Source organism: Hoplias malabaricus, chromosome 10, assembly GCF_029633855.1.
Source record: "Hoplias malabaricus isolate fHopMal1 chromosome 10, fHopMal1.hap1, whole genome shotgun sequence".
Classification (NCBI taxonomy): Eukaryota; Metazoa; Chordata; class Actinopteri; order Characiformes; family Erythrinidae; genus Hoplias; species Hoplias malabaricus.
Window position 1 is genome coordinate 38,570,425 of NC_089809.1, and position 72,089 is coordinate 38,642,513.

Consider the following 72,089-nt stretch of genomic DNA (forward strand, 5'->3'; position numbering starts at 1 on the left):
AACATTGTTACAAAAAAAACAAAACTTTTTAAATCTCTTCTAGAGGATGCCCAGGATTCACAGCCATTATCCACTGCTAGTTCATTTAACATCCCTTCATCTCAGTGAGATCAGCTGCAGCAGATGGAGCTTATGTTTTTGTACTTTTACATTTATGATTTATAATAATGTTATAATAAATAATAATAGAATTATACGAAAGCTTTATTGTATTATTATATTCCTTTTTTCACTGTTGTACAGTGATTTACCTGCAAAAATGATTAATAATAATAATAATAATAATAATAATAATAATAATAATAATATTTCTGCAGACATTGGATCTACATTTTCATGCCTTTTGCACAGTACTGTATATAAACCCAAGCAAATACAATACACCTGCATATTATAGTACTCAGATCAAACTAAAAATCACAACATTTCCAAAAAAACAGCAAGTAAAACACCATTATTTAATTCAAATGCACATTAAAAGCCCATTTAAAGTATCGTTTAAATAAATTAAACCACATTCTTGTTATCTATTTAATATATTTAAATCTATTTAAATTCTCCATAAATACATAGGATTCAAACAATTTTACACCATTTCTGTTGAACCTCGTGAAGACAAAACAACAGCTAGTGTATTTAGATGAGTGTGTTTTATCCTGACAGACACAATAATCCAAACAAATGAAACCCTGAGACACTGGATGTGTAGGGAAACATGTTTGACTCACCTGTGTGTATTGAAGGTATTCTAGAAGCAGTGCAGTGGGTTTGAAAGCGTGTGTATGTGTGTGTTTGGTTCCTCTGATCCTGAGCCTCCAGGTCTATATGGCACAGATGAAGGATGCTGTCCTCTTCTCACCCTATCACAGCTCACTCATGAACATCACAAACAACTCAACCACGGGCAAATTTAACCCTGACAAACAGCTTTTTTTCAGAAAGGGTGTTGTTTGCCTTTTTGTGTGGTGGCATCAGAGGAGGGGCCAGTGAGGTGAAAGAGTCAACAGCTCTCACACTGATCACAGTGGATGAGCACTTCTCAAGGGAACCTGAGACTTAATGAGGCTTCTATGGTTTATTGGGGGTTAGTGCACCACATAAATGCAGGATGTGGATGTATGGGATTTCATTATGATGAGAGTGCAGTCAGAATTCCGTTCGGAGGTGCAGCACTTTTGCAGGTTGCAGTGAAGTTGAACAGACTGTGGCTGACGCTTGTAGCAAATACCCAGGTGGTTAAATTACAAACTCACCCCTCACCACCAAATGCAAAAAATCATATCAGCCTCTACATCACAGGCCAGATGATGCACTCCAAAAGCTTCAGAGATGAGTCAGTTTCATTCCATTGTACAAACACAAAGGCAGCCGTTTAGTAAAGGATTGGAGAGAAAAATTAATCTTCCTAATCTCTTCATCACACTGAAATGAAATGTCTCAAACTACAGTTTCAAAATCACCTGAGGTTGTCGTTATAGAAAAATGGAAGAGTGCAGAGGTCAAGTCTAAACCCGAGGCATCTCTGGTCTTCACTTGCTGAATAGTGCCCCCAAGAAAACGCTCATAGTTTCTATATTTTTTAAAGGGGAAACATTATGAAAATGTAATGTGTTCAATGCATGGTTACATTAATGTGTGGATCTGGAGTCCACCAACCCACACACTGTGAAACAAGACCACCCCAGTCAGTTTTCTGTACGCTGCCTAATTCAGAAAACATGGGATAAAACGAGCAGCTCTGATTCTGCTTCGCTTCTGACGTCAAGTGCAGAGACTTTAGAATGGCCCCGCCCCCTCATCTGAGTCTGTCCAATCACAATGCAAAGACGAATTAATCACAGCAAAACAGACACAATGAGCATGGAGAAATAAGAGCACTGAGTTAAAATGGAGAAGAAAGAGAACTGAGAGAAAACGACTAAAAACCAGAGCTTCTGCTCCTCGCTCCTCACTGCTGTGCGCTCGGGGTCGGGGTGAACATCGAGCGGCTCATTATCATTTAAAGGAACAGGTGCTGAAAGCGGGCGTTCTGAACAGGGGCTGTTTACACAGGGGGAGAACACTGCTGTGGGGCTCGTGGGGTTTTGACTAAAGCAGGACACAGACGTTTCATTAAGAAACAGAACTGTGTAACACTTTAAGTGAAAGTTCCAAACCACATTTAAATGAGACTTCATTTTACCACTTTTTTAGGGGCATAAGAGAAGAAGAACAGCACAGAAACACTAAAGGAAGCAAGTAAATAAAAAGAAACTAATAAGATCTAGACTTGTCAGCTCAGTTTCCTTAATCTTATCAAACCCAGAATTATCATATTTCAGAATATCAGAAAAACTCAGGAAATAGCCACAAACCTCAATAGCAATTAATTTGAGAGCCACAGAGCCGCATTCTGAACTACATTAAAATTGTACAGCCTTAACACTACAGATGTCTAGTAGTAGAAACCCTTTTAAATAGAGACAGACTCTTTAAGGCAAACTGGTTCTCTTTTCATATTTCTTCCCAGGGCAATTTAGCTTGGGTCCATTCTTCCTGTATGCACAAAGGTCAAAAACAATGCCACTGGGGCATCTGGAGGACTAAGGAACTGTTTGAGAGACACTGATTTGGGGAACCATAAGTGGCTCCTGAGATTCCATCAAATCATTTCATGATAAAGACTCACATTTCTTGGCATTATATCCCACAGAAAAACTCTCGGGCATGTGTCTAAGGCACTATATTCTAGTGCTGACTGATTTGTGGGAAATATGTAATCTGCAATTTTTCCAAATTTTCCCAAAACTTTGGGACACAGAAAAATGTAAATAAAAACAGAATGTAAGGATGTGCAAATCAATAAACACAATTTTAATTGTAAATATTACATCATTTTAATTGTTGAAACTGAGAGATTTATTCGTATATTTTCAAAAAATATATGCCATATCTTAATTTGATGCCAGCAACACTCTACAAAAATCAGGACAGGGGACAAAATAGTGGTAATGTTGTGTAATGTTACAAAAAAATCAAATGTGGTTAATTATCAACAGGTCAGTGACAGGACTGGGATTAAAAAGACCGTCTTTCAGAAGTAAAGATGGGAGGAATTCCCCACTGTGCAAAACTGAGTGGGTAAACAATGAAATAACACAAAGATAACATTTCTCAACTTAAAATAGTAAACAACCTTAGGAGTTCATCACGTACGGTACATAATATCATTAAACTATTCAGAGGAATCTCTTAATATAACGAACAAGGCCCAAAACCACTGTTAGCTGAATGTGGTCTTCAGGCCCTCAGACGGCACTGAACTAACAACAGACAGGTTTCTGTAGATGGAAATCACTGCATGGGCTCAGGAACACTTCCAAAAACCACTGTCTGTGAACACAGTTCATCGCCACATCCACAAACACACATTAAATCTCACAAATTCAGAGAAGAAACAAGATATAAAAGGGTTCAAGAAACAACGCTGCCTTCTCTGGACCCGAGCTCATTTAAGATGGACTGACTGGAAGTGGAAAAGTGTCCAGTGTCTGACATTCCAAAAACTGACATTCTTTTTGAAAATCATGGACACGGTATCTTCCAGACTAAAGATGAGAGAGGCCATCTGACTTGCACAGGGCATGGGGGAATGTAACATCTGTGAAGGCACTGTTAATGATGAACAATATATACAGGGTTTGGAGCCAGTATTTCAGTGAGACAGAGCCAGTCCATGCTCTGCATGGATTACAACAGCATGGCACCTTAGTAAAAGAGTCAGAGAGCTATGCAAGTCTAGAACTGTCACCCACAGAAAACAACTGATGCACTATGAAACTGAGACCCCAAGCTGTTCAGCAGCTGAAATGCTGTAACAAGCAAGAATCAGAAAACAGTTCACTTTCAAAACTACAGCGACCAAATAGAGTGTTGTTAAAAGAAGAGGTGTTGAACACAGTGGTAAACACGGCCCCCAACTTTTTGGCATCAAATGATTCAAACTGAGCAAATGTAAATAAATAAATAAACTTCTCAGTACCTACATTTGAAATCGCTTTTAAGTGAAATATAGGGTTTAAATTATTTGCCCATAATTGCATTGATTTTACTTCTTACATTCTGCCCATCATCCGTGCTTTTTTTTTTTTTTTGCTTTTTTTAGGAAATGAGGTTTGTAAATTCCTAAAAATATCAAGATTCAGTGCTGTTTTTATAAACCAAGGGGATCTGGCTTTATCCCTGAGCACTGTATGTAGAGGGCCAGACAATCACTCAGTTGTGGTTGTGGTCATGTCCACGGGACAGCGTTTGACTGCCTCTGATTAGTCTGACTCTGTTACAGAAGCTAAATGCTCAGTTAAAAAGGCAGTTCTCAATAACGCAAGCTAGAATTGAAACTGCAGCTATTTCAAACTGTATTTGATTTAAACACCATTCATCTTTCAGCCCTGATGCAAACAGTAACAAAATCTGATATATGACTCGATATGTTCCTCCTGCTTGTGAGTTTAGTCAGTGTCTCAACTGCCTCCACTTTTCTCATACCCTGATTTGAATCAGAATGTTGCTTTTATCTCAGGTGCAAGGCAGATAATTTCTAATAAAGTCTCTCAGAAGCACCGCATTGGACAGACAGAGCCCACAGTCCAGTCATCTAGCAGACGCCACAAGAATCTCCCTCGTAATATTTCAAGGTTATTCATGGTTCTGCTTTGTAATCATCTTGTAGCTGCACATCTATTCCAGAATTAGTTTTTTATGTAGAATAGTGTGAAGGCTGCTGGTGTTAAAGCAACCAGGGACCAGGGACTAAAAAGCAAGTAGAGCACAATAGAGTAGGTACCATGCAGTGAAAAAGCACGATATATGGCTTAAGGTTCTTGTACACTTCTTGTTCACTTAAATCAAAGGGCATTAATAGATAGTTTGTGATCATTTGCTGAAGTAATAGCTTCTATCGTCTGAGAGGGATTTACACCCAGTGTTGCACTGAACAAATAAAGGCAAGGAGGGCTTTAAACATGTATTAGCCCATAGTTGACCTTGAGTAGTTTCAGTTTTCTATCCCCAAATGTGAAAAGGGCAAAGGGGAGCCAGTGGAGGGGTGTTTCTGATTTTAGGTTAGTCCTGAGGTCAGATTGGGTGCGGTACTGGTTTCTGCATCGTTGCAGGGTTACAGCAGGTGCATTTCAGTCCTCTGCAGTTTTTATTTAATAAATAAGCAAAGCTTTTTTTTAAAGCAACTTATATTGACCTAAAAGCTGTACAAAAAAGTAAAGAAATATAGAAACAGGTACAATATTAATGACAAGACATGGACATCACACACATGTAACTAACATGACAGGACAATGCCCACAGGTTTCTTCAAAGGCCAGTTTGTACAAATATGTTTTAAGACCTAAGAGATTTTACGAAACCAGCTCCAAGACATTTGCTGGTTGCTGGAGCATGGGCAGGTGGTCTGAAGCGTGGAGGAGGAGCTCAACAATCATCCATCAGTGTCCAGATGGACAGGTCGGGGGTTGTTTACTCTGAAAAAGGTAGAGGGATAGAGTTAGTTGTGATCTGTTTGGGTGAATGTAAAGCAGAGACTGTGAACAGAGTGTGGCTAATGACTCCGGCAGATCTGACTATGACAGCTTTAACTAAAAGGAGAGGAACCAGAAGGACACACAGTCGCGGGAGCTTCCTGAAACACTGGCATCCCGCCGCTCCACCGTCAACAAACCTGAGTGATCGCGTGAAGCGGCGGACGACACCAGTGTCTCGGTTTACTATAATTCCCTGTGTTTTCTAAGATCTTGGACAGAAATTGTAGATTAGAATTAGGCCTTTAATTAGACAGTGTGCTAGCATCAAGATTTGGTTTCTTGATCATAGGTTTAATAACTGCTAGAAATGCTTTGCGTACATGGCCCAGGCTAAGGGATGAGTTTACTATAGGTAAAAAATGAATGATAATAGCTGGTAGTACTTCTTGAATAATTTTGTGTGAATTGCAACATGTGTACGCTGGACAGTTTGCAGAGGTGATAATCTTCTCTAGTCCTAACTGTAGGAGTGGGTAAAAAGTTTTTTAACAATTACATTATGTTTTATATCAGTCACATCGGGTGGCAACCAGGTCAAATTTAATACTGTGGGTATCCTTGATTTTATTATTAAAATGTCCATAAAGACTTTACTGTTGAGAGTTGCTCGAATTTGTGGTTCAGAACCTGCCTGATTTTTTACAGTTCTGGAAAACACACCAAACATTACTCTTTTTTTATTAGCGAGGTCAGATATGCTGAGCGAGCTTTAGTGAGGGAATTTCTATACTCTATAAGGCTGTACTTCCAGGCAGAGTGGAACACTTCCAGCTTGGTTGATCGCCATTTCCGCTCTAGTTTCTGTGCTGTTTGTTGTAAGGGATGGGTTTTATCATGGTACCGTGGGGCGAGCTTATTCTGTCTCATACTTTTTTTAAGTAGCACCATGTTTTCTAAAGTAGATTGACAGGTATTTTCATAGTAGTCAGTTAGTACATCTAGCTCCATTGTGTCTGATGGAGTGGGAACTGGGGTTGATAGTTCTGGGAGGTTTTCTATAAATTGTAGGGCAGTAGATGGTTTTATTATACGCTTTGTAGAGTAGCGAGGAGACGTACATTTATTATGGCAAAGATGTAGTTCATATGAAATCAGACAATGGTCGGAGATTGCTGAGGATTGTTGTAAGATATTAAATTTGTCTATGTTAAGACCTAGTGTCAAAATTAAATGTAAGGTGTGACTACAGTAGTGTGTAGGCCCTGTTACATTTTGAGTAATATCAATAGAAGTAAATGCCTTTTTTAGTAGGTCATCTGCCTTCTCAAATTAGATATTGAAATCTCCAACAATTACAAGTTATCATTGCACAGATAGGTTTGCAGTGAAATCACTGTAATCACCAGTAAGGCCCTGATGGTCTGTAAATGTTACATGATAAAAATGCATTCTTGTTTGTGACCAGATTTGTAATAATGGTGGAAAGAACTTCAAAAGAAGTGAAGGTGTCACATTGTTTAAGACTAATTTCTAGGGTATTTTGGTAAATTACACATACTTCACCTCCTTTGCCTGATAATTTTGGGCTGTGTACATAATTGCAGGGGTGGCTTCATTTAGTGCTGAATATTCATTTGGTCTAACCCATGTTTCTATGAGACATAAAACGTCAAATTTATGATCACTTATAATATAATTTACGATGACTGCTTTTGAGTTTAGTGATCTTATAGTGAGTAACCCAAATTTTAGACCTGAGGTGTGGCTGCTGTCATCTAAATATGATTTAATATAATTTTTTTGTTGTTGATACTTACCACTTTGATACTTACCGCTTTGGTTGATTTAGGAACTTGCTGCAGCATCCGGTGGCAGATTTAGTGCCTCGGTAGTAAATAATCCTGTGATGATAATCTATAAAATAAATCTATGGATGTTAGTAAGTAGTAAGTAGAGAAATAAGAACAGAAATAACAAAAGAAACCGAAATAACAGGAAACCAGGGTGAGCTAAACAAACTCTGGTACAGGAACAGCCAAACAGGTTGCCAGATCAAAAGTCGGTGTCTGTAAATGAGTGAAAAGACAAACTGTCTCTGTCTGGTATGCAAGACTTTCTTTCGCTCTGCTGTGGCATCTGGAGAGTTTTAGACAACAGAGAGACTCCAAACATTGAAAAGCATGAACTGAGAGGAGGATCTCGCCCTATTCCTTCTCCATAGTGGGGTAACACTTATTTTTGCTGTTTCGGATGATTTAAGGTGGAAATGTTTCCAAACTCAGAAGACAGGAGAGTTAGTAACAGTGCTACAAAACTAAACAACTCAAGTTACAAACGACATTCTGTGGGAATTAAAAGAGTGAATATAAGTTACACTTCCCCATGAACTGGCCCACAATTGTAGACATTGCAGTTGTAATTGTAGTGTGGAAGACCTCAGTAATGGCTGCATGGTTGGAATTGAAAAGAGGTTTGTGATATAAGAAGGTGCTAAGGTCGTGTGTTTAAAAAACAAAACAAAACACTGTATTCTAAGTTTTACAGGCAATCATCGGAGGCCAGAGCAGGTGTGATGTGACAGTCCTGCATTTGATTTGTTTACAAACATTAATTCTTTAGAAATGACAACTGTGCTCCCATCCCTGTTTTGGGACACTCCCAGGAGCAGTCGTTCCACAATTTGAGTATTTCCATCACTAGAAATTATCTGGGGTAAGATTTTGTTTATGAAACTTTGGGTATTAAATTAAAAAGCTGTGAAAACCACATCCTATTCATATTGCAGTTGATGCACATTGCAGTGAGCACAAAGCCGTCTTCCAAGCAGAAGCTAGTTTCTGTTCACTAACCACATGGTCAATATGGCGATGATAAGTTGGTGGAGATGATGCTGAGATCTAATCCACGCTGACTTGGCTAAAGTGGAAAACACAGTTTCCATGTTTCTGTTGAATGAGCATGTTCAGCCTGTCAGAGTTACAACGGGGCGGTGCCACAGGTGTGAGTGTGTGAGTGACTGGGTGATTGTGTGAAACTGTCCACAGGTGTGTGTGTGTGTGTGTGTGTGTGTGTGTGTGTGTGTGTGAGTGACTGGGTGAGTGTGTGAGTGTTTGGGTGAGTGTGTGAAACTGTCCACAGGTATGAGTGTATGTATATTTGTGTGTGTGTGTGTGTGTGTGTGTGTGTGTGAGTGACTGAGTGAGTGTGCAAAATCGCCCACAGGTGTGAGTGATTGGGTAAGTGAGTGAGTGTGTGAAGTATTTTTTACATAAAATGGGTTGATTAATCAAGAGTTTTGTTACAAAAACGGTAATAGAATGTTAGAGCCGTAATAGATCTAGTAATTACAAAAAACTCACACACTTACACCTGTGGACACTTTCACACATTCACCCAGTCACTCACACACACACACACACACACACACACACCTGTGGACAGTTTCACACACTCCTCCAGTCACACTCACACCTGTGGACAGTTTTACACACTCACCCAAAGTGTGCCGTAACCTGTTTGGTGCGATTACATGCTTCCTTCCTTGTTAAATTCATATTTTTTAAAATTCATACTAAATTCATGAGACAAAAGTAACAAAACATTTCTCATAATGTTGTGGAGTAAAAAGTAAGATATTTGACTTTGAAATGTAGTGAAGTTATACTACACACCCGAATAAATACTCCAGTACGGTACAGATACACATCAAAACTACATAAGTACAGAAAGTAATTACATTCACAGATGCATTTTCAGTGGTGGAAAAACACAGGAATAGTGTGGATTAATGGGCAAAAGTCATGAAAACAGACTTTACTTGTTAATGAACAAGTACCTTCACTCCACGTTTCTGGCCCCTGCCCCCATCCACTTGCAGCAGCTCCTGGATATTTGATGCGATTGATTCAGCACAGACTTTTACTAAAGACCATGATCTACACAGACTCCACTGCTGCTTCTCCCTGGAGTTTTAAACCTCTATTGTTTATAATGTGTTTGATCAGAGGAGGATGGCGCCCTCTGAGGTTCCTCCAGAGGTTCTTCCTCCAGCTCTGAGGGAGTTTATCCTGCCGTTGTCGCCTTTAGCATCTCACCTGGGGGTTATTAATTATTGTTTTAACTCTCAGTGAAGCTGCTTTGTGACACCAGGTTGTAAAAGGCTCTGTACAAAGAAATGTGACTTGACTTGACTAATGTGGACTAAGCCAGTGTTGGGTTAGTGACAGCAGGTTGGTCCTCAGGTCAAAAGAGGGTCATACTGGTTACTGTTTGTTGCCTTAGCGCCATTGGTTGGCACTGTCCCTAAAGTCACCGTTGGCAGGGTGTGTGCTGTGGGCTCATGGTCGGTTTCATGCAGTAGACGCACTGATTCTTCTTGACCCGAGTGAGGTGTGTCTGTGAAACATCTGCTCTACGCCATGTCAGGCAGTTTCAGCTCTGAAGGCCGTGAGAGTTTGAGGGAAGAGATAGAATCAGTTCAGCTGTGCAATAAAGTGCGGCATTGTGGTAACCTCCCTCTCTTTCTCTCACTCTTTCTCTTTCTCTCAGACGTGTGGGAGCTTGTTTATTAGTCGGTGTGTGGTGAGTGAGGTTATATTTCTTTCTCAGCCATGTGTTTGTGTGAAGGGCAACAAACTGGAAGGACAACAAGAGTTCAAAGACTCTCTCTCTCTTTATCTCTCTCTTTCTCTCTCTCTCTATCTCTATCTCTCTCTCTCTCTCACCCAATTTTGTTTTGATCAGATTGTGGTTACGGAGGTTCATGTGAAATGTGTTGACAAAGACCACACTCTTGCAAACAAGCAGCCAAATAAATCCCACAACTTTAATGTCAGTAGCAGGACCCTCAAGGTGTGTGTGTGTGTGTGTCACTCAAGTAACACTTACCAATGCTTCATCAAAAATGCATTTGCTGGTAGCAATGAAACTGTGGGGTTGGACAAGTTTGAAAGTGTGCTTTGATTAATCCAGTGCCTTGTCAGGATTCTGCACTTCTCCTCCTGTCCCTGTTTCGTTTCTGGTTGTTCCTCTGGTTCCTCTTGTCCTCTTTGTAGTCCTCTTTGTCTCAAGCCTGTGTCCTTACCAGGGCCCTTGCTCTCAGGTGATTCACTAGCTGCGTTCCAAAGCCCAGGCTGCAGCCGAGGTAGGATGTGTCCTTGGTAAGAAGACTCCTTCTTAGTAACCTACGCCACACGAATGGAATAAGGAGGCTGTGTCGTCAACAGAAAAGTCTGATCTGCCTCGAAGCACTAACACAACTAAGTTCAAATTGACTGTATTTGATTATTAATATTATCCTGCAAGATGATACTTTTTAAAAAACGTTATTAAATCTCATACTTCAGTCTTAAACTCTCAACCTTTAAACATTCAAACTTCAAATGGGATTTAAAATAAAATTCTACAAAATTAAATATATGCTTTTGTACTGTAAAATGTCTATAACTTAATGATTAAATGTGGTACAGAGACAAATATTTTAATTAATCACGTGTTCTACACTTTAAAAGTAAATTAACTCTGGTCCTGAAACTTCTGAAGCTCAGTTTTTGCCGTGTCTTGTTGAATTTCTCCAACATGCCATATGTGCGCAGAGAATTGTGGGTAACTCAGGGCCATGAAGGATACGTCTGTTGCGCCTCGAAATGGCTCTGAAAGTAGGCTAAGTTTCTAGGCTCTACACAAAGGGTCCTTCGCACTGGAACAGCTTCTATGCCGTAACTGCTGAGAAATGCAGCCAAGCTCGCCCTCAGTCTAGGCTTTGGAACACAGCTACTGTCCTGTCCATGTCTTAGCCACACCCTCTCCTCGTGTGACATTCACAGGTGTTCCTCATTCTGTTTGGGTTTCTAAGCTCTTTCCTGGTGGGTTACACTTCTATCCTGTTATATATGATCGGCTATTCTTGTTGTTTGTGCAAAATCACTCCTTAAAATGGTTCTAGAGGCAGTGCTGCCTTCAAGGCAGAAGAAAAGTGATCGGTTACATGAACGTGATTGGTTAAAACGGATTGGGCAGAGATTATTAAGCTCCATTTAGACCCTCGTGTTTGTCTGCTCTGACTGTCAAAAATGTCTCTGGAAGAATAAATGTGTAATATAGCTTTCTGTTTGTAATTTGAGGTGCTGCAGAAATATCAGTATTTTGTTTAGTTTGACTGGAGGATGATGTAAGCTGCTGCCTCAGAGGAAGCAGAGCATTTTTGTAAGTCATTCTGCTGCTTCTTTGGAGGCAGGGATCATAAATCAAAATGTGCTTGTTTTGAATCTGCCTCAAAGGCAACCAAATCTTTGTTATATAACATTATGCAGCTTCTTCTGAGGCAGCAGTTATAACAAAAAGGTCCTCCATTTAAGTGAAAATATACATATACTGACATTTTTGCAATGTTTCTAACAATTTATAAAACTGTACAGTTTACTGCACCTTTATCTTTTTCAGATCTAGGCAGCGCTTTACTGAGTAATGGCGAGGTATTTGAAAAGTCTCCTCTCAATCTGTTTTAACCAATCACATTCATCTCGCCTGTTGGCTGGTAACCAAATACGTTCCTTCAGCCTTGATGGCAGTGCTGCCTCCAGAACCATTCTGAGTAGTGCTTTGCTCGTGTGCGTCCTGATACCTGGTCCCCGTCCCCATCTCTCTGTCTATTTAACTTCCCAGGCCTGGTGTTTATGCTCTTAGCTTCTGTTGTTGTGGCTTTCCTATCATTGTTAGTTTATGTGGTTCCTTTTTGGTTTCATGGTTTGGTTTGTTTGAGTTTTGAGTTTCCTTCTTTCCTTTTGTTTTGGATCTGTCTCGTCTTTGTTATTGTGAGCTTAGGTCACAGTCCACATTTAAATTTTTACTTTTTGGTTATATCTGTTATACTGTGTCTTGGTTTATTTGTTTCTTTCTGTGTACCTTGTCTCTGGCTTTGTGTTTCTTGTCCTTTCAGGTGTAATCCATTACTCCTTTGTGCTCCTTAGCTGTGTATCCATCTGTTTATTAAAGAGCTTTTTGCTCTGATGTATATTCAAATGGCATATAATTTAATGTCCATATTTGCATATGTTTTTAAGTGTGTGCAGTACATGGAATGACTTATTGTTATGAATTTGTGCCTATATAGGGGCTTTTGTCTCTGTGAGAATTGGATGTTTGGGTAAGCTTCTTTCATGGAGGTAGCAGAACAGGATGTTCTTACAAGTTATCTTTCTTTACCAGAACAGAAAGTGATGTAAACAAAAGCCATACCCTTTACTATACGTAGGCACAAACCAACCTATATAAGTGAGGAGTATAAGACTGAAGGGGAGAGATGACTAGAGACAAATAGAGATGAATAGAGGGACGAATGGAATTGGTTGATTCTCTCCCAGCCTTTATGGCTGGTAAATGCTGTTGTTTTGTGAAATAAAAATGTATTTAAATCTGTAGACAGTGTCTGGCAAAGATTCTTCTTCACAACACAGCCTTCAGAAGAGGGAACAAAAAATAAATAAATAAATAAATAATAATAATAATAAATAAAAATAATAAAAGGGGAAAGATATGTTCATTTCTGCTAGCTCCCCTTTTGGATGGATCCTAATATGTCAGCAGTAAGTTAGTGCTGGTACACATGAAGTGTTTGAGGATGTTTGAGAATGAAACATGACATTTCAAGACATTTGTGATATTTGTAAGAGGTCAAGACACATCACTAAGGACTGGCTTAACCCTTGTACTCTTTAGAGACACTATAGAGACAACTAGATTATAAATATTCAATATAACATTGAATATAACAACTATTCAGACAGGACAAATTGTTTCTGATGAACTGGGTTAAAGTAATTATTACTTGAATACCTCAGTAGTTTTAATATTGTCTAAATAGACAATTTCAGTAATTTTTTACCGACTGTAAAATGAGCTGTAAAATTAACCCCGGCTGATATTACTCCTGTGCATATTGGCATGTGGGGGAATATTCCGTCATATCCCGGGTTAAAGGAGACCGGGAGCGGGACTCAAACCCACAACCTCCACGTCCCTGGAGCTGTGTGACTGCGACTGTGACCCTACCTGGGAAGTTTTGTGCACAATTTCAGCTACAGATGTGTTATGAACATGTAGCCAACTCATGAAGGTACTACCATTACACAGTTTATAATAGCAGTTATAATAATAGTGCTAAGGATTAAGAATGAGTCCTTATTCTTTTGAGAATTTGAGAAAAATTTTATTTTTTTGCATAATCTCACTCATCATTTGTTCAGAAGAAGTAGAACACTAGGATGTTGAGGGCAGTCTAAAAACTCCAGTAGCACTGCTGTGTCTGATCCATGAGGTGGGAACCATGCACACAAACATTCCACTATGATGTCAGTGTCACTACAGTGCTGAAAACGGTGTGATGGCAGTGTGAATACAGTAGACACTCTTATACCTGTTATTCACTCCAAGATTTATTATCCAGTGCAAATCTATCATAAACATTACTGCGGTAAAACGAAATTACCCTGATCTCCCCACGTAAAGCTATGTCCGTCCAAATAGGGCTTAAGCATGACAGTTCTCATGAAGTTGCATCTTGGTCCAGAAGGGCCCTTTGTGAGCTAGAAGCAAGGGAAGTATGAGCAGGATCAGGCATGTGGTAGTGGATAATTGATGACCGATGACTGATATTGATAATTGAAGTGTACAAAATAAACACAGAAAACACTGCACCCTATGATTGCATTAGTCCAGATGAATACTAAGACTGCGAAGTGCTGACTAAGGAGTAACCACGGTCTAACCCTGTGTTTCTCTTTTTAAGATAACTGATTGATCTAGAAGTCAAGCATCACCCGTTCATATACCACCCCTGCTGAACCGATCATGGTCTCTTGGTATCGCATGTTCAGACTCTGCTGGCAGTAAAGAATTCACTTGCTTAAAGGCAAGGCCTCCCGGCTCCTCCAGGTTGAAGTTTCCTTTCCCAGAGGTTTCCACGTTTCAGGTTTCATAGTTTCAAGAGTTCCCCAGTGGGGCTGGGCCTGTGGTGGCACAAGGGACAGTCAGTTACTGACCAGTGCACTAATCTACACCCTCTGTGCTGCTGTAGCCCTACAACAACGGATTTACACAGTTCCTGCTCGTGGACATGTGAAATGTTTTTCAACCCAAAAAGGCAAAAGACCCCTGCTTTAAGTTAGGGACACACTAGAGGTTTGCAGTTCACATCATTCTACCTTGTGCAAACACTCATCAAATCAAATCAAATCAAATTTATTTATATAGCGCTTTTCACAACTGATGTTGTCACAAAGCAGCTTCACAGAATTCCAGTAAGACAAGATTTGACATGAAATGTAAAGACAAATGTAAAACCCTCAAGTGAGCAAGCCAGGGGCGACAGTGGCAAGGAAAAACTCCCCCAGCTGAGGAAGAAACCTTGGGAGGAACCAAGGCTCACAAGGGGTGACCCATCCTCCTCTGGTCAATCTACTGGTGATGATAGTTAGTAGTCCATGAGAACTTCAGTGTAGGGACAGCTTCAAGGCACTTGGTGGTTGCTGGAGCGTGGGCAGCTGGTCTGAAGCATGGAGGAGGATCTCGACAGTCATCCATCAGTGTCCAGACAGACAGGTGGGCAGTCGTTTACTCGGAAAGATGTAAAGGGATGGAATTAGTTTTGAACTGTTTTGTGTTTGTAAAGTAGAAAATATGAAAATTTCCAGAGTGTGGCTAATGACTCCGGCAGATCTGACTATGACAGCATTAACTAAAAGGAGAGAACCAGGAGGACACACAGACACGGGAGCATCCTGAAACACTGGCATCCCTCCGCTCCACCGTCAACAAACCTGAGTGATCGCGAGAAGCGGCGGGACGACAGCACCAGCGTCTCAGTTTACTATAATTCCCTGTGTCCATGGACCCCCCGGATCTGCCGCCTTTATCTATGGGGGAACATTAGCTACCAAATGATAAACTAAACAAATGAGTTTTTAGCCTACATTTGAAGATTGCGACTGTGTCTGAGTCCCGAACATTTTCTGGAAGATCATTCCAGAGTTGGGGGGCTTTATAAGAAAAGGCTCTTCCCCCAGCTGAGGCCTTCTGAATTCTGGGAACATTTAAAAATCCAGTATTCTGTGATCTGAGTGAACGTGGGGGCTCATAATAGGAAATTGTATCTTGAAGATATTCAGGAGCAAGCCCATGTAGAGCTTTATATGTTAATAACAAAATTTTTGATGATCCATTTGATGATATGCTGAAACACGGCTACTGTTAGCAAGCTCTACAAAGCCCCGCCCCTTAAAGCCACCACAACCAAAGCTGTAGCACTATTGGTCAAGAACTGGAATTAATTTTAATTTCAAAGTTCACCAAAACTTAAAATTGGCTCATGAGTTTTGCTCATTTACTCAGGAAATTAGTGTCATGAATCGTTAATTGTGGAAAGGTTCATTAAATTGACTGGGATTTCACTCTAAACATTTCACCTAATAAAATCTACACAGCAAATTATCCAGTGTTAAATCAACACTAACACTGTGAGAGTTCAATTATCACCCTAAAAGTGTTAATTTAACACTTGTGAATTTCCTGTGTAGTGTCATCACAGTTTTAGATTCTATTTTTTTATGTATGAATATAATTAAACATTTTCAGCCCACTCTCTGTCTGCTGCCTCTCTCTGAATAGGTGCCATGGATAGTTATTCTGACAGTCCTCTCTGTTCCTTAGAAAACCTGGCCACTCAAATTCCAAGCTGTTTTTACATTTATCAGTGCCACTTTAAAATAAGACTATCTGTTCATTACATGTTTAATTAGGTTGTAAACACTTTAAAGTTCATTTTTTAACACAGAGAGCAGCAGTGACTTCTTTTTTGTTTCATTCTGAAAGTGTCACAACTTACTAAAAATGCCGAGATAAAGAATGAGCTGAGACCTGAGAATGTGAGTTTAGTCATTTCACAGGTTAGAATACACACCACATTATCATCCGTGTCTAAAAAGATATTCTATCGCTGATTAAGTAAACGGTGGTTAAACTGTGATGCAAACAAATATGTGCTGGCGTTGACAGGGTTAATGTCAACTGATGGAAAAGACAAAACAAGGTCAGTGTAGAAGAATGGGTGCACTATTTGGCAAACAATAGGTCACCGTTACCCTTTCTATCTAGGTTTTATGATTGTGAACTGATTATTAATACATTTTAGTTTGCAACCTGAACCCTGAGTCCTTCCTTGAAGTGTGCACTTTGATTATATTGTTGAAGTGTGAGCAAAAGGATATGCTTCACCTTCAGCTGTGTACTGCGGTGTTCAGCCGAGCTGGACTCAACGATATGGTATTTTACTAGAGTCTCAAAGAGAAACGTGTTTAAAGTTGTTGAGATAATTTATCACAATCTCTTCTTCTGTGTGGAGGAGACCCATGAGCCTTTCATTTTCTGCTCTATATTTAACAAAAACGAAAGTCATCTCACCTGTCGATAACACACACCAACACACTGGACAGATTGTTTCTGACGTTGTGATGAGTTCGTCTGCACAGCTGGTTGTTTAAAGTTAACATTACACAAAAAACAGATGAAACCTCTGGTTTACGAAAGTCAGCTCAGCAGAGAGTGAGGGGTTGTTCAATATAATCACTTTGAGTTACATACAACACCACTTCATCAGTCAGACCTTTATACAGAAATGACTGTTCCTCAGAAGTGTCCTGTTCTTTAATCGAGTCTATATTAAGCTCTGGCTGATTTACAGGTGCTTGTTTCAGTAAAGTTAAAAATACATCACCTTTAAAAAGCAGTTCTCTGGTGTACACGCGTGGTTTGAATGTCATTTCAACACAGTGATTTAAAATTGTAGTGAAAATAACAAGCTCTCCCCTGATCACAAACTCAGGAACTGACTACACTGCAAAAACTGAAATCTAAGCAAGTAAAATGTACTTAAATCTAGTCTAAATATCTAGTGCTACTCCTTTGGAAATTGTGGTAAGATTATAATAAGATTATTCAACTTTTTTCTAACTTATTTTTACCTGTTTTAAATCTTTTTATCTACAGAAAGTGTCTTATTCCATTGGCAGATATTTTTGTTTCTTTTATGTTATTTCTTGAATTAAGAAAAAAAACAAAAATTCCAAATGATTAACACTAGATATATATTCATTCATTCATTGTCTGTAACCCTTATCCAGTTCAGGGTCGCGGCGGGTCCAGAGCCTACCTGGAATCATTGGGCGCAAGGCGGGAATACACCCTGGAGGCGGCGCCAGTCCTTCACAGGACAACACACACATTCACTCACACACACACACACCTACGGACACTTTTGAGTCACCAATCCACCTACCAACGTGTGTTTTTGGACTGTGGGAGGAAACCGGAGCACCCGGAGGAAACCCACGCAGACACAGGGAGAACACACCACACTCCACACAGACAGACACCCGGAGGAAACCCACACAGACACAGGGAGAACACACCACACTCCTCACAGACAATCATCCGGAGGAAACCCACACAGACACAGGGAGAACACACCACACTCCTCACAGACAGTCACCCGGAGGAAACCCCTGCAGACACAGAGAGAACACACCACACTCCTCACAGACAGTCACCTGGAGTGGGAATCAAACCCAGAACCTCCAGGTCCCTGGAGCTGTGTGACTGCGACACTACCTCCTGCGCCACCGTGCCGCCCCACTAGATAAATAGACTACATTTAAGTAAATTTTACTTGCTTAGATTTAATTTTGTGCAGTGTAAATCTAAAATATCCTTCATTTGTTGTTGTTACTATTGTTTATGACCAAACGGTAAATAGTAAGGAGTACGATTATCTGGCCATAAAGCCGTTTGTTTTTGTCTTGGTAAGGAGTAACAGTTGGTGAATTTAGGTTCATGACACAGTTATGTGTGCTATTTAAACTCCTACTGTATATGCACTCCCACCCCGATGTGCATCTGCCCCAGGCCACCATCCTGCCCCAAATGTTCTCTTCTTTGAAAACCAAAATATGGTCGCATTAAAGTGGGGGTTTTTGCTTTGTCATCTCCAGGCTCTTCTGGGTCTGTTGAACTGACTGATATGTGTTTTTACTCAGAGCACTCACTTCCACCACAAGCCACAATTTTATCCTTTACAGTTAATTTACTTGGTGACAAATGAAACAGCAGTCTCAGAGATTAACATCTGACACAGCGGAAGCGGTTAAAACATTTGAATTTTCATTTTAATTTTAAATGTAAATCAATCTAATGGTGGTCTTTGACTGCACAGTTCTGAATGTGTGTGTGTGTTAATGTGGTTTTCTGTGTGTAGGTTTTCCAGGAACATATCACAATTTGGGGACTTCCTTTTGGGAAAAACACCTGATTCCTATCAGTCATTAAGTTGAAGTTCAAGTTGGGGTTCGTTTAGGAAAAGGGTAAGTCTCCACAAAATTAAAGGAAATAAATGTAAGGCTCTAAAGCGCATGAAAACAAGCATGTGTGTGTGTGTGTATATAACAATGAGAGAGGGAGAAAGAGAGAAAGAACTTGCACAAAGCTCTTAATCTTTGGGTCTGAAACACTTTCCTGTCTCTCTGAAAGATAAAAGAGGGAAAACCCTCAAGAGTCAAAGTAGGAAATGTGTAAAGGGCAGGAGCGCCACTCACACACAGCCGTTAAAACAGTTTCGACCAATGTGACACTATTAGGTACACGCTCACACGCACATATATGTTACACCACAACACACACACACACACACACACAGAGTTATATATATATATAGACATAGGCTTCAATTTATTGTGTAGAGACGATTTATGACCTTAACCACAACTGTTAATGGTTTAATCCTTAACTTGATCTAACATTAACACTTACTCTGATCTTAATTTAATCTTTTACTACACTGTAACCATTTATTAATTTACAAGTCTTCACGTTTAAATATAGTTACTTCTGGGGACTTGCTTTTTATCTCCACGAGAAAGACAAGTCCCCACTGTGTGAGCATGTATATATATAGTATAGTGTGTGTGTGTGTGTGTGTGTGTATGTGTGATTTCAACACAGCAGCTGTCCTTCACACTGTGTGTGAATTTTATGATGAATGGGCCAATAATTTTACATTGAGTGAATTGAATAAGACTTTTTATTTCTCATGTAAAGTTACAGTTATTTAAACAGCGATGTCATATTTGCATATGTAAATGTCCACCTCGGTGTGTGTACATTGTGTAGTTTGTGTAATTGTCTGTTTACTTTAAACAAATACCGAAACTCCCTTTGAAAGACTTATCAAGACAGGAAGTCTCTACTTTTCAGCTGAAATACACTATACACACACACACACACACACACACACACACACACAGAGAGAGAAGCATACTATCTGCCCGTAACACAACCCTCCATCCCAACCTGAAAGCCAAAGTAGCGGTGGACTGTTTTCTTACCCACGCCCCAAGTAAAAGAACACATTTTCCTGGCCGCTGCTTACAGCTCGGCTTCGTCTCACTCTTCAAATCTTTGTCCTGTGCTCACATGCAAAGTATAGGGTTTAGGAGATTACAGAATGCTCTCAGGACTCTATTTACTGCTTCTGCTGGAGCTACACTTCACTGCGGGTATGAAACTGATGAATGAGCTCATTTCTATTTTTATTTTATTATTCAGAATGGATTAGAACACCAGAGTAAAGGAAAACATACAACAATAAACACAATAGTGCAGAGAATTTACAGAAAACACTAAAGGGCTTGTTGATGACGTTAAGGTTATTCTTTTTTTGTTCTTGAGGCAAAGAACATGAAAGAGCTTTTCTTGATGTTGACAGACAGTTTATTCATTTTAAACCACGTGTTGATTTTAGTTAATTCTGTATTAATAGTTGAAATTAACCTGTTGCAATATTTGTCAGACAGATAGTCATCAATAAAACAATATAAATAAACAAACTCAACAGGCAGATAAAGGTCATTCACATAAATTAAAAAAAACAACAACAACCATTATGGTCCCAGTACTGACCCCTGAGGAACGCCACATTTAACAATCATTAGATCAGAGTTGAAGTTTGCCCTTGTGTCACACTGATTTCTATTTGCTAAGTAATGTTTGAACCAATCTAATGGTTTTAGTTATTATTAAAGTATTTCTTTGTCATGGTTAAGCCAGTCATGTGAGCAGATCTAACTTGAGATCTATTTTGAGTAAGAATATGTTTAGTGAGGGTTTAGTGGGTGGTGAGTGAGTATGAAGTTGAGTATATTCAGAGACAATGTTGTTGTTGTTGAATGTGCCGCTAAAATGTTCCTGCCTTTCCAGGTCAAACAGCTGAAAGCACCCTGAGGGACTCTGAAGGTAATAAATAAATACATATATAAATAAATAAATCTTGAAAACCTGACAGATTTACGTTTACAATTACAGCATTTAACAGATGAGATGCTCTGCTCCAGAGTGACTTATAAAAGTGCTTATAGGCAGCGTCCTCACCAGCACAGATACAGAGTCCAGTGTTGAACTAAGACCCTGTGAGTAACACAAGTCCCTGAGGGAAACACAACGTAAACATGACCCCTGAGAAGGAGAAACTATTATATAAATTAAGTAAATTCAAGATGTTTGGATATGTTTTATTAAAAGAGGTCATTTAAATTAAACCATCGCTACTCCTCTGAAAAAAAAACATGTTATTTATAGATTATTCATTATAATTAATCAGTGTCTTATTCAGAATAGTTGGGCTTTTTAGAGAGACGTAGAGCGAGTTTATTCCTAGTCACGTTGACCCTGTTCTGTTGGCCGATGTTGAGGACAAAGTTGTAATAATTACACTCAACTCAGTCCCTAACGATAAGAACAAATAACGCAATACAACGTCTCGGTATTGGAAGTGTGTCACATTTTCAGTTTGATTATGTGTAAATCCTTCTTCTGTTACTGGTCACGTCCTGTTTTACACGAGTTATTGATAAGAGATAAGATAACACTCTACTGACTCCAAAGGAAATTGGATTAAACAACAGCAGAGAAACATTAGTCAGAGATAAAGAGGGTGGAGTTTAAGGAAGTATTTTTAAACAAAAAATAGTTAGATATGAATATATATTGTCGTTGTCCAAAGGAGTATCTCCAAAATAATAGCTTTTGAGGGAAAGGAAACGAAACATGCTTAACTTTCAATAGAAATGTCATTTAAAGAGGCTTTCTTCTGAAGAATTTGGGTGCGTTTCTATTGGTTCATTCATAATGAGACTTTATTTATATTTTTCTGCAAACAGGGGCATTGTACTAATTTTGGGCCTTGAGTACAGTAGTCTGCCCAGGGCCCCTCCTCAGTTATACCACCAAACTCTTCTCAGGAGCTGAAACCCTTATCAATCACCTGCTTTGGGTAGTGCACGTTGTCCGTTATGATTCGCTGCATCAGAAAAAGAACAGGTGTCTACTCCTGCTTCCTCAGGAACTCTGGCTGCTTCTGGAACTAACACTGTGTATTTTATGAGTTAGTTGCTGGATTGAGGCTGGGTTATGTCTGTTATTAAACAATGAGTGCTGCACTCAATGAAAATCCTGTGCGTATGGTTCTCAACTTCTCAGAAGATGCCTGCCCTCATGTAGTTCTCTCTCTCTCTCTCTCTCTCTCTCTCTCTCTGCTCCGCTCCTAAGATATTTGAAAGACTGATTTTAGTTTGTGTTCTTCTACGCTCCAAAAACACACATTGGTAGATGGACTGGCGGCTCAAAAGTGTCCGTAGGTGTGTGTCGCCCTGTGAGGGACTGGTGCCCCCTCCAGGGAGTGTAGGCCTCCGGACCCACCGCCACCCTAGATAAGGTTTACAGGGGTGTGTGAGACTGTGGGAGACTTTCACACGGTGTGAAGGACAGCTGCTGTGTTCAAATGATGCAGGAAACTAAACATCCACTAAAACGGAAATACAGGTTTAATTGGGCAGTAGCAGTATTATAAAATATATTTAAAGTATAAACATTTCCATAGGACACTACAATAATGTGGGTATGATGTAGTAAAACTTGCCATATTTTATTACCAACCCAGAGGAAAGAACAATTAAAAAGGAGATCTCCTTAATGTGACTATAGTTTCTCATAGACACCAATGATGAAAAAAAAAGATTTGAATAGAAGTCTCCTGCTTTTCAAATGTGTTTCAGACCATACTCAGATTTGCCAGATAAACTAAACTCTCTCCTGTATCTCCATGATCTCTCTTTTGCGTCTGTTTAAGGAGTACAATGACTCATTTAATGGTGGGTGGATCTTGCGGAGACAGACGCAAATGCAATAACAGAATTTATTTAAGACAAGAAATCCAAACCTAAAACTGAGACAAACACGGGACTCTACAAACCAGACTGAACTAATGTCAACAAATAGGCACAGGTCTAAAGACTAAGCTAAACAAACAGAGAAAGGGTTAAACAAAGTGTTAGCATTCAGCCCTAGCACTAACAAGCAAACACTGAAATGAATAAAACTAAAATCTCAAAAGAGGTTCGAACAGGGGAACTAAAACAGAGCTACAAGGACGAATGGTAAACTAAGACTAAACACAGAGCTAGCTCTAATTTACAGGGCAGAGGCAAGACAATAAACAAATGCTTAGCACTGAGCAGAGGGGCTAAAGGCTAATGCTAAACCAACAGAACATATACACAAACCTGGGGACTGGGACAGAAGCAACAAGAACAGAATACACACTAAGGCTACTGAGAACTTAGAACATATCGAACAAGCACACAGGTCTGAAATGTCCACCGACAACAACACTGAAACAGGGGGCTTATAAACTAGAACACAGACAAGAAACACCTGTGAAGGATAACGAGAGGACAGGGCATCAAGTGGAGACACTGATAACTCGCCTGGGCTAAGACAGAGGCAAGGGAGGAGACAGGAACAAGACAAAAACAGCCATGTGCTAAGGAACACATGGTAACAAGGGAACAACAAAGCTGGAACACATGAAACAAGGCACAAGGCATGACACTCCTGAGCCATTACAGAGCAACCCATGAGCAATAAACTGTTCCTCTGGGAAGAGCTGCAGGGACCGCTGTTAGCTTAGAGCCCAGAATTAAATAGACATTGTTATAGCAGTAGCAGTAAAGCTACAACAGCGTACAATACGTGTGTCCTGCAGTGAGGAAAGTCATAGTAGAGTCTTATTGCAGTGGGAGCATTAGATCTCAAAAGGTGCTCTTTAGCACATCACATCACTGTCAGTCTCCATTTTTATGAGTGTGTTTTTTAGATGGACGTTTGGCTGCCGCTTCTCACCAGTGTGTGTGGATTGAGTGTTCTGAGCAGTGTGGATTGTAAAGCGTCCTTGGGTGTCTAGAAAGGGGCTATATAAGTGTAAAGATGCATACATAAATGCACAGGTTTGACCCTCGACTTCAGAGTGTGGGACAATCATGTGACAATGGTTTGTCTTTGCATTTTGAATTTGAAGTCTTTATTTATATTTTTCTGCAAACAGGGGCATTGTACTAATTTTGGGCCTTGAGTACAGTAGTCTGCCCAGGGCCCCTCCTCAGTTATACCACCAAACTCTTCTCAGGAGCTGAAACCCTTATCAATCACCTGCTTTGGGGAGTGCACATGGTCCTTTATGATTCGCTGCATCAGAAAAAGAACAGGTGTCTACTCCTGCTTCCTCAGGAACTCTGGCTGCTTCTGGAACTAACACTGTGTATTTTATTGAGTTAGTTGCTGGGTTGAGGCTGGGTTATGTCTTTTATTAAACAATGAGTGCTGCACTCAATGAAAATCCTGTGCGTATGGTTCTCAACTTCTCAGAAGATGCCTGCCCTCATCTAGTTCTCTCTCTCTCTCTCTCTCTCTCTCTCTCTCTCTCTCTGCTCCGCTCCTAAGATATTTGAAAGACTGATTTTAGTTTGTGTTCTTCTACGCTCCAAAAACACACATTGGTAGATGGACTGGCGGCTCAAAAGTGTCCGTAGGTGTGAGTGTGTGAGTGTGTGTCGCCCTGTGAGGGACTGGTGCCCCCTCCAGGGAGTGTAGGCCTCCGGACCCACTGCCACCCTAGATAAGGTTTACAGGGGTGAAGTGAGGGGACAGTGGAGAAATTAAAGAATATAACACACATATATAAATGTTATCATTTATTTCTTTCATAACACAGAGTATAAAAATGAGCAGCTTCAATAAATTTAATTCTGACAGTGGAGGGCTCCAGGATGGCCTGTCCAAAATTACTCACTGTCCAACACCCAGTCTGCAAAATACTTTTCTTGTGGTTTAGTTCTTTCAAGTTGTTTAGTTTTGTAGCACTTTCAGTATTGCATTTAAACAGCTCCCAAATTGGGAGATATTTCCACCTTAAGTCATCCCCCCTTAAGAGAGAGTGTGCCTAGCATCCCCGGCTGAGACACTTGTTTTTTTTTGTTTGTTTTTTTTGGCTAATTTACACACACCAGGGTCGGCACAGTGGTTCGTTGGTGAGTACGTTCCCCTCTCACCTCAGGGATCTCGGGTTCCATCTGGGTGGAGTTTCCATGTTCTCCCCATGTCTGCGTGGGTTTCCTCCGAGGTCTGTGGTTTCCTCCCACAGTCCAGAAACGGTGTTTAGGTGGAGTTCAGGTTTCTCTAATAACTGTCCTGCTGTGTGAGTGAATGAGTGTGAGGGGCAGTTGAGAGGACGCTTGTCTTGAATGGAATGGTGTTGACTGTAAAGTGTCCTTGCGTATCTAGAACAGAGCTATATAAATGTAACAATAAATAAAAATAAATAAAGGTGAGGGGAGGAAAACAAAAAGAACAGAGTGATGCTCTGAGGGTGGATTTGAAGGATCTGGTGTGAAGGACTGTTTTATTGAGTATATCAGAGTCTTATGAAAATTTAACACTCAGTTAAACCACATATTTCTTACATTTCAAGCTTAAAAACCAATAGATTTACTACAAAATGGTGAGAGATGATCACGTTATCACCACATAACACCCCAAGCCCCCCACCCCCCAGCCCAGTGACACAATTACCAGTGAAACCTGTGGCACAGACTGCGGTGCATTTTTGCATCACGCACTGTGCTTTGGTGAGGTTACTGATGAGGTTCTAAGCAGCTCTCGGGGCACGTACCATGTATGAGTTTCCACAGCTAAGAGCTGACAACGCTCATCTAAATACACAACAACAATAATGAACAGAACAAAAGAAGAGCAGGAAATAAGAGCCATGTTATGACATTGATATGCAGTATCGCGTTAAGTGTGTGTAGATAAGGCAAGGCAAGTTCATTTGTAAACAACAGATAAGACAAGGCTTTATTTATTTAGCACATGTAAAAGACGACACGTGTCAATCAAAGTGCTTCACAATACAAAATGAATCAAAGGAATGTTAAAACAACAAGGTGTTTAGTGGAATCTATTATAAATTTGAATAGAATAAAATAGATAACATCGGTTACAATAAAACACTAAGAATCTTTAAAAGGATTAACACTGAAAAAGAATTAAAACTCTTATAGAGGACCTTTCAAACACAAGGGCAGTTCAAAGTGCTTTACAGAGTCAAGAGAAACAGTGAAATAGCCTTTAATTCAACTACAGCCAGAACATTATGAAACCTCTTGGTCACTAATTACACACTTATTCACTTATTATTATTATTATTTCAAATCACCCCAGAGGTAAGAACAATCAAAAAGGAGATCTCCTTAATGTCTCAGCAGTTGCTCCCAGACAACAATGAGATCAGCTGGAAAAACAATGGAGACTTTAGTGTAAGTCTCCTGCTGCTCAAATATGTCTCCTTCAGTGATCTCACAGGTGCCTCCTCTGGAGTTATAGTGGAGAACTTAGTAAAGTCTCAAACTCGGCTCAGATTTGCTCGATGAACTACACCCTGCTCTCTCCTTTATCCCTCTCTCGTGGCTCATGTCTCCTTTTTGTCTATTTCTTTTTCTCCTAAGGAATTTCAGGAGAATCACCATGATGTCTCCTGAGCCATTACAGAGCAACCTATGAGCAATAGGGTTTTCCTTTGGGACCATTTCAGAGTGTGTTATTGTTGTAATACGTGTTGTTTGTCTGTGTTTAAACACTAAATAATCAAATGATTAACATACTGAGTGATTCCCAACAGAGTTAATTGAATAATCATTTAACTTGTATAACTTACAATAATCAGCCACAAGATTAAAACCACAGCTGGGTGATGTGTATAACATTAATATTCTGGTTTCCGTGGCCTGGCCCCTGTTGCAGTGTAAAGAGGCTGAATGGGGGGGTTGGGGGTGCATCAGGCAGTGAGTGAACCATCGGTTCTTGAAGTTGATGTTGGAAGCAGGAGAAATGGTCAGAGTAAGGACCTGAGGGCCACACTGAGATGTTCATAATGTTTTGGTTGGAGTCTCTCCAAAGGGGGATGAAGAAGGGGGACTGTAACTAGGTCATCAGTGTTTTTCACTTCACCTGCCTCAGGCTTTAATCTTGTGGCTGATCAGTGTGTATCGTATCAGCACGGTTATTTCCAGAGATAAAAGACTGCTGTAAAACACTGTGCCCATGTGCAGGTGATGTACCTGTTTGACTCGATGTTAAAGCTGCTGTACTGATCGGTGTCTGTGTTTCAGAGCTGCTCCACTGGCAGAACGACACTGTGCCCTGGTCTGTGAATCAAACCCATCGCATCCCTGCTACACGTAAGCTTTCAAACCTGGATCAGACTCCGCAGAGTTATTACAGCACTCTGCTTTTTCGCTTTCATGACAGCTGTCATTTCTTGTGTGCAGATAACAGCACGGCTCAGCCACAGCCTGCGTCTCACTTCAGCGCAAATGGAACGTTTCTCACAGGTGAGCCTCGGTGATCTGAGGACTCCCTTATATCTTTTATCCTTGTTTACACACACACCCACACACAGAGAGAGAGAGAGAGATATCTGCTCTGTGGTCAGAACCGTGCCCTGGACTCTGCTGAATCCTTAAAAGTAATGAAGTCAACACATTTAAAGCTTAAAGTGTGAGAGACTGGTGAGAGAAAGCCTCTCCATCCTGAGGTAGATCTCACACTGAGCACGTTACTCAGAATTTATCTCTAGATGTAAATGATTTAATTTCATGAAACACTTTGACATCAAATTTAAATTAAAGCAGAAAAGAAGATGGTGATGATAAAGTTCCACTGTCCATTGACTTACACATTAATGTTTAAAATTATTATTTGTTTGACCTTTATTTATATAATTAACATAAATGAATTTTAAAAATGATATATATATGTGTGTGTGTGTGTGTGTGTGTGTGTGTGTGTATTCCCTTAGCTCATTTTAAACATTTTTTATTTGATTTCCAAGCTGTATTTATTTGTTAATATTTAAATAACCTTTTACTAAATAAATAAATATAAATAAATAAATAAACTAAGTAAATAAATGTGTATCTCTCTGATACAAATATTTTAAGTATTTATTTATTTTATTTTCCTTATTTTTAAAAATGCCTTTGTTTAATTCTAAAATTTAAAAAATCAACTTCAGATTTTATTTATTTAACAATACATTTGACTTTTATTAATTTTTTTTAATATATAGATTTAGATGTTTGTTATTTATTTATTTAGGTCAGTTATTTTTTTAGTTACAAATATTATCTCCACAATTGCTATTAAATATAGAAGACAACAAATGTCCTTAACTCCTCATGTTGCACTTTATTTCCAGTCGTACTGGCTGTAGTTTTGGTAGAAGCCAATAAGTCTACACTTATAAAGGTTTATAAATGGTTTAAAAGCCTGTTTATTACAAGGTTATTAATTAGGTTGTAAACACTTTAAAAAGTCATTAATAATCATTTGTAACACAGAGATTGGACGTGCGACAGTGGCTTCTATTTTGTCTCATACTGAAAGTGTCAGAACTTACCGAAAATGTGGAGGTAAAGAAAAAGCGCAGACCTGAGAATGTGAGTTTAGTCATTTCACAGGTGAACGTACACACCACAATATCATTTCATTATGTAACTGTAGAACGTATAAAAAGACACTCTGTTGGTGGTCATTAAATGGTTAAATGTATTTAATATGGGATCACAAATATGTGATTAAGTCAAAAACGTAGACAAAGTGAGTTCAGTATTTGGCGAGATCTGAGTTAACTGTAGATGGATGTGGGTTCATTATGTGGCAAACAACAGGTCACTGTTGCACATTCTGTCTATGTGTTATAACTGATTATTATTGACAATCAATGCATTAACAACATAATTAATAGCTATTAATGAAGAGATTTTAAACCATTTGTAAGTGTGGTCTTATTTTAAAGTGGTACCTTATCATTTTCCAAAAATGACGTTACAACCAAATTTTTATAACATTTAAATATAATATAAATATCACACAGTACACATCCAATAACGATGAAGATGAGGATGAGTGCACATTACACATTACAGGCTTCATTAGAGTCACTTGACTATGTCTGGGATTCTCCTTTAATACCATCTTCATCATCGTTACGTCATGTTCCTTCGAGTCTTACCCTGTGTGCACACCATCAGCCCCAAAGGCACTCGGGCAGCTTTCGGGCGTTCACTGCTGGGAGGCAGACAGGGTGAGAGTACCAAAGTATGCAGAGCAACAGAGAGAGAGCACAGCCTGGGACTACAATATAATAAAAATAAACTTTATTAGCTTATATTGCAACTGTCATACCAGAGTAAATAACATTAGAAATGAAAATGGATGAAAACAAACACAAAGTATTGAAATTATTAATGAATTAATGCATATGTATAAATTAAACGTTTAATTGAAAATAGCATTAAGTTATAAATAGAGAAAGCAATTAAAACATGAAAATAAACAGATGAACCTTAACTTTAATAAAAGCCACATCTGTGAGGAAATGTTACTAATTGTATTTAAAACTATTTTTATATTAAAAAATATATATTTTACACTTTAAATAGAAAAATACAGGTATTTCTTCTTATTATTTTAATTATTTGATCTTATGTTTGTATTTTATTAATGCATTTTCTTATTAACCTGCATCTTGTTTTAATTTGCTTTGATCCGGAGCAGGGTCCCAGTTTCATTGTATGTTTTGCACAATAACAATAAAGGCTTTGTATTCTGTTTGATTTAAACTACACAGCGCTCCTGTGTGGTCAGTGGAGCTGAGTGAATGGACAGTGAGGGCAGGTACGCGGAGGCAGCTTTAATGATATGGCTGATTGTTAACCTTTGATTGCAGTCCTCCAGCTGACGGGAAATGCTTAGCCGGCTCAGAACTGAAACTCGCTGTGTGTCAACACTCGTGCAGCACTGACCTACATCTGTCTCAGAAAGCTTTGCTCTCAGCGCCTCTTCTCCCTGACACGGAGCGACCCGGGGCTGCCTCAGCCTGTTTGCAGCTGGTCGTGTGCATGCAGCGGGAGCAGTGTTAATCTGCACAAGGTGCAGGACACTTTAGAAGATACGGATGTTTCCTGACAGTCACATTTTTATAACTCAAGCAGTGGAAAGTCAACTGATATTAATGTAGTGTTACATCAGGATATTATATCACTTTATTTTGAGTGCTCCTAAATGTAGGATTAATAAACTGTCAGTAACACGTCAGTAACACGTCAATAACGTGGTGAATGTGTGCTATTGATACTGTACTTACATCACGCGGTTGAGATCTTTTACATAAGTTAGGCACCTTCACCTTCAGTCTCACTCACACTGACCCTGGCCCTGGTTTTAACTCTAACCTTAACACTAGCCCTAATCTTAACCCTAACACTGACCCTGGCCCTAAGCCTAACCCTAACATCATTAATAATAATGTATTTATAGAGTCCCTTTCATGTACAAAGCAGTTGAAAGTTGAGCGATTGTCAGGGTTCGTAGTAAACATTGAGGTGGAGGTATTTGCAAAAATGTGAGTTATTTATTTAGTAAAAGATCAAAGAACAAAACCAGAGACTTAACAACAAAGACAAAGAATAATATACAAAACAACCGGATAAAACCTAATGCAACGAAAGAAAAACAATGGAGAAACTCCCAGAAGTGAAACACTACACAAAGACAGGCTAGAAATAAGGTTCCCAAATAACAAAACTAAATTAGAACAGGCTACAAACTGAAACAGAGGGCAGCCGTGGCCTTGAGGTTACAGAACTGAGCTTGAGGCCCGAGTGGTCATTCACGGCACCGAGGTGGTCACAGCCCCCTGCTCCGGATCTGTGTGTGTTCACTGCCCCAAGTTTGTGTGAAGAATTGCTCATTAGTGTGTGTTTGTGTACCCAAGCATCACAGAAACACAACAAACCAATCAAAAACTGAAAACAAAACAGGGGTAAAAAAGGGGTACAAACAAAGTGGATCAGGACAGAAACGAGAGAAACAAACAAGAACACAGAGGCAGAACCGAGACACACAGACAATACTCTGGACAGAGACCAAGATCCCCCTGAAAGAGCAAGAACCAAACAAACAGAACATCACAGAGACAAGGCACAGAAACTCATGGGGAACACCAGGGAGGGTATAATGAGGACAAAGGGGGCGTGGCTACAGTTAACACGTGGTCCAACTCTTTCCCCTGATTTGGTCGCGTTTATGTAGTTTGTGTGGGAAGTTCATGTCATGCTGTTTTTGCCCCTTTTTTGGGGTGTTTTTAAACATAAATATAGCAAATTCGTTTAAAAACGACAATACTCTTAGAATTAAATACACATTATTGTTCTAATGTTGGAAAATATCAATGTATCTTACTTCAGAGGGTGTTCGTGTGGTGCCTCCTTGTGGGAAACACGTTTTTCAGATTAAACCAGCACCATCTGAATGCAGCGAAAGATAAGTGTGTAGGAAACTGAAACAGAGGAAACACCTGTTTCAGTTTCCTACAAGGAAAACAAGGGGGAAACCAGGACCAGATGTTGCTGCCTGATTTGGACTGCGCATGCGCAGATCATGGTCGTGCACACTGCTGATAGCTCTGATGTTTTATTAATGTCTTCTTTGAGGATAATTGTAAATACACAGCTCTTCTTGGTTGAACGGCATGGTTTTATCGTCATGTTTTGTTTAAACAGAAGACTGCCTCAACATTTCTACACCGATATTTTCAGCTGTAAATAAACACACTTTGCAGGAGCTTCAGGTCTTTACGACTGTAAAGGACAGTGAGGAAACAGTAGCTCATGTTTACGTGTGTTTAAAGTTACTCACCCTCAAGGATAAAGCTCCCCTCTGCTTTGCAAAACTAGCACTAACTGCTGCTCTACGCTACGTGAGCCTCTGCGCATGCGCAGTCCAAATCCGGTAGTCACAAACCCAGGAGCCAAATTAGAGAGGAACAAAATTAATACATAAATGTAAAGACTCAACTTGAACAGAACAAATGAAACGGACATGATTTTAAAAAATTATAATATTTATAATGATCTTTTGGAATTCAATAACAAGAAAATAAATAAATAAATAAAGTATTTTTAATAATTTACTCTGATTTTACAAATACAGTAGAACCCCAGAAGTTGATGGTAATCCGTTCCGGAACTCGCGTCGACAACTGATGCGGTCGAGTTCCGAATCGAATTTCCCCATAAGAAATAACTGAAAACCGATAAACTGGTTCTCAACCATCAATTTTTTACCATAAAAAAGTCACAAAAATGCATTAAATATGCAAAAACTTGGAGCACAACTTCAAAAAGCTTCCAACCTTGCGGAACGACGCCGTAAACTGACGCCAAGTAGTGTTAGTTAAGAGCAACACGAGCGGCGTTTGTTTACAAAAGTCACGTGGGTCGGGTCGGTTTCCGAGTTTTAAGGTCGACCTCCGAGTCGAAATACTCTCGACATTTGTCGTCGACTTCCGAATATGTCGACTTCAGAAACGGTTGACTTCGAGGGTTCTACTGTAGAAGGACTTTAATAGAAGAAATTTAAAAATAGAATTTTGAAAAAAATCTAATTAATAAAAAAACTGAAATAAAAGCCAGCAATATTTTCATTAGGAATTTTGTTTGTAAATGTTTCTAAATGTTCGGTACTGCCCAGTACAGTGAGAATCCTGTAAACACCCGTCGTCACTGAGTGAGTGGGGGTCCGGACACAGAGCCCATTAACCCCGTGAGCAGCTAAAACCTAATCCGTGTCCAAAATGGCTCCCTATTCACTATAAAGTTCACTATTGTAGGAAAAAGAACTCAGGAGGGTAGTGAACAATTTTGGACACAACCTCAGGCTCTTTATTTTTTTTACCAAATAATGTAGTGGATTATGGGTAATTTCTATCTGCTTGTGTACATGGTTTGTACACCAATTTGGTGCATTGTGGGATTGTTTGAGTGCACGGTTTTCAGACACTACCACAAAATGGTGTAAGCCAATCAGAGAACAGCATTTTTCCTCACAGTCGTAAATGTTCCCTTTAAGTGGGTTATAAACACATTAAATGGATTCATATTTCACCATCGCTCCATCACTGAGAGCCTCTAAACACAGCCACTCAAAACTGCACTTTGATGAACCCCCAGTAATTCAACACTTACCTGAACACGAGATCTGATGAGGGATTCTATGACATCTAAAGCCTTGGGTTGCCTTATCAGTCCTAACACTGTGTTATCATCAGTGTTATTCTGATTCTTATTATTGTTATAAAGGCTTGTGTATCATTTCATATTTGAGGGTGTTAAGCGCAGCTCTTTATCAAGTTTCTGGGGTTATTTTCAGTACTGTTTCCACAGTGACCTCATCCTGAAACACGTGTGTTGATGTGAAAATGAGAGAGAGATATTTGTGTAGGTTATTAATTTACGACTGTTGTTTTTTTTTCAGAAGAGGGAGGCCACAATGTCACTCACGAAGACGAAGGTAGGACGGAGCAGTGTGTGCGTGAGTGTGTGTAATTCAGGATGAGTAAGAGTGCTGTAACATGGGGTGCGTAGGTGTGCTTTTTTTTGAGCTTATGAGTGATCTCTCTACAAACGGTGGGCGCCAGAGTGTGTGTGTGTGTGTATGTGTGTGTATACCAGGAATATATCAAACTCTGGGGACAATAACGTGTAAACACACTCACACAGTGGGCACTTCAGCTGGTCCCGGCGACGTGGATTATCACTTTTTAAGGTGGGGTTAAGATTGGAGTAGAAAATACTTATTTAAGAGTTAACGGTAAGTGTCCACTACATGAGTGGAAGTCTATGTTATGTCCCCACAATTCACAGACACGAGTGTGGGTGTTTGTTTGTGTGTGAGAGAAAGGAAGCGAAAGACAGAGAGGGAGAGAGAAAACAACATAAGAGAGAGTGAGAGTGAGAGAAGCTAAATCAGCAGATTCTTGTTTTTCAGTTCTGAGAGGGGTTTTATGAAAACGATTGACATATCTGTATAAACTATGATGAATAATACATAAATAATATACTGAGCATGTGGAAACACATTCAGTGCATGACCCTCTGGTGTCCTCTGTGTCTCTCAGAGAGTTTCCAGGACCAGGAGAGGCTCCACCACTACAGGCACTGTAATGAAGCACTGCTCCTGATCTATGGAGAGTTCTGCTGGAAGGACATGTTTGATAAAGACATGGCAGCCCTGGGAGAGGAGAACTGGTGTAACTGGGATTTGGTCGTCAGGTAGTCCAGATCTTTCCCTGCTCTCCGCTCACTTCAGTTTATTTTAACCTGGTATATTGAACACCATGCATTAAACACTGTCCCCTGGGGTCTTCATGAATCTTCTATGACCTGCTTTGGTCAAAACACCACAAGGATCAAACACAACAGCAGCATTCTCCCCCTATCAAAACAGCCCTGTTCAGAAAGTTAGATGATAAAGATACAGTTATTAGAACAGGAAGAAATATAGAAAAAACCCAGCCACGTGGATTAATCTGTAAATCAAAATGTAGTAATACATCAATAAAACATGTATATAGTTACCGATTTATGTCCCTCATTTATTAATTATTTAAGTAACTTATTTATTTTTCGACTTGCATTTCAGCTTTCTTTGTTTTATTTATTTATTTATTTGTATTTTCATTCATTTATTAATTCACTGGCTTACTTTGCTTTTCTGATATTTATTTATTTATTTATACTTTTCTTTTATTTATACCCTGACTTACATAGTTATAATGTTTTATAATCTGAAGAGTATATTCACTTTTTTAACATACTTTTATATATTTATTTATTTGGATATGCTTTGATGGTACTTTAATTGTTTGCCTTGTTTATTTACTTATGTCTAACTTTTTACTTTAGTTTTACTATTATTTTTATTCATTTATTATTTGTTTTCTCCTCTTGTTTGATTGATTGTTTGATTGATTGTTGTGGCAGGTTTTTATTTAATTGAAAAGAAGTAAATGGTGTGTCCCAGTTGTTTTCATTAAAAATGTGGAGTGAGTTTAGCCTTAACCTGATGAACTTTAGAAAATTAGTAAAAATACTTTAAAAGACAAGACATTTATTTTATTGTAAATATTAAAATATCTTATTTGTTTTCATTTTAATTAACTACAGTTAAAGAAAATGAATCCCTTTTTAAACCAAGAACACAAACACAACAGCTACATTTGTATTTCATTTATGAAAAGAAAATACACAAAAAAACATTGTAAACCTTGTGTTAATTTATGGTAAAGTTGTTGACTGCGTAATTAATTATTTAAATCGTCTTGTTTCAGTTTAAAGGTGGTTTTTACCGCTGAGTTGAAGCTGGTGTGAACTGAGATGCTGCAAAAGCTCTGCGTAGAGTGACTCATGTTTCTGCAGTAGACCCTGGGACGGGTCTCGTGCTGTGAAGGGGATGTAGAGGAGGGGAGGTGCAGTGGGGGCAGAGGAAGCGTTGATGTTTACTACACAGTGCATTCTTTTACTTAAGGTTAAGGTTCAAGTCCAGCGTCGTTTCCGAGTTAATGGCTCCCTCTGAGGAGGGCGGATATGTTTGTGTGCTTGGGTGTGTGTGTGTTTTGTGTCCTATAAAGTCCCTAATGACTTGTAATTGCAGTTGACTTTAATGCTTTTCTACAACCAGCGATCTGATTGGCTCTTATTACTGGAAGACAGGACTTTATCCGTAAACAGAATCCATGTTCATCGTTATGAGAATTTCAACCTGTAATCGTTCCCTTCTCATTAAAGTTTCTGGTTGTAACTCACACAACACCATCCCAAAAAAAGTGTCCCAAAAGAGCTTTTATCTCGTCCCTCGGGCTGTTTTTACTGGTCTCAGGACAGTGGCGTCTGGACCCTGCCCTGTGTGTGTCACTCAGTGGAGTCACAGCGCTCATCATAATGCACAGATCTGATTGGCTGAGGAGCCTCACGTGTGATATGTAGAAACACATGTGATTGGTCTGTGAGTTTCCTGGAGCGCTAAACCTGAACCGTAACGACTAGAAGAGTCACACCACTTCAAACACACACTCTGTTCACAAGTAAACAGCTCTGAATAGTTTATCAGTTACAGGTCCAGGTCCGGATCGGACCGTGGTCTGTCTTTTAAACACACTGATCGGTCACAAGTTTAAAACCACTCTCTCGCTTTTTCAGCGGTGCGTGTTCTGACCCGGTTCTATCAGAGCGGAGTTAACCCTTTCAGCGGTGTGTGTTCTGACCCGGTTCTCGACGTTAACCATTTCAGCAATGAACACTTTGGGTCGGTACTCTCCACTGCACACCAGGAACATGCCACAGACCTGAGTTTTGGAGCTTGACCAAAACACTATAACCACCACAGTGTGTCCTTCAGATTTTTACACTGACCATTTCCCCGGCTTCCAACATCAACTTCAAGAACTGACCGTTCACTCACTGCCTGATATATCCCAACACACCTCAACAGGGGGCGCTGAATCCAGATCATCAGGGTTTTTCCATTCACCTGTTAGTGGTTTTAATCTTGTGGCTGATTGGTGTATATCACTTCAGTCCTGTGTGCGTGTGTGTGTGTGTTTTCTCACCTCCATTCTCCTCTCTGTTACAGGCAGTATTCAACCCTGACATATTGTTTGGAGGAATCCTCTGCCGTGTCACACTGTTACTACCCGGGCCCCGTAATCCAGAAGCTGTTTGTGGACATCCATGAGCAGTACTTTAGCTCCTGCAGCACCAAGGACAGAGCTCCGCTGAGTGTGGTCCTCATCCTCACCCTGCTGCCCGTCAGCATCATTCCCATCACAGTTTACCTGGTCACCTTTAAGAGCATCCTTAAAGACTAAGCCACACCACCACACAGTAACACACAGACCCTGTGGTGTGAGCATCAGAAACTGTAATATGCCTTATATAATATACTCATACTCTGGTGAAAAAAGTGTAGACACCCTTTAGATTAGTGAGTTGTGCTTCTTTAAGGTGCACCCTTGTGGGCGCACGTTTAGTTGCCTGGACATGAAAATGTGACGGGGCGCTCTGGTGCCATGTTTAACACCAAGCATGTTCTAGATAAGCACCCAGCACAGTGTAACTGTTCTCTGTGGTGATGGAGCACCACCTAATCCTTTGGGAAAAGTCGGAATGGTATTGTGATCCAGCACAAATCATCCATTATCAATATCTGACCTAACTAATGCTCTTTTGGATTAACGACAGTCATTTGTCCAAGTAATGTTTCAGGAACTGAGTCTAAAAACTGCCTTTTTTCAAAATTCCAACCTTCTGGAATTAAGCAATTAAAAAAAAAAAGTAAGAAAAATAATTGTAGTCAGTCACCATTGTTTTTTATTGTTTTTAGATCAAACAGAGGAAAAAACATGGAATCACTCAATTCTGAGCAAAATTTTTTGGAATCACTCTGTAATTTTCAGCCTTGAAATATGCTAAATGCTAACACTTTAGAGGAATTCTTATAAAATTGAGAAATATGAAATGTTTTTTATATATGATTTCATTAAACTGTGTAAATATGTGTTTTAGCCCTGTGAAGCACTGGCGCCCCCTTCAGGGTGTATTACCACCTTGCGCCCAATGATTCCAGGTAGGCTCTGGACCCACCGTGACCCTGAACTGGATAAGGGTTACGGATAATGGATGAATGAATTAAATATGTGTTTTATTTAATTGTTACAAATATATATATATAATATTCTGTTTTACAGTCACTTTTGTTTATATTTACAACACACTACACTGCTCTGCATATTTAACAAAATAAATAACTCCAATATTCACTGCTATTTGGGGCCCCATCCTGCCCCAAGCGTCCTCTTTTTAAACAACAAAATATGGTCACCATAATTCATTTAATAGAGCAGCGGGTAGTGTCTCTGTCACAGCTCCTGGGTCCTCGAGGTTGTGGGTTCGAGTCCTGCTCCGGGTGACTGTCTGTGAGGAGTGTAGTGTGTTCTCTCTGTGTCTGCGTGGGTTTCCTACGGGTGACTGTCTGTGAGGAGTGTGGTGTGTTCTCTCTGTGTCTGCGTGGGTTTCCTCCGGGTGACTGTCTGTGAGAAGTGTAATGTGTTCTCTCTGTGTCTGCGTGGGTTTCCTCCGGGTGACTGTCTGTGAGGAGTGTAGTGTGTTCTCCCTGTGTCTCCATGGGTTTCCTCCGGGTGACTGTCTGTGAGGAGTGTGGTGTGTTCTCCCCGTGTCTCTGTGGGTTTCCTCCGGGTGACTGTCTGTGAGGAGTGTGGTGTGTTCTCCCTGTGTCTGCATGGGTTTCCTCCGGGTGACTGTCTGTGTGGAGTGTGGGGTGTTCCCCTGTGTCTCTATGGGTTTTCTCCGGGTGCTCGGGTTTCCTCCCACGCTCCAAAAACACATGTTAGTAGGTGGATTGGAGACTCAAAACTGTCCGTAGGTGTGAGTGTGTGAGTGAATGTGTGAGTGTGTGTCGCCCTGTGAAGGGCTGGCGTCCCCTCCAGGGTGTGTTCCCACCTTGCACCCAGTGATTCTAGGAGACTCCAGACCCACCGCCACCCTGAACTGGATAAGGGTTACAGACAATGAATGAATGATAAGACTGAAAATTTTACTTACTGTTTGATTTGTTGAGTCTGATCTCCTAAACACCACAAGCGAAATATGGAGTGATTCCACCTGTGATTGAATAAAAATGTTGTTTGTGCCAATTCAGATATTAATCCTCTTACTGTACTTACTCTTTCTTTGGAGCAGGGTTTCGCACCACTGTACACTCATGTTTAGAAAGGAGGAACATTGTTGCCATCTGCTGGCAGAACTTTCGAAAGCACACACACACACACAAACAGAGAGAGAGAGAGAGAGAGAGAGAGAGAGAGAGAGAGAAATAGAAATGTTAAGTGATCATCAAGCTGGCATATACACACACTTGAGCCAAAAGATTAAATAGATTAAAATCATGTCTAAAGTTCTACCAGCAGATGGCAACAATGTTCCTCCTTTTTAAACATGACAGTACAGGGGTGTGATCTGATTACTGTGCGCACTATTAAAAGTGTGTGTGTGTGTGTGGGGGGGGGGTTATCAGGCAGTAAGTGAGTGGTCAGTTCTTGAAGTTGATGTTGAAGGAGAAATTAACAGTGTAAGGATTTGTGATGTTCATAATGTTTTGGCCCGTCTCCAGAACTCAGGTCTGTGGAGTGTTCCTGGTGTGCAGTGGTCAGAACCGACCCAAAGTGTTCAGAGTAAGGACGAGCGTTGAGCGGAGACGGGGTCCTGGGCCTGACTCTCACTGATGGAGGAGGGAGTGAAGTCTGGTTCAAGACCACAAAAGAGCTACTGCAGCACACAGTGCTGAAAGAGTTAATACTGCTTTCACAGAACCTTTTAAAATCTTTCTGACATTATTTATATTTATAACCAAAGCAAAATAATAACAAAGAATCAGTAACATTTTTAGCCATGAAGTACTCTATGAATCTGACTTAACTCACTCACATTTAGCAGACTGAAATCTCACCACAAGGGGCACCATTAGCGTGGGTTTCCTCCGGGTGACTGTCTGTGTGGAGTGTTCTCCCTGTGTCTCTGTGGGTTTGCTCCGGGTGACTGTCTGTGAGGGGTTGGTGTGTTCTCCCCCTGTCCGCGTGGGTTTCCTCCGGGTGCTCCGGTTTCCTCCCACGGTCCGGAGGATTGGCGACTCAAAGGTGTACATGGGTGTGAGTGTGTAAGTGAATGTGTGACCATGTGTGTTGCCCTGTGAAGGACTGGCGCCCCCTCCAGGGCGTATTCCTGCCTTGCGCCCAATGATTCCAGGTAGGCTCTGGACCCACCGCGACCCTGAATTGGATAAGGGTTACAGATAATGAATGAATGATTGAATGAATGAATGAATAATGCAAAAGGAAAAACATACTCTTCAGTATTTCATCCTAAATTCCTGCCATTTCTAATAACCTCTAACCAGCCTGAGGTGCGTCAGAGACTGGTCTAATGAGTTTACAAAGCCCCAGTGTCTGTAAATGGGTAAAAATAAAAAGTGTCTCGCTCCGTTATGCTAGGATCTCTCTCTCTCTCTCTCTCTCTCTCTCTCTCCACTCACAGCAGAGAAAAGGCATCGGAGAGACAACGGAGAGACTCCAACCTTGGAAAAGCCTGAACTGAGATCTGGATGTTGCTCTATTCCTGCTCCAGAGGGAGTAATATTGATTTATTTTTGCTGTAGATGGAACTGACTTTAAATTCAGGAGAGCGCTAACTGTATGAAAGTAAACACAAAACGAAAGTGCTACAAAACTAAACAGCTTGAGGTACAAATGAGTTTCTGTGGGAATTCAAACAGTGAATAAACACTTACAGACCATTTACACTTCAGCTGCGTACAAACAACAGTCGTCATTTTTTTCTCCTCAAACAAACTGCTCCACAATCATAGACATTGCATTTAAAAGGGGGACATACTATGTAAAAGAAATCCCTCATTCAGTGCATGTGTGCATTAATGTGTGGATCTAAAGTCCACCAACCCACACACTGTGAAATAAGGCCACCCAGTCAGTTTTCTGTGTGAGTCAGAAAACATGGGATAAAACGCGCTGCTCTGATTCTGCTCCACTGAATCAAGTGCTGAGACTTCAAAATTGCCCCGCCCTCTCGTCTGAGTCTGTCCAATCACAGCGCTGGATCTGTGTTTATGTCAGAGCTCAAAGACGTGGTTAAATGCAGCAAAACAGGCAAAGAGTGCTGAGAAATAAGAGCACTGAGTAAAAACGAAGGAAACAAGAATGGAGAAAAAAGAAAACTGCAAAAAAAAAAAAAAACCTTCTGCTCCTCACTCCTCACTGCTGTGCACTCGGGGTTGGGGTGAACAGCGAGCGGCTCATTATCGTTTAAAGGAACAGGTGCTGAAAGCGGGCGTTCTGAACAGGACTCTTTACACAGGGGGAGAACACTGCTGTGGGGCTCGTGGGGTTTGGACCAAAGCAGGTCACAGAGTTCCACTGTGGACACGAGGGGGAAAATGTGCACTTTTACATTCTTTGTAGTCTATAAAATGACAGAGCTCTGGACTGTTACAGTATTTATTTATCAGTGCAAATCTGTTACAGATAAAAATACTGACACAATTTAAAACAGACATTGCTTACAGACCTAATTCAAAGTCTAGGAAAACAGACTAAACATTGTGAAGCTGAGATGGTTTTAAATGTAAACATTGGCAGACGAAGCACTCAGTATGACGCCTTGATTCAACATCCTGTCAGACTTCTCAAAATCAAATTCACAATACAGCTGAAGGACAATCTCACAGACTCGCATTATTCTACTTTAGATTTTCCTCTTCTGCATAGTCTGAAGCATAAAAGACGGATAATCAATACCACTACGACCACTAGTGTCAGCATTACACCCAGCAGGAACCCCACTACATCCAAAGAGTGGTAAGAGTACCAAGGCATCTTATACGACTCGGTGCGTAGGTGCGCAGCCCCCTTATGGCGCATTACAAACTCTATCCAGTAGAGGGCTTTGTCTAGGGGATGCATAGGTGTGTCTTTGTGCAGTCTAGACAGCCGCTGCATGTTGTCTCTGTACGATGGCTGATATAGGATTTCTTCCACTGCTTTTACAAAGTCCCGGGTGGTAATTTTTGTGACGTCAAGAACTTTGGCTGCCCCTCGTACCTCAAGACGTAGAAGGTTCTCAAACTGGTCAAACAGCAGCGGAAGACCCAGCACTGGAACGCCATGGTAGATACACTCATAGACTCCATTTGTCCCGCCATGGGCGACAAACAGACGAGTTTTGGGGTGACCCAGCAGGTCGTTCTGTGGCATCCATTCAACAAGCCGAGTGTTGTTGCCCAGATTATTGGGCCGTTCGCCCACATGCCTCCAGATCACCCTCTGAGGCAGTTGAGCAAATGCAGCAGCGATCACTGATGTGATTTCAACGGGAAGAGCTTTCACCAGTGTCCCTAAAGACATGACAATGACTCCATGCTCTCCAGAGCCATCCACAAACTCCTGCAGCTCTGCCGGTATTGGTTTTGCAGGTTTGCACTGAAACCCACCGATGTAGACGATGTTGGGCATGGTCGGGCGAGGGAATTCAAAAATGAAATCCACCCTCATCAGCCACAGGTCTATGCCCTGGAGGAGGTGGTAGAAGTTGGCCTCAGGCCCAAAGTACCGCTTTATCAGGGCATTGTAAGGTGGACATACAAGGACGTAATCCATGAATGTGTTGAGAATGTAGTGGAGAGCATTCTTCACCCTTTCGCCAAAGGTCATCTTGCTTGGGACTGCAGAGCCTGATGTAGGGACATAGGAAATAGGAGAAGGAGCAACCAGAAAGTGACCCTCCCCACTGGTGATCCATCGTACGTTGAAGACGATTGGTAACCCTAGTTTGTGGGCCACCAGCACCCCTGCAGGAGTCCCAGGGTCGATCAAAGCCACGTCATAGCGCGTGGCTCGGAGCTCTTCCATAAGTGTCCGGTTTTCAAACATCTCCACCACCAGCTGACTTGCCTGCCTGTGTATGTCTGACAGCGTGGTCAACATCTCCCAGTAGAACTTCATCAATGCCAGGGGAGATCCTCCTCTCCGCTGTATGTCAAGCATTTTACTCAGGAAGGACACGAAGAAGTCTGGATCCTCGATCACAAGGCCCTGGGGCAGAGTCACCGTGATGGACCTGTAGTGTGGCGACTCGTCTTTAATGTACCAGCTGGTGGCAGTCCTCACCACGGTCACCTCATGACCTCTGGCGTGGAGCCCCTCGATCATGAGCTTCATGTTGACCCAGTGGCTGCCATCCATGGGGAAGACCAGAACTTTACCGGCCAGAGCTGCAGGGAGAGTACAGGCGAGGAAAAGCGCAGAGCCCAAGAGGAGACAGCACAGATGGTTCAGGTCACCCATGACCACCTGAAAAAGACAAAACATTTAAGTTAAGATAAGTTACCACAAAATAGGGACCACTGTCTTATCTATAATTTTGCTATAAGTACAGGTCTGTATTCTATTCGAGTAGAAGCATGTTACTCTGAGATTAAAGTGTATGTAAAGTGTAGAGTCGCTCTGAGAAACTCCACTGTGTTATAGACCCACGACTTATTCCTCTTTCTCCAGCGCTGGATTAGGAGAGCCCTAGAACAACAGGACTCTGGCTTTGACAGAAGAGGTCGAAGCCACATGTGGGTGGGGGGGATACTGCAGTGACCCACGACATCAGCAGCTTCTGAGTTTCCTCCTCAGAGCAGCACTCACATTTTCCTCTGCCTTTACATCAAGGTGGAACATATGGCAATTTTTGACATCATATTTAATGATGTGTAATTTGAAGAACAGCTGTTGTAATTCGGATAAAAACAAATGTGATCTCTGGTGAGCTTCTCTGTCCAATCAGCGCTCTGCAAGGTTTACACCTCACGGTTTTGTCCCAACTCGGCTCGCTTAGAACCACAAGAGACCAAAATCGAGACGAGAACTGTAGGCGCCAGTGAACCGTGGAAAATCATGAATAGAGACAACGCTTCAGAGTCAGGGAGAGAGATGGAGACATGTTCTCTTGCACTTTAACTAAGGTTTTATTAAAGCAGTAAGCCGTGCGCTATTGTGACTTTATCATGGGGAAGGGGAACTTCCATAACACTAATAAAACAATGAGCAATGAGCACTGTTGCTAGAACAACACAAGGTTGACTATTTAACTATATTAATGTGTTGAAGTGGTCATAGCTAGAGCCTATTAGTGCTAGCTAGCTAGGATACACATTCAGTCTGAATGCTAAACACTTTTGTGAGTCGCTGTGGATGAGAGTGTCGGCTAAATGCTGTCAATGTAAATGCAGAAGTTGCAGAAACTCATTTCAGGGAGGTACCCCCGGACCCGGACCTCAACCCACTCCCCTTCCCATTAAAAAACAAAAATAAAAAAACCCTCTCGCACACACCAAAGGACATGGGTGATAAGAAAAAGTTTACTTTTTGATACAGCACCGTGCATAACAACTTTTTACTCTCACTCACTGAACCGCCCACACTAAAAACCGATTGGCTGGTCGACAGACTCTTTGAAAAAACAGGCCAACCAGAACCCTGCATGCTCTTCATAAATATTTACACGAGGGGAACGTGTTACCACAAGGTAGGCTACCACAGCAAGTACAGCCTCTCTCTCGCTCTCCCTATTTTTCCCACACAATCAGGAAAAAGGTCTGTCGTTGTGTACACTCTTGGACACACGTTCTAGATGACCTGGAATCACTGGGCACAAGGCAGGAACACATCCTGGAAAGGGCGCCAGTCCACATACCAATGTATGTCTTTTTGGACCGTGGGAGGAAACCGGAGCACCGGGAGAACACACCAAACTCCTCACAGACTGTCACCCAGAACGGTTCCCAAATAACATACTTTAAGTACACATTTTTTTCCATATGAGGGACCCACTCTATGGAACATAAACTGTTTCATACAAGAGCTACAAAGAAGTTGGACTCTTCATCTCATGTGAGCTGCACTTTACTGCTCTTTATCGGGGGCAGCCATGGCCTTGAGGTTAAAGAGGTGGCCTTGGCTCGATCCCCAGAACCAGCAGGAAATATGTGGAAGTGGGGAGTGAAAGAGCTCACCACTATATATGGGTTAAATGCTGACACTCAGTTTTCAGATTAACAATGCTCTGAATAAGGAATCCTATTTGGTTTAGTCACATTCGCAAAACTCTTAGAGACAAGAGGTATTGCCAGATTACACAACCCAGGAACAGAAGGTTACCCACATGAGCAGGCTGTGACTGCGCTGACCCTTGCTCAGTAACTGTGCTAACAATGAAGCTGCAGCGAGCTGAACAGTGAGGGTGGGAGGGAACCTGGGAGAGTTAGAGGGAAGGAGGGAGGACTTGGCAATGTTGCGTTTGTGATCAGCGCCCCTTCTCTTGCAATGTGCCTTCTACAGGGAAACACAGGGGTTTAACTACCATCTACTCTACGTTTAATCATCACGAACAGAAACCTGATCCTGGATCTGCTTCACATCACCACAGTCCACAACTACATTTCTTCCCTCACGACATTCACTGTTCCATAACTCCACCTTGTAGATGTAAAGCCAGAGACAGTAGCTCATCTATTGTTTGTCTGTTAGTGGACATTGGCCACAGGATGCTCTCCACAGAACGCTGCTGGCTGTGTGTGTTTACTTTAGTGAACCATTCCCAGTGCAGCAGTGACACTGAGGCATGTAAAAACTCCAGCAGCACTGCTGTGTCTGATCCACTCGCACCAGCACAACACACACTAACACACCACCACCACACCAGTGTCACTGCAGCGCTGAGAATAATCCACCACCACATCACACCTGCTCTGTGGGGGTCCTGAGTACTGAGGAACAGGGGGGAAAGGGGGTATCAAAGTATTCAGAGCAATGGCTGAACTACAGTCTGCCATTGTAGTGGACCTCTATGGTCTGTTAACTGACCATGGTCAGTTTATGGTTATGGTTTATGTTAACACCATAAAAATGGTGTTTTTAATAGTAAAAAAAATGGTTTTAAACAATGAAAAGTACTGAGTAAGTTATAAAAATGCATCCATCTCTTTCCAACACCTGGAACCGACCAGTTTCTGGATCATTTTGGTCTAAAATAAAAAATTAAAATGGACAAAGTCAGTAATACGACCATCACAAAGCAGCACGGCAACAACACGGACTGAAATCCAACACAGAATAAAGCTACTGACTAAAGGTGAAGATGGATTCTTGCTTAAACAGTACTCAAGCAGAAAGTTTGAACACACTCATGTATTATAAATACGCAGGAAAGTTCAGATGCATGACATACTTCTGTAATGTAACTAGCTACATGCCTGGCTCTGTGAAACACTCTGCAGTGAGAATGCGACAACAGCCAGAGCAGTAGAGCAGGGCAGAAAACACATTCCTTTAAAACCTCTGGGAAAAGAACTCACCACATTCCTCCTTTTCCACAAAAGCCAAAGAACACCGTGTATCTGCTGCAGAAAGCTACACAGACACAGAAATGTGTGCATTTTTATACATCAAAAATAGAACATTTGTAGTGGTTTACCTACTCTCTGTCTGTCCGAGCTGTGTAGTGGACCTCCTTCTGTCAGGCTTTGGTCTCTCTCTCTCTCTCTCTCTCTCTCTGTGGAGTTTCTGAACAAAGGTCCAAATTCCAGATCCCACAGTTACTGTTCCATAACTGCAGAAAAGTTAGAGAGAGAGAGACATGGACTTTGTGAACTGGTTGGAGACGTGAGTTTGTGTGAGACCAGGAGAAACACCCCTTACTCCCTCAGCACTTCCTCTGAAAACTTACGAACAACTCTGGGCTCTGTCTGAGGTGGAGAGCTTGTGTGTGTGTGTGGGGGGGGGGGGGTCAAACACTGGAGGTAAACGCAGTGTGTAGATACTGATATAGTATCATTGCATGGAATTCAACAAAGCCTCCAGCTGTGCGCTATTCAATTAGAATACACTGTTGGGGGTAGGAGGAGGGGGCGGCAGGTAGGGGGCTCGAGTCCCGCTCCAGGTGACTGTCTGTGAGGAGTGTAGTGTGTTCTCTCTGTATCTGTGTGGGTTTCCTCCGGGTGCTCCGGTTTCCTCCCACAGTCCAAAAACACATGTTGGTAGATGGATTGGCAACTCAAAAAAAAGTGTCCGTAGGTGTAAGTGAATGTGTGTGTGTGTCTGTGTTGCCCTGTGAAGGACTGGCGCCCCCTCCGGGATGTATTCCCACCTTGCGCCCAATGATTCCAGGTAGGCTCTGGACCCACCACGACCCTGAACTGGATAAGGGTTACAGATAATGAATGAGTGAATGACTGTCTGTGAGGAGTGTGGTGTGTTCTCCCTGTGTCTGCGTGGGTATCCTCTGGGTGACTGTCTGTGAGGAGTGTGGTGTGTTCTCCCCGTGTCCGCGTGGGTTTCCTCCGGGTGACTGTCTGTGAGGAGTGTGGTGTGTTCTCCCTGTGTCCGCGTGAGTATCCTCCGGGTGACTGTCTGTGAGCAGTGTGGTGTGTTCTCCCCGTGTCAGCGTGGGTTTCCTCTGGGTGACTGTCTGTGAGGAGTGTGGTGTGTTCTCCCTGTGTCTGTGTGGGTTTCCTCCGGGTGACTGTCTGTGAGGAGTGTGGTGTGTTCTCCCCGTGTCTGCGTGGGTTTCCTCCGGGTGACTGTCTGTGAGGAGTGTGGTGTGTTCTCCCTGTGTCTGCGTGGGTTTCCTCCGGGTGACTGTCTGTGAGGAGTGTGGTGTGTTCTCCCTGTGTCTGCGTGGGTTTCCTCCGGGTGACTGTCTGTGAGGAGTGTGGTGTGTTCTCTCAGTTTGTGTGTGGGTTTCCTCTGGGTGCTCTGGTTTCTTCCCATGCTCCAAAAAAACACATTGGTAGGTGGACTGGAGACTCAAAAGTGATATTCTATGATATTTGTGTTTTGTATTTTAACTTCTGAAACACAATAATAACACTATTTTTTCTCTGAAGAGAAATATGTGTTCAGGCACTAATGTTTTTTACAACAATAAGCCATTCATCCATTTTGTCATCACCAGCCCATGTGTATTTAGAACAATTATGAAGTTAAAATCAACCATTTAATCCAGGTAAGAAATGAGAGGTAGACTGTGTATATATTTTTAAAGAAACCACGTTAATTTTGAGGCTAAATTTGCTGATGAATACAGTCAGGAAATATTATTTCTGTGATTACACGTCAGATTCTGCGTCTGTAACACGTTTTCTTTTTCTTTCTCAATGTTGAAGAGGCGGATTGGGAAAGCGAAAATACTCTGAAACACGACTTGCGGTTTTGTTTTCTGTTCCATTAGCGTTACCTCAATCTCCGCCTCATTACAGAAAAGCCCCGCCCACAACAACATATTCCCACCCATATTCAGGAAGGCCCGCCCTCAAGGGCTAGCGTTATGTTTAGTGTACCTACATTAAAGAAAGCTCCGCCCACACAAAGCGTCTTCTTTCCTTCTCCGACCTATGACAGCCTGAATACAGACAAGCCCCGCCTCCTAACGTCATTAGGGCACGGCTCTTCATTACGGTAAAACGAAAAAGCCCCGCCCACGGAGTCACGAACCAACGCTCAAACCTACGACTGGCCAATCCTAGTGCAGGGGGCGGGGTTTGTCGGAAAACAAGTGTGATTAAGTAAGCAAAGCGAGGAAGAAAGTGCACAAAGAGACGCTGTTATTAACCCCGAAAACGCCGCGGATCAGGAGCTGAGAGCCACGGAGGAGTAAGACGTAAGAGGTGGTGAGTGTCTTAGTTTACTTGGTTTCAGTTTTACTCGCTTCCCCTGTTTAAAGAGTTAAATGTGGACACAGTTTCTAGAGGAACTTGGTGCACAGCGGACCTGATAGGAACCAGACGTCTGAAAAAGAGACCTTTCACAGAAAAAGGCATTACATGAAATCATTAGTATGTTTCCTTGTGTTAAAGGCATTGTTTACGACAGAGAAACACACACACGGTCTCGTATATGTCAGTTGTGGGGACATGTCATAGAATTATTTATTTTGTGATCATGTTAAAACATGTCTTCACCTTAGAATGTAATAATTACGTTGTGGGGACTGACTGGTGGAAGACAAGTCCCCACAGTGTGAGCGTGTAAACAGCTTTTAGCAGTACCATCATTGGTACACTTACACAGTCAGTGTGTGTGTGTCTAAAGGTGTATGTGAGTCACTGTGTGAGTGTGTGAAACGGTTCTCAGGTGTGTGTAAGTGGCTGGGTGAGTTTGCGACTCCTGGGTCCTGTCATTGCCAATGTTTATAAACCTGCAAAACTGTAATTGTACATCCACTCACTTTGTTTGACATTTTATTTACATCTAAACAACTGGATTTAGATCATGTTTTAAAAGAAAAGCTGATATATAATCACCAGTCCATCACAAGATTAAAACCGCTGAGAGGGGAAGTGAATAACACTGACGATCTCTTTACAGTCAGTCCTTGGAAGCAGGAGAAATGCTCAGCCGACTCATACACACACACCTCCCACCACAATCACCACCACCACTCGACAAGTGCATCTGTAACCACATCATCAGTGTTAATCACGTCACCTGCCAGTGGTTTAACACTTTGAGACCTTGTCCTGCCAAAAGGGAAGCAGCTACTTTAACGTTGACTTATGTTCTTCTAGGAATTATTTGTTTTGGAAGGGATTCTGGGATATCACTCGATCATGAGCAACCCTTCCAGAACACCCTCTAATACCGTGAGAGGTCTCCTGATCCTGAGCTCACTGCTGGGTCTCTGTGATGCAGATGTTGGGGACTTCTCACCGTGCTTGGACTACTTCTACCGGGCCTGGCCACCCAAAGGCATTCTGGGAACTCCCATCTGCCAGCGCTATGAGAACCGGTATCATTTCGCCACGCTGTACAGCCGAGAACGCCGCTCAGCCTGGCTCTCGGCGTACATCTACACTCCTCCTCAAGGCAGGAGACCTAAGGGAGAATGGATGTATGAGCCTCAGGTAAGCTCAGCCAACATTGTCCAGTGTTCATCCCATCAGATGTTAACTTTAGCCGAGTGTCTGCAATAGACTTGGTTTTGTTAGATATTGGTGTTAAACTTATTGCGATAATACACTATTGCTAAAGGACCAGTACTAAAGTGTACTCAAGGAACATCGTACCTTAAAAACACAGCTTTAAAATCATTGTGATGTTTCACTGGGCTGTAATTGGAACAATAAACCCTTTGTCATTCCTATTCCGTGCTCAGTACTGCAGAGACTGCACTATGTAACTTTTTTGGGGGAGGGTAGGAAACCACTCACTCACTCCCACTCCGCAACTGACTTCAGTACAGTGCTGTAACAATGAATTACACAAGGAGCTGAGTGAATGTAATCAGTTAGAGATTACAGCATAACTAGTCTCGCATTGCCAGGTTCTCTAGAGAGAGTCTGATACCTTTCCACACTTAACATGGCCAAAGTCCACCTACTACAAGGAAAAGTAATCTGGGGTCTTTTCTCAGAAATCAACCTGTCACCGTGGACTGTTTAACTACAATACCTGGCAGCTGACAGCATCCAAACTGTTCTCTTTTTGGCTCAGTTTATGAACCAGTATTTCAGTTCACTGTAAACAGTATATAGAAAATGAATAACAATGTCCTATATATTGCTCAAATATGGCTCAGAATTAAAAATATTAACAGCAATATCATAAAAAGTTATTTTTGTATCATCTCCCAACTCCTAGAATGAGTTAATCTGAAACAGGGGAACCCACCTGAGGCATGGTAAGAAACCTCAAGAAGGAACTAAGATTGAAAGAGGGGAAATCCAACATCTGTCCCAAGCTCTCTGTGACCAACAGTAACTCCTTCTTCTCAGAAATGCCTCTAGGTCACATGTAAGGACAGTATGGATGGATCATGTGAGAATAATGCTACTTGCTGTAGTCTGGATGTCAGGCTGTCCGCAGTCTTTCAGAGGGATTTGATGTGGTTTAACAGCGTGGTAATAGCCTGGTCTGTAATATCTAGAAAAGTGATATAGATCAATTATTCATTCAACATTATTGTTTAAGATTTATTAAATACATTTGATCATGGTTAAATGAAGGTGATACTTTCTGATTCACATCATTATCTGTTCTGAAAAGCTACTTTTACAAGTGAGATCACTTGTAAAAAGCGCTATATAAATCAATTTTTATTTGATTTGAGAGTTTCATGTGTGTCGCTGTGTTCTGAGCAGTCCTGAGGAACTTGAGAGAAGACATATCTAAAGTCGTGCTGAGTGCAGCCCCAGAAAACACACAGATGCAGCATTCATTTACTCATTCATTCATTATCTGTAACCCTTATCCAGTTCAGGGTCGCGGTGGGTCCAGAGTCTACCTGGAATCATTGGGCGCAAGGCAGGAACACACCCTGGAGGGGACGCCAGTCCTTCACAGGGCAACACACACTTACACATTCACTCACACACTCACACCTACGGACACTTTTGAGTCACCAATCCACCTACCAATGTGTGTCTTTGGACTGTGGGAGGAAACCCACGCAGACATAGGGAGAACACACCACACTCTTCACAGACAGTCTCCCGGAGGAAACCCACGCAGACACAGGGAGAACACACCAAACTCCTCACAGACAGTCTCCCGGAGGAAACCCACGCAGACACAGGGAGAACACACCAAACTCCTCACAGACAGTCACCCGGAGCGGGACTCGAACCCACAACCTCCAGGACCCTGGAGCTGTGTGACTGCGACACCTACCTGCTGCACCACCCTGCCGCCAGATGTAGAATGTTCCTGTTAATTTTTTTTCCAAATCAGAAATTGAATAACCGGTCTTTTACCCAAAACAACATTGAGGACAATTTAACGCTCTGTGCATGACCCATAGGAGTTTGGTGTGTTCTCCCCATGTTAGTGTGGGTTTCCTCTAGGTGCCCCAGTTTCCTCTCATGGTCCAAAAACACACGTTGGTAGGTGGATTGGTGACTCAAAAGTGTCCGTAGATGTGAGTGTGTGAGTGAATGTGTAAGTGTTTGTTGCCCCTGTGAGGGACTGACGCCCCCTCCAGGGTGTGTTCCCGCCTTGCGCCCAGTGAACTGGATAGGGGTTACAGACAATAAATGAATGACCTGTCCACAGTTGTGTATTTAGCAGAGCTAGTGTTGTTACAGTGAGCAGAGAGAGAAGCAACAGGCGACTTCTTAAACACCGCACACATTTTACAAGTAGGTAAGCCAGTTTCCCAACACTCTGCAGCAAGATTTTATATCCTGTGTTCTCAAGAGTACACTTTCAAAAAGTGGTGGGGACACCACAAGGGGTGGCGTTGGACCCGTGTTTATGTGAGAGCACAAAGATGAGGTTAAATGTAGCAAAACAGACACAACGAGTGCGGAAATAAGAGCACTGAGTAAAAACAGTGAAGAAAGAGAACAGAGTGAAAATGGCTAAAAACCAGAGCTTCTGCTCCTCACTGCTGTGCGTTCGGGGTCGGGGTGAACAGCGAGTGGCTCATTATCATTTAAAGGAACTGGTGCTGAAAGAAAACAGGGCTGTTTACACAGGGGGAGAACACTGCTGTGGGGTTTTAATCAAAGCAGGTCTGTGTTCCACTGTGGAGAAGAGGAAAGTCGATATTAAAGTTCTTGTTTTTAAAACCGTGAAATGTCATTTTCTGTTTCTAATATAAAAAAACTCATATTTACATTTTTAGTCCAGTTCCAGTAATGCAGTTGTTCCCAAAGTGGGGGGAGCTGTTGCATGGGGGGCGTGGCAAAGCAAATGAGCTTTGCACGTTTGATCACTGCTAGGAAAATATGGACAAGTTTGTGAGAGTTTTCTCAAGCCACAAATTCAAAACGGGAAACAAGAAAACATGGCGATGACTGTTAAAAGGGGGGCACGGCAGACAAAGTTTAGGAACCACTGCAGCAAAGCATGCACTTGCGTGTCCAGTGTCACTCACACCCCACAGCTGAGAGACATTAATAGAAGTTATAGTCACTGGTTTCGATGAGATTGTGCTCAAACTGAGTAGATACCTAAGGGGAAGTGAAGCTGAGTGAGAAGCAAAACTTAGCTGTGGCTTCCTGCACAGAACAATTGTGCTACGTTAACAATTTCTCTCTCTCTTTCTCACACAAATGTCTTAGCCTTTTGACTAAAATGTGGGTTCAATTTTAGTCATTTTATTGTTATTATCAGCTTATAGTTTTAGTCAATGAAAGCTAAAAATGTTTTAGTATTTTAACCAATGAAATTTCAAGAATTGTGCTTAAACTTTAGTGGTGTGTTATTTTTAAACGTTTGTGCTATTGTAGATGCCCTATTTCTTACCGACTTTATAAACAACAGATTAAAATTGGTTACATTTGATAACGTTCCTAATGATGGAAGGAATATGACCAATGCTTTTCCCCCCACATACATTTAGCTTTTATTTAACATGTTGACAACTTTACAGTGATGACAGTTAGTCTAGTGCAGTGTGTATGTACAATAGGGTTATGATGCTGATAGCACAATGGAGAATTGTTTCATGAGGCGGGGGAAAAAATGGGAAAATTCAAAATAAGGGAACGGAAAGCAGGATATAAACTGCTGCCCGACTTCTGAATTAAACATTGAAGGAAATCCACATAGGCTCAGTCTGTGAGGAAGAAAGAGTTTAAAGGCTAAGCACCACTTAATGGACCTCCATGAATATTCCACATTATTGTAGTTACTGACAGATATAAGTATGAATTAAAATGAAAATAGCAGCTTAATTTGCTTTAAAACTGACAATTTTATTAAATTGACGGAAAAACCCGAGCTCACTACGGAAATTCTTGAACGCAACCGTGACGTCACTGGTGGACAACAGCTGAACAACGCCGCGGTAAAACACCGTTATGACTGACTGTTATGACAGTATCTAGCTAAATAACCAACATTATTCATGACAATAGCCTAGCAATAAGCTAAACTCAAATTTAGAGGTACCGTTATTCTTGTAAATGTGATCGAAGTCGAACTCGAATTCATCCGACACTATAAACCTCCGTAATGCAGCTACGTAGCCGAGTATAATCTGAGCCACCGAGTTTAGCGAGTCAAGCTAACGTTAACTAACACCAACTAAAACAGGCGAAGTGAGTGTCCTTACCCTGTTTACCTCCATGTTACAGAGGCTCTTGAACACCTTTCGTTGGTGTCCTTACATGCCCATATTGTTGGAAAAGCGCCAGTGAAATGAGCTACAGATAACGGAGTGAGCGGATGGTCCTTTCCAAAGTGCCTGTTTAAGGATGACAAATTTAGTAAATTTAGTAAATGCACAGATGTCCCACTGTACATTGAATGATTGCAGCCAAAAACAACACACCTTTTCGTCATTTTGCATTAAATTAAGTGCAACTTCTAGAGTTGTTGGGCACCATCTACGTCACAGGCAAGACGCCTATTAGAGTTTCCCAACACCGTGGGGGGGGGGGGGACCAACGGTCTTTTAAACCTTATTCCTTGAATTAGTAAGAAATAACATGTTTTCTGACTATCAATAAACACAAGTTAGGAACTCAAACTTCACTGTATTTATTGTTTGACTTCCACTTTCATATCGCTGGTGATTAGCCTTTAAGATAAAAACTGTTGACTGTTGGCCGTTTTAAACCACCATCTGCTCACACTCCGAAAGCTAAACCTTTATATTTCCTTTTAACGCAGACAAAGTCGTCTGATAACGGATCCATTTCCGTTTTTCACTTTCTTTTTTTTATTATTCTTTCACAAAGACTGGCTTTCTGTGTGAACTACAAGTCAAGAAGTGTTTTATCAAAGTTTTTATTAATGTAATTACTTTTCTTTCCCCCTCTCTCTCTTTCTCACACACTTTTATTTTTGAGCTGACTGATTATTCACTGCTCATTTCACTCTGCGGTCAGTCTCTTGGTTTTTGGTTCTTATCTTACACTCTGATGCTGCTCTAATATCAGTTAGGAATTGTACCACAGGGGGGTGCGACTTCTCACATTTATTCATCAGACTGAAAATCACTATGTCACTAAGGAACGTGTCTTACCTGGAAACACAGTAAAAGTCAGACACACAAACCATACCCTTAAAAAGTGTAATAAAATACACATACAAATTTATAAATTTCTAATTTATTGAAGTAACATCAACTTCTATCTCTGCATCAGTAGCTTAACATTATAACACCAGCTACAACATTAACATCAATGTTCAAATATTCAGAAACATTGGCCTAATATTTAAACTGTGCTTCAGTTTCTCACTTTTCAATCTGCGCAGAAATGAGCAAAGTGCAGGGTGTAGGAGTGAGTTTGATATTGTTGGAGGGGGGTGAGGGACATATATGCTGAATCAAAGCCCACCCCACACCCAATATATATATATTCACACTATAGACCTTTACACACTACACTACAGAGACGCTGCTGAGGGAGGTGTGTATATTCACGCTATAGACCTTTACACGCTACACTACAGAGACGCTGCTGAGGGAGGTGTGTATATTCACACTATAGACCTTTACACGCTACACTACAGAGACGCTGCTGAGGGCGGTGTGTATATTCACACTATAGACCTTTACACGCTACACTACAGAGACGCTGCTGAGGGCGGTGTGTATATTCACACTATAGACCTTTACACGCTACACTACAGAGACGCTGCTGAGAGCGGTGTGTATATTCACACTATAGACCTTTACACGCTACACTACAGAGACGCTGCTGAGGGAGGTGTGTATATTCACACTATAGACCTTTACACGCTACACTACAGAGACGCTGCTGAGGGCGGTGTATATATTCACACTATAGACCTTTACACGCTACACTACAGAGACGCTGCTGAGGGCAGTGTGTATATTCACACTATAGACCTTTACACGCTACACTACAGAGACGCTGCTGAGGGCGGTGTATATATTCACGCTGTAGACCTTTACACGCTACACTACAGAGACGCTGCTGAGGGCAGTGTGTATATTCACACTATAGACCTTTACACACTACACTACAGAGACGCTGCTGAGGGCGGTGTATATATTCACGCTGTAGACCTTTACACGCTACACTACAGAGACGCTGCTGAGGGCGGTGTGTATATTCACGCTATAGACCTTTACACGCTACACTACAGAGACGCTGCTGAGGGCGGTGTGTATATTCACGCTATAGACCTTTACACGCTACACTACAGAGACGCTGCTGAGGGCGGTGTGTATATTCACGCTATAGACCTTTACACGCTACACTACAGAGACGCTGCTGAGGGCGGTGTATATATTCACGCCATAGACCTTTACACGCTACACTACAGAGACGCTGCTGAGAGCGGTGTGTATATTCACGCCATAGACCTTTACACGCTACACTACAGAGACGCTGCTGAGGGCGGTGTGTATATTCACGCCATAGACCTTTACACGCTACACTACAGAGACGCTGCTGAGGGCGGTGTGTGTATTCACGCCATAGACCTTTACACGCTACACTACAGAGACGCTGCTGAGGGCGGTGTGTGTATTCACGCCATAGACCTTTACACGCTACACTACAGAGACGCTGCTGAAGGCGGTGTATATATTCACGCTATAGACCTTTACACGCTACACTAGAGACGCTGCTGAGGGCGGTGTGTATAATCACGCTGTAGACCTTTACACGCTACACTACAGAGACGCTGCTGAGGGCGGTGTATATATTCACGCTGTAGACCTTTACACGCTACACTACAGAGACGCTGCTGAGGGCGGTGTATATATTCACGCTATAGACCTTTACACGCTACACTACAGAGACGCTGCTGAGGGCGGTGTGTATATTCACGCTATAGACCTTTACACGCTACACTACAGAGACGCTGCTGAGGGCGGTGTATATATTCACGCTGTAGACCTTTACACGCTACACTACAGAGACGCTGCTGAGGGCGGTGTATATATTCACGCCATAGACCTTTACACGCTACACTACAGAGACGCTGCTGAGGGCGGTGTATATATTCACGCCATAGACCTTTACACGCTACACTACAGAGACGCTGCTGAGGGCGGTGTGTATATTCACGCCATAGACCTTTACACGCTACACTACAGAGACGCTGCTGAAGGCGGTGTATATATTCACGCTATAGACCTTTACACGCTACACTAGAGACGCTGCTGAGGGCGGTGTGTATATTCACGCTGTAGACTTTTACACACTACACTACAGAGACGCTGCTGAGGGCGGTGTGTATATTCACGCTATAGAACTTTACACGCTACACTACAGAGACGCTGCTGAGGGTGGTGTGTGCGGTTTGGGACATGGCCAGAGACTAACGTTAACTCGCTGCATGTTTAGAGCTCTTCTCACACCCTGAACACAGCTGATATTAACATTCACTAACTCTCAGATCCTCCTCTGTTGCCCTAACAGTTAAATACAAGCCTCTTTCAGAACTGTAATGATCCGTCTGTTCTCTGTTGTGCTCTCGTCACTGACCTCAGCCCAGAGCTGGTCAACACTAACTTTATAAACCAGACTCTGACGGTGAAGCTGATGATTGGAGCAGATTTATATTTGAACAGCGGCCTTAACGAAGGTTGAAAGAAGACCCTGTGTCTGACTCACTGCCAAAACACGTTCATCTCGGGCACATTTTCAAAATAAAAGAATTTTTTGTTTCGAGGCAAACTAAGTTTTTTCTGGTCTCCATCTAATGCTCTTTTAGTCTGTTTAAGGGCTGTTAATGAATCCATTGTGCAAGGTGTTAATAAAGAATTGCTCATTTCTTTAGATTCCTTGCACCCCACCTGCAACATCTACACGCCCCACGCTTTGAGAAATGCTGCCATAGAGAGACGTTAAAGTGAGGGAAGGATAACAAAAAGAGCACAGTTAACAGAGTGAGGCTCAGAGGGTGAATCTGAGAGATTGGTGTGAAAGAGGTGAGAGCGCTGAATGTGTGAATGAGGGCACGAGTGTGAGAATGTGTGTGTGTGTGTGAGAGTCTGAGGAGATGTATAATTAAATCTCTTACAGTTTATCACAGTGTCAGATGAACATTGTCCACTGGGCCAGAGCTGCGTTATGATACGGACCACAGTCGTTTTCCACAAAGTGAATAAAAGGCTTTGTTCTTCAGTGGATAATAACAGAGAAACATGGCATTTCTTTGTTGCGCTGGAATGTGACCAGAGACATGAGTTAACGGAGTCAAACACAAGCCCAGTCTGGATTTCAGATTGACCGCTTCGACTTGAATAAAGCATGTTGGTGTGAATGGTCTTCGTTGTCTAGTTTTTAAACCCTGTGTCCACTCTCTGTCCACTCTGTGAGACACTCCTCCCTCGTTGGTCCACCTTGTAGATGTAAAGTCAGAGACAGTAGCTCATCTGTCGCTGCACAGTGTGTGTCGCTCGTCCTCTAGTCCTTCATCAGTGACACAGGACGCTGTCGGCTGGATGTTTTAGGTCGGTGGACTGTTCTCAGTCCAGACACTGAGGGGTTTAAAAACTCCAGCAGCACTGCTGTGTCTGATCCACTCTACACCTGCACAACACACACTAACACACCACCACCACGTCAGTGTCACTGCAGCGCCGAGAATGATCCACCACCACATCACACCTGCTCTGTGGGGGTCCTGAGCGCTGAGGAACGGGGGGGGGGGGGGGGAAGTGGGGTACTGAGGTATGCAGAGCAACAGGTGGACTACAGTCTGTAATTGTAGAACTACAGTGTTTGTGTAGAAACAAGGAGGGCAGCAGAATATTGTATATAAGATACACACTCACTCTCTCTCTCTCTCTCTCTCTCTCAGTTGGCCAAATCCCAGGCGGATGGAAACATGGTGCCGTTCCCCGTTCCCCCAGAGAAAGTGGACCAGAATGTGGTGGAGAGCCAGGCCGTTCAGGAGGACTACACAAACTCATCCTACACCCGCGGTCATCTGAACCCCTGCCAGCACCACACCAACCACAGCGACCGCCGCTCCACCTTCACACTCACCAACGTGGTCCCTCAGACAGCCGGCTCCAACGACGGACCCTGGGCCAAGCTCGAGGACCAGGTCAGCAACAAACTCAGGATGTACTGTCAGGGGGAGGCGTACGTAGTCACCGGGATCATCCCGTACGAGAAAGACAGATGGCTGAAGGACGAGGGTAGAGTGGCTATTCCTGAGTACCTGTGGTCAGCTTACTGCTGCCAGAACCACAGCCAGAGCCTTCCGAAGACCGTGGTCGGCATGTTCCCGTCGTATGCAGCCATCGGCAGGAATGACCCCAACAGCACGGAGGAGATTGTTCCGGTGAACCCCAAGAGCAAGGAGGCGTACCGGGGCTACGACGTCCGACTCATGCCTCTGCCCACCCTGGAGACGTACCTGAGACAGCGCTTCCAAGCTCCGGTCAGCGTCTTCCATGAGCAGTGCTCAGGGTCCTGACCTGAGTCATCTCTAAAGCAGAGCACTCCGGGTTTTACATGGACCACTTTTGTTCGGTACTAAACACAAGACACTGCCAGTGTGGTCTATGTCCGAGTGACTCTCATCTTCACGCTGACCATTTCTCCTGCTTCCTACATCAACTTCAATATACCTTCCCTAATTCCTCAGCAGGGGGCGCTGTAACCAGAGCTTCAGTGCTGTTCACTTCAGCCGGCCGTGGTTTTAATCTTGAGGCTAATCAGTCTATACCTTAACCCTCCAGTGCATCTTTGAAACCTAATAGAGAAGCTCTGGTTTAAATCACTGTTTTACTATTTGTTACTAAGCATTCAAGTACTACTTTTTAAAAACAGTCCTTTAAAGGTGCAGTAAGTGATTCTTTTATATAATATTGCTAGTAAATATTAACTGTAAATATGAACATCAGGTTTACAAGCAGTTATTTTAGCAATGGCAACAGCACCTCTGCACTGTGGGCATGAGAAATCCTGTTCAGAAAACTGCACTCCAAGACAGTCGTGTTGTTGTAATTCCCCTTTTTGGCCACTGGAGGTCACATTGAGTAATGCTTATGGCTGGGATTTGGAATGTATGACCTCTGGTGGATATGTAGGTGAACTGCAATAACAACTACCTAGTGCACCTTTAATAAAGGGTTTGTCAGAGAATTGTATACAATTCCTCAAGTTGTCTCAGAAATCATTAAATATAACGTTTAATTTTTAATCTGAATAATAAATCATGATTAATTAATTATTTTCATATACATTAAATTAATTTTAACTAATAATTATATAACAAAACTTTGTGGACACCTGCCTTTCCTGGGATTATTCTGAAATAAGACGCATTAAAGGGTAGTGTGCCTCCTGCATGTACAGGCTTTCCTCAAGATGTTGGAACATGGTTGTGAAAATTTGATTGCACCAACTGACGCTAAAGCACCACTCCAGCTCATCCATGAATCCAGAAAACAGTTCCAGGTCTTAGACAGGGCTGTACCCTTGTAGCTGATGCTTAGCATTGGTCATGATGACCGTAGGCTCATGTGCAGCTGCTCAGAGCTTTTATTAAAGCTGTATCCGCACAACTGTTCGTCTGTGTCCACTGTGGTGTACTTTTTAAGAATAAAAAACTAATAGTAATAATAATGAGCCACATTAAAGTAAACTTTTGGGCATTGAGTGTGTGGAGCAGATGAATCTATGTAATTCTGCAGTTCCACCGCCAGGTGGTAGTGCATGTTTAAACAGAGAGAAGTGTCCCACTTCATGGAGCTACACCCAGGACAATGCAAAAAGGGATCATTTATCAGGCTCAGTCAGTTACAGTTCACTTGTGTCACCATTTATTTGAGATGTTGGCAGTGATTTTTGAGACGTTCTGGAACATTTTGTAGTCGCAAGAAAATTTTTTACCTGTTGTTGTTGCTTTAAAAAGCTGTGAAATACTGTTCTTTCATACCTCAGTTTTTAAGTCTCAATCTGTGAAAGACCTGTGTTACAGTGCTCCATTTTAAATAAAGATCTTCTAAAGTAAATCACCTGCACCGTGGTGGACAGTGCTTTCATCTTCACCTCCAGCAAAGTCATGCCACCGCAGCAAAGACGTGATGAAAAGCCCAAATGCGGTGCTGTTTCAGAACGTCATTCTGTGAAATGTAGGTTTTTAAACAGCAAAGTTGCACAAACAACTGAAAGTACGGGAGATTCCAGTGGATGTGGTCCACTTCTGACAACAATGCGGCGCTGCTGGTCCACTGTCAGTGCTGCAAACCACATCTGAACCAAGAGCTGCCCACCTTTTAAAAACGCTCACTCAGCCACAGGTCGCAAACAGATCTGACCCACTTCTGGGAAAGACGTGGCTGTGTTGCGGTGCTGACGTGAGCCAAAAGTGACCCAAAAAGTGACCTCTGGCGACATGTGGCCCTGATTTGATTTTTAAAAAAATTACTTGTACACACACACACACACACACACTTATATATCCCAGGCCTTTGATCTCTTCTGTTTCTCAACCATTTCTGATATTTTCTGGTTTTTTATTTCTGCCATTTGCTTTTACGTCTGACATAAAGGACAAACTTGCAAAGCTTAAAAATAAGTCTGGGCGCTAGGACACGGACTAAAAGAGGGAATGTCCTGTGAAAAACTAGACATGTGCTCGCCCTAATCAGAAAGTGCTTGGTAAGGACTGTCTCATCGTTGTCTGCCATTTTAAGAACTGTTTGCAATGTTGCTGGATGTAGCTGGTCCTCCCTTCTGACCTTCAGCACCACACCCCAAGCCTTGGTTGCAGGGCCTTTGCTTGCGCTGCAGTTCATGGCACTCCTGATCGGTTTGAAGATCCCCTGTGGCAGCACGTTGATGTGGTGGCCATCGTGGAAGGTCGTGGAGAATGTGAAGGCGATCACCTCGCCTCAGCGGAGGCCCGGCGTGCGGAAGAGCTCCCAAAGGAGGTCAGGACCTTCAGGAGACCCGGGGCCTTGTTGTCATCTTCAGTCAAGGAGCAGATGTCAGTTGTAGCGGAGAGGCCTGCAGGCTGTAGGGCGTACAAGTGCTACCCACTGGATATCTACCATCTGAGGGATGGAGGAACACGGGGTGGGAGGGGGGTGCGAGACAGAAAGATGGAGGAAGGACAGAGGATAAATAAAGGAAAAAAAAGTGAGAAAAGAGCAGTGGCACTAGCAATGAGGAAGGAGGGTGAGAGAAGTGAGTAAGATGGAATATGAGTAATATCATAGACATATACACTTACGTTTTTTGCACGTCTGCCTCTTTACACTCATATCCCCCCCAGTCTGTATTGTTAAATATATGAACTGTGCATCATAATACCATAGAGTTGCCTTTATGTACGTCTCTGGACACAGGAAAAAGGGCTACTGAGGGTGCTTTAGCACCCCCGGCTTTTCAGAATTCATAGTCCATTTGCTAAAATATAACACAATATTGTAATGAAATGTATTTTGGGTTTATATATATATACTGTCTGTCTGTGAGGAGTGTGGCGTGTTCTCCCTGTGTCTGCGTGGGTTTCCTCCGGGTGACTGTCTGTGAGGAGTGTGGTGTGTTCTCTCTGTGTCTGCGTGGGTTTCCTCCGGGCGACTGTCTGTGAGGAGTGTGGTGTGTTCTCTCTGTGTCTGCATGGGTTTCCTCCGGGTGACTGTCTGTGAGGAGTGTGGTGTGTTCTTCCTGTGTCTGCGTGGGTTTCTTCCGGGTGACTGTCTGTGAGGAGTCTGGTGTGTTCTCTCTGTGTCTGCGTGGGTTTCTTCTGGGTGACTGTCTGTGAGGAGTGTGGTGTGTTCTCCCTGTGTCTGCGTGGGTTTCTTCCGGGTGCTCCGGTTTCCTCCCACACTCCAGACTCAAAGCTGCCCTGAACTGGATAAGGGTTACAGACAATGAATGAATGCTTTAATGTTGACAGCAATAATAGTTACATTTATCTAGTGATTCTCTAGACCCCAAAGAGCCTTACACATTAGGAACATTAAGGAGTTCCTGCAGATGCCACTGTGCAACATCCAACTGGACAATGCTATGATTTATATATACACACAACGTGAGGCTCTGAATCTCTCTAGATTTCTGATATCCGGGTGCTGTTTAACTTCATCAGCACCTTCAGTACAATCTGGTCACCACTGTCAGAACACAGTGTGGACACCAGCGTGCCACCAGCACTGGAGAGGACTCTCTGGTGGCTTCTCAGCAAACCTGAGGAGGAACCTTGAATAGGACCTTATCTGCCCCAGCTCTAGCCTTAGACAATGAAGAGCCAGCGGTGGCAGTGAAGCTCCAGCTCTGGCCTAATAGTTAGAGACCGGGCTTGGTTCCGGAAGGTTGCCGGTTTCGATCCCCAGGACCATGGATGAAGTAACCTTGAGCAAGGCACTGAACCCCCGCTCTGGGGGTGTGTTCACTTTACCATTAACAGTCCGCTCCATGCCTCATGTGGTGCTGGAGGACCATGCTCCACAGCTGAAGGGATGGTAAGTGAGGAATATTCCAGGTGCGGATGTTTAACAGGAGGTTTATGGACCTGAAAGAGTTGACGTGTTCAAATGTATAAATATTAATATGTTTTAATGATGTTTAAATGTGAATGCAACAAGCAGATGAAGTAGGGCTGGGCAATTAATCGAAATCGATATTCAGAACGTCTAATAGACAATTTGTCTATATCGATTATATCAGTTATTTTTATTCTGTTATGCCCCCACTGTGTGTTCATGTACTGTTCCTTTAAAACCACACTACCAAGCTGCAGTCATGTGATTCTGTCCCCTATCTGCCACATGGAAGCAACCTAAACCCAGAGGCTGACCAAGCGACTCGAGTAGGTACCAAAGAGAAACACAGCGTCTGTGGTTTGGACGTGCTGTGTTTGACTTTAATTAACAAAAAGACTCAGAAAACTCAGAAAAAACTGTTTCAGCAACAAAAGCACAAATTTATTTGCGCTCATATCGCTCAGCACCAAGATAAAATAAATACTCAGGAAAGTTGTTTTTGTGCACTTTGGTATTTGAATTAATGGATTTGAACCAACAGCCTCTGGCATCGTAGGCAGCAGTCTCTTGGAAATCAAGGACAAAAACGTGTAAACAATAGCGACACCAAAACTGCAGCCAAAAGACAATCCCTCTCTTCCAGTGTGGAAAAAGACTTAACCCTTACTTCTCTTGTTGATCAGATTTATTTAGTCTTTTCTTAGGAGCTGTTTTGTTTCCCTCTTTTCTTTTGATTTCTTTTTCCCTCTTTTTTTTGGTTCCCTTCTGATTTCTCTCTCATTTCTTTTCTTTTTCCTATTTGTTTCTTTTAATTTCTTTTTCCTGTCTTCTGTTTCTTTTTTTGGTTCCCTTCTGATTTCTGTTTCTCTCTCATTTCTTTTCTGATCACTTTTCTTTTTCTTCTTTGTTTCTTTCATTTCTTGTTTGAAACACCACATACCAGTCAAAAAAAAAAGGCATGACAGCAAGCCACTCTTTTGTTAGGTCTTTTATACAGGGATCAAACAGGTGTAGTCAGTCAGCGCTGATTGCACTCATTATTGCTGGGGACTCTGGGGATTGGAGTTCTGAGCACCTGCTCTTCTAGTGCATCACCTTGGCCCCCTCCTGGTGGTCTGTAGCATCGCCTGGACCCTTACACTGTTTGTGCCACGTGATCAGTTTCGGTGACCACTCCAATACAATTTAACACACACTGCAGGACACCAACCCTCTGTGAGCATTATTTTTAATTGAGGATAAAAGTAAATCAACAGACTAATAGTTATAATAGATGAGGGGGCAGCCGTGGCCTAGCCGTGGTTAGAGACGTGAGCTTGAGGCCGGAGGGGTTCTATTCTTTTCTTCTAATAAAAATGATCATTAAAGGCAGCTCTAATGTGCTCAGATATAAGGTACATTACATCATATGAATCATTACGTTACAGACCCATTTAGAAACATTCAGATATATCAGCAACAACACTAATGAGACAATATTAGGAGTTCTCTTGAGTGCTGTATAGTGCTGGATCATACACAACGACAACTATGAGTGTCTTAGAGTGTGGACCAAACTCCTGTAGGTTCTTCACCGAATTTCTCCTCTCAGACAGAGAGAGATCTTACTGAAAGTGGACGCTGCTGTTACTCTGTGCCCTGATTAATCACCAATAAACGTCAGGTCTTTACTCCACCACTGAGTGACTCTGCTTGGGGCGATAGATGAACCGCCCCTCAGCGCTCAGTTTTGAAGATGTCCATTGGCTAAATTCTTCTAAATGCTGCTACGTTTAGTATATTACACATTGTTTTACACATTATCATATAAAGAGCAGATAGTGAGTATATTAAAAATGTTTATATTAAATATAAACCAATTATATTTCCATTAGGGAGCGCAGCACCCTGGCGCCCTCTATTGGCCAGCTGCTCCTTCCTCTTGGAAAGGATTTAAGACAGTTGACATTGGACAGTGGGCACTGGGGTGTCTGTGGCACTTTCCTTACACTAGGTCTGTTTATTGTCCACGTCAGACCCTTTCATAGTAGTCACATTTTCTAAGTAGGTGCCACATGTGCTAGGTCTCAGTGGTAATTGAGAGGGAGCTCAGCCAGTAGGAGCTTTTCTATTCTCCTCACAGATAAGGAATTGGAGGACTGGAAGGTCCTGGGGGGGATAGTGTGAGAGTGGTGGTAAAGCAGCGGTGGGTAAAGATGGTACCTCTGTTTAATATAAGACCCCTTTTTTGGCTTAAAAGCACAAATCTCGAGAAAGAAAAGCATAACCATGTCATACAGAGAATACCCTGTGTCCGCAGTGTCCACTATCGTTCTGTGCGTAGCTCAGTGGGTGGCAGGGCCCTTCCTCAGGCTGCGCTATACTGGGACCATGTTGACTCAGCATTAAACGTGGACCTAATCTAACAGGATGTGAAATTAGTGCTCAGCGTGTTGGATATCACTGCAGTTCCAAGTTCCTGAATCGTGAACTAGTTGATGGTCAGAAGCCCAGCTTTTGGAAGTATCAGGAGAAATTTGGGGCAGCTGTCAAGTCCGATATATGGTGTGTGGTCGGTGGGCTAGATTATAATGTGTGTGTGTGTGCGTGCGCGCTTGCAGATGTGATTCACTGGCCGAGGGAATGAAGACTGGAGCATAATGGGAGAGACGTGTGTGTAAGTGTGGATCTGACGACAACACAAGTGTGTCGGCTTGGGTGCCGGGCCTTTCAGAAGAAGCTCCTTGGGATCGCTTCCAAACAGTTCACACAGAACAAACCAACTCTGACACATCCTTCAGCGGCTCGGTGGGTGGAGAAACATCACACACACACACACACACACACACACACACACATTCTGAATTGGGTTTATATTGGATCTTTGATGCCCGTGTTTACAAACATAAAAAAATATTTTACCATGCACTTATTACCAGTTAATAAATCTCTTAAAAATAATAATAAATCACTAACATCACCACAAAAACTATCCTGTGCCTGTTTGTAACTTTAGCTCAGATTCTATTGCTAAATAAACCCTCATTTCACCTTCTCCACTCACAACTCTACAATCACTCGCCCATTTACATTTAACAAATACTCCCCAAGACAAACATCACACTACAATCATTTTTTTCTCTAATTTCCCAGCAGAATAAATCATAAAATTAAATTATGAGGAGGTATTTCCAGGCTGTTTGCTGTTGTTTATACTTTACTCAGAGTCCTGTAGCCTAATAAACTCTTAACGTTCCCCAAATCTACTCATTTAGTGGGCAGTCCGCTCACTCTTTAACACACTTGTTAACTGTATATATATGTGCTGATAATATAAAATGTAATTCTTTAAACGTCTTAAACTTTAAACGCTCATCACACTCTCGTCTGTTCTGCTGTAACTCTACGGCGCTGCTGGTGTCTGCCGCTAACATCCGGGAACTACTGAGAGGCTCCATGATCCGCCATCGCCGTTAAAAAAAAAATACTGGTTCATTGGAGTCCGCGGTGTTAAAGGAGCTCTCTCCCTCTCTCTCTCTATACTTCTCTGGGATAAACGAGGTTTAAAATAAACAAGCAAAAACAAAACACGATGTAAAGTATTTAAAAACTGTAAGTTCCAAAATACATTACAAATAAATTACATAAAATATGAAATCGCAAATAAACACTAAAAAAGCGCTTTGTCCAGCGACAGCACGCCGAGGGAGTCGATTCCTAAAAAAAACGATTCCTTGACTCCGAGATGCCCAGCAAGGTGTCGACTCTTTGCCACAATCTAAGTGCTAGGAGTCAGTGCGTTTGATTCCAGTGCAAGGAGTCGAGATTCGGAGCCGATTCCAGAAATAGCGGAATATTCAATTCTAAGTTTCATTTTGAGCGCTGTCCGCTCCAAACTAGTATTTGATAAAATAATCAAATAATGTTGGATTTTAAAAGCATATAAACTATTTTAGAAAGAATGGAAGTAAAGTATAGTGAAAAAATGAGCAAATGTATTGTTGGTTGTAATAGAAATAAAGAATGTTGTGTTTGTTGCCTTGGAAACGACGCCACGTTCAGGCAGTTGCTGAAAAATAAATAACAGCAGTATTATTACATGTGCCCTCTGCAGAAGCGCTCATTTCTATGGCTGTTTTCAGAGATGAATATACTCTGTATCCACAGCGTTAAAGACGATCGCGATCAGTAAAGGTACTTAAAGGCAGTATGAATCAGCCTTCTCCTTTCTGAGCTCATCTTTGTCCATCTTGGCCACTTTCTGTGACATCTTTGTAACCCGCTCCATCTTTGCATCCTTTGTTTCAAGTTCTGCCATTAATATGTCTGACGCTCTTTCCAGTACTTCGATCCTCGTGTGCAGCTTAGATTTTTGCTTGTGCAGTTTATCTATCTGCCTTCATGTGTCCTCCCTGTGTCTGCGTGGGTTTCCTCTGGGTGACTGTCTGTGAGGAGTGTAGTGAGTTCTCCCTGTGTTTGCATGGGTTTCCTCCAGGTGACTGTCTGTGAGGAGTGTGGTGTGTTCTCCCTGTGTTTGTGTGGGTTTCCTCCAGGTGACTGTCTGTGAGGAGTGTGGTGTGTTCCCCCTGTGTCTGCGTGGGTTTCCTCCGGGTGACAGTCTGTGAGGAGTGTGGTGTGTTCTCCCTGTGTTTGCGTGGGTTTCCTCCAGGTGACTGTGAGGAGTGTGGTGTGTTCCCCCTGTGTCTGCGTGGGTTTCCTCCGGGTGACAGTCTGTGAGGAGTGTGGTGTGTTCTCCCTGTGTTTGCGTGGGTTTCCTCCAGGTGACTGTCTGTGAGGAGTGTAGCGAGTTCTCCCTGTGTTTGCGTGGGTTTCCTCCAGGTGACTGTCTGTGAGGAGTGTAGTGAGTTCTCCCTGTGTTTGTGTGGGTTTCCTCCAGGTGACTGTCTGTGAGGAGTGTGGTATGTTCTCCCTGTGTCTGCGTGGGTTTCCTCCGGGTGACTGTCTGTGAAGAGTGTGGTGTGTTCTCTCTGTGTCTGTGTGGGTTTCCTCCGGGTGACTGTCTGTGGAGTGTGGTGTGTTCTCCCTGTGTCCACGAGGGTTTCCTCCGGGTCACTTTCTGTGAGGAGTGTGTAGAAATCTGCTATAAAAAATGGTATATCAAAATATCACAAGTTAACTTCCCACAGGTTTGTGTTTGTATATAAGGAATATATCACATTGTGGGGACTTGTCGTCCTTGTGGGGACCACCAGCTACACAATGTAATCATTATATTTTAAGGTGGAGACATGTTTTAAGGGTGAGTTTAGTTTAGGGTTAAACGAGCAGTACTTGGAGATGGTAGCGGTAAATCTCCACCAAAGGAACGAATGTCTAAGTATTGTCCCCACAATTCACAATTGTATGTGTGTGTGTGTGTGTTCAATACTTGGCACTGTTCAGTGGAAGAGGAGGCAGGAATCTACCCTTTGATTCTCGTAGAAACCAACTCCAAATCCAGTTTTAAAAGACAAAACGATGTAGCACCTTTTATGTGACTGAACAAAATGAGGAACAGAACTGTAAACACTGCTAAGCAGGTGGACTTCACAAAGATAATTACACCCCACCCTGCTCTGACCAGTCTCCCTTGACCTCAGATCAAATCCAATCTAATTCATTTGTACAGCACCTGTTTACAGCTGACGTCACAAAGCAGCTTCACAGAATTCCAGTAAAGACAGAAGCGTGTAAAAGTGCCAGGTGAATGAGGCCAGGGGCAACAGCGGCACAGAGAAACTCACTCAGAGCTGAGGAAGAAACCTTGGGAGGAACCAAGGCTCACACAGTGGGGGGACCTACCCTCCTTTGGTCAATTTACTGGTGATAATAGTTAGGAGTCTGTGAGAACTTCAGTGTAGGGGCAGCTCCAAGGAAGCGTGGGGGAGGAGCTCGACAGTCATCCATCAGCGTCCAGACAGACAGGTGGGGGTCGTTTACTCAGAAAAAGGAAAGGGATGGAATTAGTTGTGATTTGTTTGGGTGAATGTAGAGCAGAGAATGTGAACATTTCCAGAGTGTGGCTAATGACTCCGGCAGATCTGACTATAACAGCTTTAACTAAAAGGAGAGGAACCAGAAGGAGACACAGATGTGGGAGCTTCCTGAAACACTGGCATCCCTCCGCTCCACGTCAACAAACCTGAGTGATCGCGTGAAGCGGCGGACGACACCAGCGTCTCAGTTTACTATAATTCACTGTGTCCATGGACCCCCTGGATCTGCCGCCTTTATCTATGGGGGAGCATTAACTACCAAAACTAAACTAAACTAATGAGATTTTAGCCTCAGTTTGAAGATTGTGACTGTGTCTGAGTCCCGAACATTTTCTGGAAGATCATTCCAGAGTTGGGGGCTTTATAAGAAAAAGCTCTTCCCCCAGCTGAGGCCTTCTGAATTAGAACTTCTAGAGTCTAGAGTGGACAGCAAGTGCTAAGGACACATTAGAACTCCAGCAGCACTGCTGTGTCTGATCCACTCTACACCAGCACAACACACACTAACACACCACCACCACGTCAGTGTCACTGCAGCGCTGAGAATGATCCACCACCACATCACACCTGCTTTGTGGGGGCAAACAAAGTATGCAGAGCAACAGATGGACTACAGTCTGTGGAGCTGAGAGAAAACTACATCTTATAGATAATATACACCTACAGTTTCATGAGTCCATTGTGCCTTGCAAGGTGTATTTGTAGCTTGGATGAGGTCTGTGTGTGTGTGTGTGTGTGTGTGTGTGTGTGAGAGAGAGAGAGCGAGAGAGAGAGAGAGAGGCTGTGGACTGCGGTGAGCGCTCTGGGTGTCAGCACTGTGCAGTGTGTGACGCTAAGAGAAGCAGACAGCTGCTTATTCTTATGTTACCAGCTCCACTCTGCTGTTCCTCTAGTATAAGATGGCACACACACACACACACAAATACACATGCTCACAACATACAATCACACACTCATTACACACACACACACACAAATACACATGCTCAGAACATACAATCACACACTCATGACACACACACACACACAAATACACATGCTCAGAACATACAATCACACACTAATGACACACACACACACAAATACACATGCTCAGAACATACAATCACACACTCATCACACACACACACACACACACACATGCAGTAACAATTTTAAACAGACTCACTATTTGGTTTATTTACTCCATGTATTCATTCTTCATCCCTCACTCACACAAACACACACACACACACACACACATTAATGCTTGCTGGTATCAAAAGCTCTACTGAAAAAGCTTTACACAAGATGTGGCACTATTTCTGAGTTTGATTCAATTCAATTGTTGGATGTTGACAAAAACCTGAATCAAAACAAGCCACTCACTGGATGGAGCTCCATCTCACCAGAGAACACTGTTCCACTGTGTGGCCAAAAGGCTTGCTGGGAATCCCTTGTGAGCCCCCGGCTCCTCCCACAATTGGAGCTGCCACAATATCGCATTTTTGTACTCACAGGATGTAACTGTTGGATGTAACTACAACAACCCACATCATACCAAGCTACAGTTTTAATGCTAACAATTTTTTTCAGGCTGAAATCCTAATATCTCTCTCCACACTGCGTAGTGCACAGTATAGGTCATAAAATAGAACTTTCTGCACTAAAATAGTGCATTGTATTTTGAAAAAAACCCAAAATCATTTATATTTAAATGTTTAAGACTCAGGATCCCCAGTTAGGGTGACCAGATCTGAGATGGTGAAGAAGAGGGGGGTGGGGGGTTTTACACCTTTATGTGCTACACAAAACATGGGAATTTCTTAATTTCTTTTTTAATTCATCCGAGAACTTACATTTACGTTTCGGCATAGCTGCTCGAGATGAGGGTAGGTACATGAGCTTTGCCTGACGTAAACAAGGACTCCTGACGTGCAGACTGACCAATTAAATGTTTACAGAGAAGGTTATCGACCAATAACGGTAGCCCTACAGTCAGACCGTCCAATCAGAAGATTTTAGGCTACTTCACCACGCCCCCTTCTCACTCAAGCGAACCAATCGGAGTAGGGGAGGGCGGGACTAGTTTGTGAACGAAACTTCTCGAAGTTCTATGTAAGCTCTAGAAAAACAAAATCCCGGATGTTTGTGAAATTCCGCCCGGACATTTTTTTAAGTCTAAAAAAGAGGACATGTCCGGGTAAAAGAGGACGTCTGGTCACCCTAATTTAGTGCACTGTCTGAGTGTAGTAGAGTTAGTTGTATACACTGTGAAGTGCCCTATGTAAGGAGTAGGGCCAAACATTTCCAGACATAAGAAGCTCCTCCCCTTCTGTTTCCTATTGGACTGTGGAACAACAATGTCCATTCTTACCGTACTTAAAAATCAGCTGGTTCTAAGTGTGCACTGTTGATTTGTTAGGACACTCATCTTTCATTCATCACAATTCAAACACTATTAGAATTAGTATTAAGAGCACAATTGGGACGCAGCCTGGGTTTAAGTAAATAATTATAGAGCCTACTAACTTTTGAACATGTGTATTACATGTAGGGGTGGGCGATATGACCCTAAAAATTATATCACGATATTTCAGTGTATTTTGGCAATAACGATATTCTTGGCGATACAAACAAAACATTGAAAAATACTTGTATTAATTTCAAGAACAGACTATTGCTGCAAAATAAATGATATATTATTATAAATTATATATATGTTAGTTTTATTTTACTACAAATGTAAATACAACAAACATCCTTAGTTTGAAACATAGCTTGTAACTTGCCAAGGTTCTGATTTTTTTTTATTTATTTAAAAAAATCTACCACACATCCATTAATTTCTAACATAACACAATGGTTATGGTCCACCTCCACACGACTGAAATCACTCCCCTTTTGGAGCGAGTTCCTCCCCCACCCCCCAGAGACACTTTATACGATACTTCACTGTGTCTAAATGAGTCGTGTAATAAATGCATACCATGTTATGTGTAACTGCATGACGTCTGTATGTAAAGTGAGGATATAATGATTATCACGATATTGTTTTTGTTTTATAGTTTTAAACATTAAGATGATATTAACGAGCCCTGTGAAGGACTGGCGCCCCCTCCAGGGTGTGTTCCCACCTTGCGCCCAATGATTCCAGGTAGGCTCTGGACCCACCGCGACCCTGAACTGGATAAGGGTTACAGATAATGAATGAATGATGATATTAATGATATGGCACCGCCCTAATTACAATAAAACATTGTCAAAATCAGAGACAT

General features: G+C 42.1%; 3 protein-coding genes and 1 pseudogene across 3 annotated transcripts in view; 2 read left to right on the forward strand and 2 right to left on the reverse strand.

Annotated features, from left to right (window-relative positions):
• ccr10 (chemokine (C-C motif) receptor 10) overlaps positions 1-855 on the reverse strand; it is an 11,369-nt gene extending 10,514 nt beyond the window's left edge. The window contains exon 1 of the mRNA XM_066683977.1: positions 729-855. The gene's annotated coding sequence lies outside the window, so the exon portion shown is untranslated. The remainder of the gene's footprint in view (positions 1-728) is intronic.
• A 19,102-nt stretch (positions 856-19,957) lies between these two features.
• Positions 19,958-38,505, forward strand: LOC136708976 (receptor activity-modifying protein 2-like). Its single transcript, XM_066683916.1, has 7 exons — positions 19,958-20,116; positions 20,817-20,852; positions 27,119-27,187; positions 27,278-27,340; positions 33,327-33,362; positions 33,970-34,123; positions 36,483-38,505. Exons 1-7 carry the CDS (start codon positions 20,065-20,067, stop codon positions 36,715-36,717), a joined length of 645 nt encoding a protein of 214 aa, XP_066540013.1. The 5' UTR covers positions 19,958-20,064; the 3' UTR covers positions 36,718-38,505.
• Positions 38,506-40,953: 2,448 nt separating this feature from the next.
• Positions 40,954-48,890, reverse strand: LOC136708271 (UDP-glucuronosyltransferase 2A2 pseudogene; annotated as a pseudogene).
• On the forward strand, positions 48,019-60,362 carry LOC136708272 (endonuclease domain-containing 1 protein-like). Its single transcript, XM_066682704.1, has 3 exons — positions 48,019-48,149; positions 49,047-49,382; positions 58,213-60,362. The coding sequence occupies exons 2-3, from the start codon at positions 49,089-49,091 to the stop codon at positions 58,834-58,836; spliced, it is 918 nt and encodes a 305-aa protein (XP_066538801.1). The 5' UTR covers positions 48,019-48,149; positions 49,047-49,088; the 3' UTR covers positions 58,837-60,362.
• Positions 60,363-72,089: the final 11,727 nt, after the last annotated feature.

Coding starts and splice junctions, on each gene's coding strand:
- LOC136708272 (XM_066682704.1), top strand. CDS start 49,089: ATGAGCAACCCTTCCAGAACACCCTCTAATACCGTGAGAGGTCTCCTG. Junction 49,383..58,212: donor AATGGATGTATGAGCCTCAG/GTAAGCTCAGCC, acceptor TCTCTCTCTCAG/TTGGCCAAATCCCAGGCGGA.
- LOC136708976 (XM_066683916.1), top strand. CDS start 20,065: ATGCTCTCAGGACTCTATTTACTGCTTCTGCTGGAGCTACACTTCACT. Junction 20,853..27,118: donor CACCCTGAGGGACTCTGAAG/GTAATAAATAAA, acceptor TCTGTGTTTCAG/AGCTGCTCCACTGGCAGAAC. Junction 34,124..36,482: donor AACTGGGATTTGGTCGTCAG/GTAGTCCAGATC, acceptor TCTCTGTTACAG/GCAGTATTCAACCCTGACAT.